At 52.7% G+C, this 69263-nt stretch overlaps 3 protein-coding genes across 7 annotated transcripts; 1 reads left to right on the top strand and 2 right to left on the bottom strand.

Annotated features, from left to right (window-relative positions):
* The first annotated feature begins 36066 nt into the window (after nucleotides 1–36066).
* Nucleotides 36067–54194, top strand: AKAP8 (A-kinase anchoring protein 8). 4 transcript variants are annotated; one of them, XM_084304036.1, is made up of 15 exons: nucleotides 36067–36168; nucleotides 39083–39121; nucleotides 39604–39636; nucleotides 40501–40596; nucleotides 41188–41473; nucleotides 42716–43322; nucleotides 43679–43820; nucleotides 44244–44290; nucleotides 44942–44975; nucleotides 46016–46112; nucleotides 46770–46911; nucleotides 47510–47603; nucleotides 48646–48776; nucleotides 49900–49995; nucleotides 53256–54194. In XM_084304036.1, exons 1-15 carry the CDS (start codon nucleotides 36150–36152, stop codon nucleotides 53838–53840), a joined length of 2448 nt encoding a protein of 815 aa, XP_084160162.1. In that variant the 5' UTR covers nucleotides 36067–36149; the 3' UTR covers nucleotides 53841–54194. The 4 variants fall into 4 exon arrangements, with proteins under 4 accessions (XP_084160162.1, XP_084160161.1, XP_084160164.1 ...); XM_084304035.1 differs by having other exon boundaries at nucleotides 44241–44290; XM_084304038.1 differs by lacking the exon at nucleotides 44942–44975 and having other exon boundaries at nucleotides 44244–44288.
* A 1199-nt stretch (nucleotides 54195–55393) lies between these two features.
* Nucleotides 55394–56465, bottom strand: LOC311220525 (olfactory receptor 10K1-like; the record flags this gene model as incomplete). The annotated part of the gene is given in 2 exon segments (XM_084304088.1): nucleotides 55394–55570; nucleotides 55572–56465. Coding segments are annotated over 2 exon segments (1071 nt in total).
* Nucleotides 56466–57901: 1436 nt separating this feature from the next.
* On the bottom strand, nucleotides 57902–63783 carry LOC311220495 (guanylate-binding protein 1-like). Of its 2 annotated transcripts, none has more exons than XM_084304043.1 (11): nucleotides 63702–63753; nucleotides 63073–63286; nucleotides 62844–62971; nucleotides 62327–62436; nucleotides 61815–62047; nucleotides 61453–61695; nucleotides 60908–61182; nucleotides 59034–59246; nucleotides 58807–58909; nucleotides 58508–58680; nucleotides 57902–58349 (listed from the first exon to the last, which is right to left on the bottom strand). In XM_084304043.1, exons 2-11 carry the CDS (start codon nucleotides 63263–63265, stop codon nucleotides 58119–58121), a joined length of 1902 nt encoding a protein of 633 aa, XP_084160169.1. In that variant the 5' UTR covers nucleotides 63266–63286; nucleotides 63702–63753; the 3' UTR covers nucleotides 57902–58118. The 2 variants fall into 2 exon arrangements, with proteins under 2 accessions (XP_084160169.1, XP_084160168.1); XM_084304042.1 differs by having other exon boundaries at nucleotides 57903–58349; nucleotides 63073–63283; nucleotides 63702–63783.
* Nucleotides 63784–69263: the final 5480 nt, after the last annotated feature.

Below are 69263 nucleotides of genomic sequence, written 5' to 3'. Positions count from 1 at the left end.
AGGAGGAATGGAGAGGGTTCAGAGCAGGTGTGCCAAGACAGGGCTAGGGGTCATGTGTCTGGAGGCTAAGAGACCTGTGCTTCCTAGGCCTGGTGAAGCGCAGGCTCAGGGCACTCTTGTAGGAGCTCCTGAGAGCTGGAAATCTGCTTTCAGAGATGATGGCCCATTTTGGGTAGGGGGAAAGAACATGAGAAAGGAAAACCACCACAGTCTTCTGTTTTGGAGGTCCAGCATGGTGATGAAGAGAAAGAAATGCCACTCCAAGGGCAGTGCTGTGGTGACTCAGAGGGAGTCTGGATCAGCCCATGGCTTGTGTTTCAAGTGAGAGGCAGTGAGCACATGTATAGGTAGGGAGATGCTATGGTGGGGAAGCAGGTTGAAAGTCTCCAGGCTTCAGGGAAAATGGTTCTGGCATAGAACAACCTGTGGGGAGATGTCCAAGGGCACTGACAGGGCTGGAAGGCCCTGACAGAGCAGAGGTCTTTGTCTCCTTATCTATGGCTGTTGTCTCTGCCGCTGGGGCCTATGAGACGACACATTGTGCTCCTGGCACTGGAACCATGTGGCCTCCTTGCAGCCCTGTCCAGTGGTGTTGTACTGTTGTCCTTTAGTTGCCATCACGCACCCCATATCCCACTACCCTTTAAAGAGCAGTGTGAGGGACAGAAGCTCTCTTCGCAGAGGCTGGGTGTCAGGCCTTTGTGTTTTCTTTAATAAAACACATCAAGATTTCCTCAGCATCAGGGCCACCTTTACTCTGCCTTTGCCTGCCTTTTATCACTGCCTCCCATCTTCTTCACTAACAAGTCCACGGGGAAGTAGTGGTGGTAATGTCCCCCAGTGGGACAAATTAACACTCCCAGAAACTTCAGCGTTTCTTCTGGCCTTCCCTTCTTGAGCAGCTTGTGTAATCTCAGCATCAGAGGTCCATGGACTCAGCACCAAATACACCCTGGGGCTCAGTACAATGCAGAGAGCCCTCCTGTGCCCTCTTGCTGCCCAGCACTTCCCTTCAGGCTTCCCTTCAGGGCTTCAGGGCTTGTACATCTAATCGGGGAGATTTCCAGGGGGTAGTGAATGAGGCAGATTTTAATGAGCAGTTGATAATAAGTGAGTTTTCCCTTCAAGTTGCATTCTTTATTGATTTATTTCAATTCCCTGACCTCTCCCATTGCTATTGATCCAGAGGGTCTCCTAAGGAGGCCTGGTCAGCTTGGAAAAGCAGTCCCTTGAGGCCAGGCACTCTGTGGGCAACCTTGCTCCTCACCTCCCCAGCCCCACCATTTCTCTCAGGAGCCACCTGGAACTTGCAGCACTTCTCCTCCCATCAGACTTCTCCAGTCAGGGCTGCAGCTGCATGTTACAGCTCCTTTGCACCAGCTCCCAGCCCTTTTCCCCACAGAACTGCCTGCACACAGGCACTGAGAGTAATGGAGAGGGACAGGCTTCCCATGGAAAGCAATGGGAAGGGAGTCTTCAAAAAAGTACAAATAATAATAAAAAATTAAACATGGTCATTTAATCAGGAGAGATGGGAACACATGCAAGGCGGGGGTGACAGGACTCACATCAGAACAGACACAGGAGACAGTAGTGGTAGTGCAAGGAGAGGGGAAGATTGATATTTCTCATATGATTCATGAACTTCTGTGTAATTTCCCATCTGGCGTAGTGAGAAAATACTGCCTTTTCTTAAACAGAGCTCAAGTGTTTCAAGTGATGAACATGTGATTTTTTTTTAATTTATTTTTATTTTTATTTATTTTCCTATGTTGGACAAATTTGTTTGCCTTTCCAGGCAGAACTTGGTCTGTCTGCAAACATCCAGTGCCACGTTCAGAGGCCTCAGTGTACTGCAGGTGTTTGCCTGGGGCTGAGAGCTGTCAAAAGCACCTGTGGGAGACTGGAGGCCCTCAGGAGCTGCAGGTAGAGGCTGGGCAGTGTCTCAAAGCATCAACACTGCTCATTATTAAGTATTAGAATGAAAGAAAACAAAATCAGCAAAAATTGTAAAAGCTGAAATACGCAAGTACCAATGCTTTAGAACTTTGCCTTTCTTTCTTTTTTGTTTTGTTTTAATTTTTATTGACATTTTCTAAACATTTATAGTATTGTTAGGCCAACACTCTTAAATAAGATTATTTTGTGTCCTGTACAAAGCTATGTGGCCCCCCAAAACCCTATATGCCCAGCAAGGTACATGACAATTCACAGTGTTTGCAAAAAAGTAGATCACACTGAGATGTTGACCTCTCTGCACAGATGGAGGGAAGTATGGCTATGAACATCCATGCAATGTTCAGCTTTCCTGGCAAAGAGTGCAGGAGATTTGGACATGCGAGGGAAGTAGAAAAGGTGCTCAGCTGTCCTTTATGGCCAGGACAGAGTATGCATTTCCCTTCAGGTAGGAAAGAAGGTGAGAAATGACACTGTCTTGGAGAGGAGCAGAATGCAGAGGGAGAGAATTAACACCCCAGAAAAGCCCAGATCTCTTCTCACACCTCAGAGTACATCCAGGAGAAGACAGGACCTTGAGGTGTCATACAGAGATGGTTGAGGCAGTGCTTGCCAGGCTTCACTTAAAGCCAAGGGAGAAGAGAAGGAGTTCACCTGCCTGGCTTTAGATGGTCCCCTACAGCACAGGAGGATTCAGGCCCCACAGCATCTCCTCTGTCGCCACCAGAAATTGGGCCTGAGGTCAAAGGAGCATAAGGCATGTTGGCAGGGAGCTCAGGAGGCCTCCAGCCCAAGTTGTCACAAGCACAGGATCAGAACAGGCTGTTCAAGGCCTGATTCTGTTGCATTTTGCAAAACCAGCAAAAACGGGGACCACACAGCCTCTGGGTGATACCCAGCTGAGCTCATGGTGAAAAGGCCTTTTGCCTTCTCTCCAGCCTGAAGCTCTCCTCTTTCACTTTAACAGCTGTTGTCTTTTGTCCTCCCACCATGAACCCAGCTGAAGATCCTGGCTCTGCACCCTCCACAACCCCCTCAGAGATACAGCCTGGGGAGGTCCCCCTCATCCTGCCCTTCTCCAGGCTGGACAAGCCCAGCACCCTCAGCCTCTCCTCACAGGCAGAGTGCTGCAGAGCATCCTGGGGCCCAGTGCTAACCCCGCTGCAGCTTGCTGACATCCCTCCTGTCCTGGGGACCTGAAATCTCGATGCCGTCTTCTGGATCATCCCTTCCCTGCATTCCATGGCCATTCCTGGCTCACACAGCCCAGGACGCTGCTGGCTGTCCTTGCTGCCAGGGCACTTGGCTGCCTCCTGCCCAACTCCCTGCCCACCAAGACCTTTCCCATGGGGCTGCTTCCAACCAGAAATCCCCCAGCCTGTGCCATAGCTAGGGGTGGTCCCCTCAGGGCCACAAACTGGCACCTGCCCTCGTGGGATGTCCAGGTTTGGGCTGGGATAATTTTCTTTCTGGTGACTGGTATTGTGCTCTTTTTTGCACTGAAGAATTTCCAGTGTGAACCCATCACCTGCTGATGAGCTAAGACATTGCACAAAGGCATAGGAGCATTACTTTGAAGAACCCAGGCAACTGTACACAGAACCCAAGCACCATCTCGGAAGAACGAAACACCTCCCTGGGGAGTAGTAGAATAAACTTACGGGTGCCCAATCATCTGCATAGGTCACCCAAGAATATCTATCAAGCAGCCAGGAATGTCCCTCTAGCAATGAGGCACCTCTCTGGAGAAAGCATACATCACCCTGGGTCAAACAATCATCTCCCTGGGTACACAAGCATCTCCCTGGATAATGAAAGCACCTTCCTGGAAGACCCAAGGAGTTTCTCAGGGTATGTAAGCATTTTCCCATGGCACACAAGCACCTCCCGGGGCACACAAGCACCTCTCTGGGGACAACCAGAACCTTCCTGTGGTTCACAAGCACCTCTCTGGAGCACCCAAGCATCTCACAGGGACAGACAAGCACCTCCCTAAGGCATTAAACACAATTCAAAACTTGGTGCACTCCAGCACCTCCCCGGAGGTGCACAAACCACCCTCTGCAGTACTCAGGCATCTCCTGGGCAATCCAAGTGACCAAGTGGAATTGAGCATCTTCCAAGAAACCCTAGATACTCCCAGGGAACACAAGCTTCTTCTTCTCAGGGCATACAAGTATATTCCTGGGGCACAAGCAAAAGCCTCCCTGGAGCACACAGATAATAAGAATAAGAAAATTTTCTGCCCCTGTCACCCAAGCATTTCCCTGCAGCACAGAAGCACCTCCCTGGAACATTCAAGCACCTCACTGGAGCACCAAAGAATCTCCCCGCCGCACTCCTACATCTAAGTGGAGAACCCAAGCATCTCCCAGGCCTCCAGAACACCACCTGGGGCACACAACCATCTCACTGGAGATGGGAAGCACCTCGCTTGGCACCCAAGAGCTTCCATGGGGTGCACAAGCACCTGCCATGGTCATTCAAGTATGTCCCTGTGGGCACGCAGGCATCTCCCCAGGGGACACAAACACCAACTTGGAGGAACCAAGCATCTCCTCACAGCACTCCAGCATCTCCATGAAGCCAAGAATCACACAAAAAGCACCCAACCATTTCCCTGGACTACCCAAAATCCAAAAGCTTTACCCTGGATCAAACAAGTGTCCTCCTTGGGTACACAAGCACATCTCCTGGGTACCCAGGTGTCTCCAAATAGTACTCAAGCATTTCTCTGCAGCCACCAAGGAACTTTCAGGATCACCAATCCACCTTCCTGGGACATCCAATAAACTTCCTGCATCACCCAGGTGTCTTCTTGGAGAAACCAAGCATCTCCCTGTGCACCAAGGGAGCATCCGTACAGAGCAGCCAAGAAGCCTGGGGAGCACCCAGATTGTTCTTGGGGTAGCCAAGAACCTCCATGGAGCAAGAAAGCATCTCCTGAGGCACCCTGGCATCTCAGGGGAGCACACAAGCATCTCCTCTGCACACACCAGCACATCCTCTGAGTTTCCTGGACCACTCAGGCTCACACTGCGTTTCAGCCCCTGCTCCATCGCGCACTCACCTCCCTGTCCTGCCCTGCTCTGCCCTCTGTTGCCTGCTGCCAGGGGCTTCCATCCCGACTGGGGCCTGCCCACACCCCTGGCCCTTTCTCCCAGCCTGGCTGCCGTGTCACAGCCCCACTGTGACACCTGGGTTACACATCCACCACTGCCCCCTGCCCACTGTGACACCTGGGTGGCACAGCCACCGCTGTCCCCCTGCCTACTCTGACACCTGGGTCACAGCCACCGCTAACCTCCTGCTCACTGGGACTCCACGCAGTATGTCTTTCTTTGGACTCGCATATTTGTCAGTGATGCTTACATTTAAAAGAATTTGTCAGATTCACCCCCACAAAAAAAAAAAAAAAAAAAGTATTTTGGGCAACTTCCATAAAGCTTACCAGTAATGAATACCAAATAATTCTTGGAGTTTTAGTCTAAAGTGTTGATGTTTTTATTTCTTTTCTTTTTTTTTTTTCTTTTTTTTTTCTTTTTTTTGTCCGTATTTAGCAGGTTTTTCCTTTTCTCAGAGTTTAAACTTACACACATATATGGCTTTCCTCTTTCTCTAGCTTGGAAAGTTCTCTTGTAAAGAAATCCTTTATTTCTAGCTGCTTTCTCTACTCTTCTATAAAGTAGAATCCACATGGTTTGTCTTTTCCTTGTCTCTACTTGTCTCAAATGACCAGGTCTGGCTCCCATCACAGCCTCCCTTATAAGCATCCCTTGGTGCACTGGAAAAAGTTCTTCACCAGATAACCTGGAAGGAGCAGACCCTCTGCTTCTGCATACCCTTACAGAAACCCCCCAGGAGGTTTTGGGAGCTCCTTGATGACATCTGGCTGACACAGATGACTGAGGAGCCAGTGGGGTGAGGTGACCTGCAGGACCTCATCCTTAGAATTCAACATGCAGTGCTCAGGGATTTGAAAGAGGTGAGAAGATAGAGTTGAGAATGTTGCGGGAGGGGAACAAGGCAAAGGAGGGGACTTGAGGTGATCAGACTTGGGCCTGTTGAGGCACCTGCCCAGAGGATTCCTTTGGGATATGGCCCTGCTGAGAGGAGGGCTGCAGGGCCGTGGTTGATGTTTGAGCATTGACTGATAGAATGGACTGGGTCGGAAGGGACCTTCAAGGTCATCTAATTCCATCCCTCCTGCCATGGGCAGGGACACCTTCCACCAGACCAGCTTGGTCAAAGCCCCATCCAACCTGACCTTGAACACTTTCTGGGATGGGGCATCCACAGTTTCTCTGGGCAACCTCTTTATAGGACTCACCACCCTGATAAGAAAAGAATTTCTTCCTCATATCTAATCGAAATATACCCTTCTTTAAGATTCAAACTGTTGCTCCTTATTCTATCATCTCTTCAAGCTCCTGAATGGTCCACCCTGACACACAGAGGGACAATCCCTTCCCTAGTCCTGCTGGCCACACTGTTTCTTATACAAGCCAGGATGGCCTTCTTGGCCTTTGTGGCCACCTGAGCGCACTGCTGGCTCATATTCAGTCCTTCTCTTCCCGACTCCCAGGTCCTTCTCTGCCAGGCAGCTTTCTAACCCACTCATCTCCCAGCCTGGAGTGCTGCTTGGGGATGTTGTGCCCCAAGCGCAAGACCCGGTACTTGGCCTTGTTGAACTTCATACAGTTGACCTCAGCCCATCGGTGCAGCCTATCCAGATCCTCCTGCCTCCAGAGCCTTCCTATCCTCGAGCAGATTGACACACACACCTAACTTGGTGTCATCTGCAAACTTACTGAGGGTGCACTTGATCCCCTCATCCAGATCATCGATAAAGATATTAAAGAGGACTGGCCCCCGTACTGAGCCCTGGGGAGCGCCACTAGTGACCGGCCTCCAACTGGATTTTACTCCATTCACCACAACTCTTGGGGCCTGGCTATCCAGCCAGTTTTTAACCCAACGAAGCGTATGCCAGTCCCAGCCAAGAACAGCCAGTTTCTTGAGAATGCTGTGGGAGACGGTGTCAAAAGCCTTACTGAAGTCGAGGTAGACCACATCCACAGCCTTCCCCTCATCCACCAAGCGCGTCACTTTGTCATAGAAGGAGATCAGGTTTGTCAAGCAGGACCTTCCTTTCATAAACCCATGTTGACTGGGCCTGATCGCCTGCTTGCCCTGCAAGTGCTGCGTGATGACTCTCAAGAGAATCTGCTCCATGAGCTTCCCTGGCACTGGAGTCAAACTAACAGGCGGATACTTTCCCAGGTCTCTGACACATGCTTGAAACAGTCCCCACACTGGGCTGACCCAGGAAGAGCCCTAAACCCACTGGAGGGACAGGATCGCCCTTCCAAGAGGCTGGGGTCAGCGCCCAACTGTTGGACTTCATGGAACGCATCAAGGTTTCCTCAGCATCAGGGCCACCTTTACTGGGCCTTGTTCTCCTTGTTATCACTGCCTGCACTTTCCTGCTCTAACAAGTCCATGGGGAGGCTTTGTCACTAATGTCCCTCAGTTGGACTGTTAACACTGTGAGAGGCTTTGGAGTTTGCATCTACGTTGTCTACTTGAGAAAGTCTTCCATATCCTCTGAGTGCCTGAGGCTCCTGGGCTCTGCCCCAACCTACCGGGGGGGGGGTCAGTAAAAAGGTTTTGGCTGGGCCTGTGCTGCTGAGCTGGAACGGCTCAGGGGATGGAGGGAGGGAGCTCCTGGCAAGCAGACAGCACTGCAGAGAGACAGGTCTGCCCATGAACAGTTCCTCTGCCAGGCACAGCAGAGCTGGGGGCACTGCCTACAACTGGCATAGGGGAAGGAGAGAGAAGTGGGAGAGAGGTTCAGGGCAGCCTGGGGGGAAAGGCAGAGAAGAGCTGGCAAGGAGAGAAATCATCAGAGCCACCTCCCCACGGTAGGTCTCTGGGTGCAGGGCAATGCTTCGGCATGCCCTGCCAGGCTCTCCTGGAGCTGGCACAGCCCTCAGCCGATGGGAGCTGTCAGGAGTACAGTCAGTGTTGGAGTTGAAGGGCATGCAGGGCTTGTGTGCTGCAGGGTCAGCGTGCAGGGCCCGAGGGCTCCCTTCTCTTGGGGCTGGCTGCAGGCTGTGCAGCCGGGGGTGTAGGCAGGGGTGCCCAGGGCTGTGGTGCAGAGCAGGGTCCCTGCTGTGCCCCAGGGGCTGTGTGCCAGGGCAGGGCCTCTGCTGCCTGCCAGGCTCAGCACTCAGCCTGGCCAGGGAGCTGCCCAGGGGCTGCGGGGAGAAGCTGCGGGTGGAAGGAGCTCCCCCGGCATGGCAGGGCAGGGTCCTGCTGCTGCCCAGAGCCTGCTGCCAGGGACAGGCTGCTCACAGCCCCACACCTCCCCAGGGCACTGCACAGCAGAACTGCAAGGCAAGACCTACCTGAAAGCAATACACTTTTCTCACAACGCTTGTTGTGGCACCCTCAGAGCAACAATCAGACATAAGCTAAGGAGCTGCGGAAAGCTCTTCCTGAAAAGAACGTGGCACAGATTATTGTGTGGGAAGGTGTTCTGTGAGACTTGCAATGGGTTTTGGTCAGAGAAGTAATTAAATTTTACGCTGTCATTTTTTCTTTTCGACAGGCTCCCTTGCTCAGAGGCGATAAATGTGTAATGGCAGCTCCATCACCGAGTTCCTCCTCCTGGCATTCACAGACACACGGGAGCTGCAGCTCCTGACTTTCGGGCTCTTCCTGGGCATCTACCTGGCTGCCCTCCTGGGCAATGGCCTCATCATCACAGCCATAGCCTGCGACCACTGCCTCCACACCCCCATGTACTTCTTCCTCCTCAACCTTGCCCTCCTCGACCTTGGCCTCATCTCCACCACTCTCCCCAAAGCCATGGCAAATTTCCTCTGGAACATGAGGACCATTTCCTATGCAGGATGTGCTGCACAGGTCTTTCTGTTAGTCTTTTTGTTTTCAGCAGAATTTTCCCTTCTCACTGTTATGTCCTATGACCGCTACGTCGCCATCTGCAGGCCTCTGCACTATGGCACCCTCCTGGGCAGCAGAGCCTGTGCCACCACGGCAGCAGCTGCTTGGGGCAGTGGCTTTCTCCACGCTGTACTGCACACTGCCAATGTATTTTCTTTACCTCTCAGCCATGGCAATGCCCTGCGCCAATTTTTCTGTCAGATCCCCCAGATCATCAGGCTCTCCTGCTCAGAATCTTACCTATGGGAAATTCGAATTACTATGGCTAGTTTTTTTCTACTGAGTTGCTGTTTTGTTTTGATTGCTATGTCCTATGTGCAGATCTTCAGGGTTGTGCTGAAGATGCCCTCACAGCAGGGACGACACAAAGCCTTTTCCACATGCATCCCTCACTTGACTGTGGTCTCTCTGAATTTCAGCACAGCCATGTTTTCCCACCTGAAGTCCCCCTACATCTCATTCCATACCCTGGACCTTGTAGTGGCAGTTCTGTACTTGCTGGTGCCTCCAGCAGTGAACCCCCTCATCTACAGCATGAGGAACCAGGAACTTAAGAATGCTGTGTGGAAACTGAAGACCAACTGTATTTCATAAACAATAAGCTGCCTGCCCTGTTCTGCAAATCACTCTTAAAGGTACGCGTAATAAACAAAGCCTGTCTTATGTTCTTGTGCTGATTGTTTTTCCCCCAGTTTTATTACAAAAGTTGTCCAAAAAGAAATATAATTCTGCATTTTATTGTGCTTTTTATTCAATTAAAGTTGTTTTTCGTTTTTTGTTTGTTTGTTTGCTTGTTTTTTTGCTGCTCCTGTGGCTTGGTTCCAGTGCTGCTGTGGGGCTGTGCTGGGACTGCAGGCAGGAACAGGCAGTGGGCACTGCAGTGACACACCTGGCCTACAGAGAATCATCTCTCTCCTAAAAGGGCTGTGCCTGAAGGCTCACTTCTGCTTTCAGAGCTGCTGTCAGATCCGGAGGTGCCCAAGGAAGAGAGTCCAAAGAGGCTCCTTACTCTGCCAGGCTGGGCACCTCTGAGCACCCCGTGGCCACAGTTGTGGGATGTGGTCAGTGGCAGGGCCCCCACTAGCTGGCTCTGACACCCAGCCTGACCAGCACGGCCCTGCAAAGTGCCCCCGTGCCCCGGGCACCACAGCCCCCTGGCTCTGCAGAGCAGCACCACCAGCTGGGGCTGTGGGAAGCATGGCCAGGGGCTGCAGCAGTGGCCGGCGAGGCCAGCACAGATGGGCTCACCTGGGAGAGGCTCCCTGGGAGATGGGGTGGCTTAGGAGAAGAGCAGGGCCTGTCCATGTACAGGGGAGACACGGGACCTGAAATCCCTTGCTGCTGCTGCTACCTGGAGGCACATGGTATGCACAGGAACACGAGTGAGCACAAAGGCCATCAGCTATCCCTAGGGGTGTCATGAAGGTCAGTGGGGCAGAGAGCGTCTTCAGATCCCGTCATTCTAGCATAATAGCCACGAGGCATCTGCCTGAATAACACAGAATAGTTCAGTTGGAAGGCACCTTCAGAGACCGTCTAGTTCAAAGTGCAAGAGCTGAATGCAGCTCTGAGATTTGCTTCCTTGAAACTGCAAGGTCCCTGTGCTCAATACTCATGTCTTGGGGCATCCCAGAAGAGGCAAGAGCAGGGCGATGCACCCACCACAGGGCTGAGGTGCCTCCCAGCCTCTGGCAGTGGTTGCAGGAGCCAGAGAGACCCTGCAAGTGCTGAAGTGCACTGCCAATATGAGTGCAAGGCAAGGACTCGTATCTCTGAACAGCCCTGTGTGTATGAGCAGTGCACAAGACCAGTTCAGAAGTGGGTGTTGCAGGAAGAAAGGCCAAAAACACAACAGACACCAGCATGGTCAGATCATGCTCTCTCTTTATTACCCGAATAGCCTGACTTTTATAGCAAATTTAACAGGGGCGGATAGTGTCTCACACAAGATTAATGGTCAAAAGCACTCAGATAAACAACTGCAAGAAAACAACCCCACCTGCAAGAAAACAACCCCCTTGGGATTAGCAGTCACATAGATCTCGTCCTTGAAGCCATCTGCTGGCAACAATATTTTTCTAAATTCTCAGTCGGGCTATGTGGGAACACTGTCATGGGAACTTCTCATAGTTGCCCTAGTAGCTAGGTTTGCTCAGCTGCAGCAAGTCACGGCCTCCTTCCTGTTTCAAAAATCCCTCAACAATTCCCCTTTTTTCTTTTTGAGCAAACCAAGCCCGATGTAACAGTTCTGCAAGTAACCCTTTAACCACATTTATTACAATACAACACGCAATGATGAGTAACAACACAATAAACAGAATCCTTAATCCCTCTTTGATTAATCCCAGTAACCATCTATGCATTGTTCCAAACAAATCAGTGAGCCATTGATTGAAAGGATTGATATCATACTGAATCTTTCTCATGTGCTCTTTCAGGAAAGTAATGGATTTGTGAATTGACTCATTATGATTAGAAAGGTTTAAACAGCACATTCCCTCAAAGTCCTCACACCCATGCCCTTGAGCCAAAAGCAAGAAGTCAATAGCAGCTCGATCCTGTAAGAGCGCATGTCGCAGACTATTTTGAACATGTCCTCAAGCATCTCTGTCGTGGCATGGGCTTACAGCATACCAATTTTTCTAAATCATTAAGTGCGGCCTCAGATGCCACTCTAGTCATAACACCAAGCAACTCAACATTATCATTGCAATCCAGTGTGAGCAATGCCCATTTATGTCTGGTGATTTATGCAAGTGTGACAAGCTAGGAGCAAATATAGTGAGTTTATCTAAGTAACAGGACCTCCAATAGCATTTGCAGGGATACCTTACCAGGCCCTATCTCCGCAAATCAGAAAAACATCAGGAGGTAAGGCCATAGCTGTACGATTGTTCCAAACGCTATAGTTGTTACCCCTTGTCCCCGTGACATAAGCCCCTAAACCCTGCTTAGCAGCGTCATTGTAATCACAGGTGTTATTTGTATTTCTGTACCCGTATGGCCCTTTCCAAGTTCCTGTAGCAGGATCTCAGGTAATTCACTCTTATTTGTGGTAACACATTTGGTGCTGCTCTATTTACTGTTTGAAAATGAATACTCGCAGGAGGGTCTTCTCGGTCACTAGTCAAACATAAGTGGTTCAAGACAACCAATGCCTTGGACAATCGCTCATCGATGTCCTTGATTTCTTTTAATCTCGCTAATTGTTCCTTTAAAACCTGATGTTATTGCTTGACAATCGCTTGGCCCATGGGAGAATATGGAACACCTGCGATATGCTTTACTCCCCACATTTTCATAAATTTTCTAACCCTTTTCCTGACATACGCTGGACCATCGTCCATCTTGATCTGCTGTAGCGCACTCATAATGGCAACACACACCGTCAGATGTCTACATACATGGTGTGCTTTTTCTCCCCCCTGCGCCGTTGCCCATATGAATCTTGAAAAAGTATCAATACTCACATGAACATATCTTTTAGTACCAAATTCCAGTACATGCGTTACATCCATTTGCAATACCTAAAGTGCCTTAACACCCCGTAGATTAATACCCAAACCTAGCCCTGGTCCATGATGACTACAGGAAGAGCACGCTCTTACTATTCCTTTTGCCTCTGTCCAAGTAAATCTTGGTCATTCTCCGAAGACCCTTTGCATTCTGATGGAAAATTTTGTGCGACACTCGCACACGTGCAAAATCACTCTCAGGCCCCTCTGTGACTATACTCACCAACTTGTCTGCTTGTGAATTACCTTCTGCTAACCCGATCGAGAACTGATGACTATGTTTATGGATAACACAGTAAGGTGCAGTTCTCCCCTGAATGGCATCTCGCAGCTGCAGAAATAATCTGTCCCTCTTAGTTGGCCTTATCAAGGCATCCTCTATCTGGTTTACCACGCTGACAACATACACAGAGTCTGAGACGATATTAATCGGCTCATGCATCCAGCATTGACAAGCCCAAACAACTGCAGACAATGCCAATGTTTGTAATGAATCCCCTGTCTCCTCCGGAATTATGTATTTCTCCCAACTTCTGTTCTCGTACCACACACACACAGCCTTTCTACTTGCCACACCTGCATCAGTGTATACAGTGCGACCCACCACTGGTTGGGACGAAAGCCATGGTACTACATGCCATTTATATGATCTTATAACTTGCCAGAGAGGCCCCTTTGGAGTTTGGGAATGTACCAATCCTGGGTAATCTAACACAGCTTCTTGTAACGGTATGGATTGCTGTAAACACCATTCCAAATGATCCTGAGTCATCGGCAGACTAATATCTCCTGGTTCCTGCCCGCTGATCTCAATATTCTGAGAGCGACCCTTAAGTACTAACTCTGCGATAGCTTCCGCCCGTGTCTGAACACGCATTTTTTGCTGAATCGGTAGAAAAATCCATTCCAGAACTCAAAAATGCTGCCCTATCATTCCACCCTTGCTATCACCTGTTTCGTTTATGCCATTCCTATTCCCAGTGCTGTTAGTGTCAGTGGTATCCTCCTGATACCGTTTCTGTCTTTGTTGCCCCTGACTCTCCCCCTTTTCTTTTTGCCACTGACCAAGCACCGCAAATGGATGAGACACACGATTGCTTACCAGTAAGGAGAGTGCAGCTTCTGCTATACGTCTACAAACAGCGCCAGCTGCAACCTGAGAAGCTATTTGTGAAAGAGCCTGCTGTTGGTCATTTGTTAGTGTAATCTGGTGCTTTGCACTCCTGCACCGCAATAAAGGTAGTAATATAGCTAAGTCATCATTAGTAATCTGTACAATGTGGCAACCCCACTGAATATTATCCAGGAACATTTGTGCATTTATCAAATTATGTAACACCGTAGTTATATCAGCTTTCTGGGGACGAATAGTAGAGCCTGATATTTTCCAACCCAAATATAGCCATGGCTGTTGCCATTGAACCTTCTCTGGGGCTATCTTCAACCCTTTTGCTTCCAAAGTATCACAAATAAACTTTAAATCTGAATCCTGGAAGCATTCTGGCCTACCAAACCGAATGTTATCCATATAATGGTAAATAATTACGTCACACCACGCTGTCTGAATTGGTTGTAATGCCCAGGCCACATATAATTGACATAATGTAGGGGAATTCCTCATCCTCTGCAGAAGCGCTAGCCATTCATAGAGCTTTGCCAGGTCCTGTTTGTTAATGGAGGGTGAGATGGGGAAGATGTTAAATAAACTATCTGAATTAGTATCTAGCTACGTTACGTATATGGTAAAATATCTTAAGTATTGGGGATGTGGATGAGAACCTAAAAATATCCTAATTATAGGGATGTAGATTAGAAGGAGATGTAAAAAGAAGATATCGTTCAAGGCTAATGGATGAGGGAAGAATGAACATCTTGTTAAGAAAGAATGAACAACTTGGTGGCAGGAAACAAGGCAAAGATAAGCAAAAAAGGCTTAAACTGTCCAACAGAATGTCAAAGTCCACAAAGGCAAAGAGAGCTTAACCCCCTCTTCCTCGGTGCCTTCATCCTGAAAGACCCCTGCACACAACCACCAGGATACATTGCACAGGCGCAACCGAAAGGAGCCAAGGGCGGGGAGTATGGAAATGAGTACTTGGAAGAGGTCTGCCTTTTCCGGAAATTAATGAATATGTATTAGAGCTCATGTAATATGTAACAGTGTTTGTGCATAAAATTGTGAGAGATGACCGGGCAGGTGAGCACTTTTTGAGGGAAGCTATTCCCAGTGCACCCGGTGCACTATAATAAAGTATACCTACGTTACAACCCAATGGTTGTGGAGTCTTTTCCACACGTCAGTTTGGCAAGCCAGGCAGGAGGACTCTGTTTGGTTGTGGGATCGACTGTAGAATGGACCTCCTAGGTGCACCTCGAGCCCCTTTTTTTCTCTCTCAGAGTAGCTCCTTTCCCTGCCGCTCACTACGGGGATAGAGGAAGATCCTGTGGTTGCGGACAAATGGTATATGTTAATAAAGTTAAGCCAATTTGCCAGGGAGGTCGATAAGTCTTATAGAGACGTCTAGCACGTGACATGAACCCTGAGGGTGTCCTGGGAGGTGGCCGGTAGAGCAGCCAAAAGGGTTTTTGGGGGCTGATAGAATGGCCAAAAGGGGTTTTGAGTATAAGCCATTATACCCTGGTTCCAAGAACCACAAGGAACCTCCTAAAAGATTGTGAAAAGAGACAGAAGGGGGGGGTAAGTGAGCCTTAATGATAACTGTTATAGTGTTTGCAGCTGCTGGGGGAATAATTCTAATTGGAATAATAATTGTATGTTGTATTTATAAAGGCCTGGGCATTTGTTGTTAAAGTATTCTTTTAAACATCGGTAAATACAGTGTAATATAAGGACTGCTATTGGGGTGTATGCCAAAGGGAACTAAATTTGCTCTGGTGTATTATCGGTCTTTCAGGCTCAGCTGTCCTTGGTGTAATCGTTTACAGGCAGTTGGTTTACGGTTGCCTGATTTTAATTGCATATACTGTGGATTTTGGAGGGATTGGGATAAATTAGTAAACAGCTCCTTAGAGGACGGTGGAACGTTAACTGCTATAGATTAGAATGGGACAAAGTCAAAGCAAAGAAATCTCACAGAAAAGCCCCTTAGGATGTACACTTACATATTGGAGGGATATAGTGGGGCAAGGGGGAACAGAGAGTAAAAGAACTCTTATCAAATATTGTGTTAGGAATGTTTTAACAATTTGTGTCAATAAAGAACAGTCCTGTCTGCCTCTGGGTCCTGCACTGGCAATTTAATTCTTGAACCACAGATGCAGTGTGTCCCAGTCTCCCCCTCATTCTAGTCAATTTATCAAGTCTTCAGAAAATACTCCTCAAATTTATGAACCTGTTTGCTTTTGTTATTCCGAACTTCTATTTCTAATAGTTACAGCCTTTTGTTTTTTGTCTTCTTTGAGATTAATTTAACACGGCTATAGGTGTGACTGTCCCTGTGAACGGCTGGTGAGGAATGTTTTAATTACTCATGAAGTGTCAATAAGAAAGCTATTTGTGTTTGTATGAAGTCTTTGATGTCTGGGGGTTTCAGAACAACTGATAACAACTAGTGACTGTTATGGGATACTATGCAGTCCTCTGATATCTGGCCAGGTGGCCAAGAGATTAAGAAGAAGAAAAAAAAGAAGCTGAAGGACAGCTAGGAGACAAGACCTGCAGGGGGTGCTGTATAAACTTGACATGGTGCCAAGGAGTACAAAGGGGAAGGACAAGAAAAAACTTGGAGAGGAAGACTACGATCCTTCAGCATGAAAGACCCCTAGAGACCCCCAGAGGGACCACCGGAGACTGATGCGCATGCTCCAGTAGGAGGGACTGGAGCCTGGAAGCTAATTATAATAACCTATTTTTTTTAGAAGTAGTAACGAATATGTATTAGTCTAGGAGCATAAAAATCAGATACTTGATGTAACTGGTGTGCGTCCTGGTGGAGCGGAGACTCCTGGTACACCCAGCGCTGTTTGCTTACCTCTATTCTTTTAAAAAATCCTATTTTTTTTTTTATTTAATCCTATTTTGAAGACTGAGCCATTTCTAGCATTTCAATCAGTGGTGGCTACTTTATAAATTAGAGGATGGAGAGAAGTGGCCCCTCAATGGTACTATTAATTATAACACTATATTACAGTTGATGCTGTTTCTGAGAAGAGAAAGTAAATGGGATGAGGCTGCATATGCAGACATGTTTTTCACTCTCCGAAATCACCCAGAGTGGCAGAGGGACTGTGGAATTGTGCCTCCACAGGACCCCATAGTGTTAGCCCTTGAGCGAGGAAACAGTAAGGGACTTAAAGGCAAGTTGAGATGGTGTTGTTCAGCGTGCAGCATCGGGCAGAGGTGTACTAAGATAAGTAAAATTCATCAGGGACCAAAACAAGACCTGATAGATGTATTTAAGCCTCCCCCTCGACCACAGGAACAGGGTGATGACTCAGATGAGACTGTGACTCCTCCAGATAGTCATGTATCCTCCCGTACTAGTGTCCTGGTTTCACTTAGAACAGAGTTAATTTTCTTCCTAGTAGCTGGTAGAATGCTATGTTTTGGCTTAGGATGAGAAGAGTGCTGATAACACCCCGATGTTTTAATTGTTGCAGAGCAGTGCTTATACTAAGCCAAGGACATCTCAGCTTCTTGCTCTGTCCTGCCAATGGGCAGGCTGGGGGTGTAGCAAGAGCTGGGAGGGGACAGACCCAGGACAGGTGACCCAAACTGGCCAAAGGAGTATTCCATACCATCTGACGTCATGCTAAACAATATATAGGGGTGGCTAGTTGGGGGAGGGGGGCCGGACTGCTCGGGGTTAGGCTGGGCATCGGTCAGCGGGTGGTGAGCAATTGCATTGTGCATCACTTGTTTGTACACATTATTAGTAGTAGTACTATTATCATCACTGTATATTATTATTATTGTTATTGTTATTATTATTGTTGTTGTTGTTGTTGTTGTTATTATTATTTTCCTGTCTTATTAAACTGTCTTTATCTCAACTCACGGGCTTCACTTTCCATTTCTCTCCCCCGTCCCAGAGAGGGAGGGGGGAGGGGGAGCGAACGGCTGCGTGGTGTTTAGCTGCCGGCCAGGTTAAACCACAACAGTCTTTTTGGCGCCCAACGTGGGGCCCGAAAGGTTGAGATAACGGCAGATCTGACCAGAGGGTGTTAAACTAAAATTGGTATAAGTATTAGACCTGCTTAATAGTCACTTGTCATAATGCTGATTGCTTTAATCTCAAGTCTTCTGCGCCTGTTTTCCAAATTGAGTATTATAGCACATTATTTTCCATATGTGCTCTCTGTCATGTTTTTTATCCTCTCTGGGCCCTGGTTTCAGATCATTATGGTACTGTGTGCTGTAACAGTGGCTTATGAGACGATGAAATATCTGGTCATGACTCTAACTTGGTATTTGTACTCAGTAACATCGTCGACTCTATACTCTGGAAACTGTATCTTGGAAACTATTAGCAATTATACCTGTTGCCTTTTTTCATTAGGGAGTCAATCTGTGGAGGGGAAAGGGGAAGATATTTTTTCTTACTTGATCACTCTCCCTTTCTCCTTCACCACCCTCTTATCCTCCAAGCTTGTTACAATAGCTCTCCAAGATACTGAATATCCTTGGGATAGTCAGACCAGCATGGTCTTGTTGTTATGCCTCCTGAATGTGCTTCAGGTTTTGCTCAAAGTTAAACAACTACTTAGGAAGCTCATCCGGAGATCTGCCCGGAGGCAGTATAGTTGTGGGTGGCAGGGAGTATGGGAGGATATGGGCAGGCATCTAGAGCAGTTGGCACCCCCAGTGTTTTGGAAATTCACCCCTGAACAACTGCAAAATCCTAAAAATCTGGCAGAATGCTTGAAAAAAAGGTGTCACGACTCTGACAGTTCCAAAGTAACACAAATCATTGTAACGTGCTGGGGCCTGGCTTATGCCTATCGAGCTGCCATTGATACTGTTATCAACTTAGTGACAGACCCTGCGGCCACTCCAAGTCCTGTGACAGATCCAACGGCCACTGCGACCCCTACGGTGGACTCTGCAGCCACCCCAGTTCCAGTTCCTGCAGCCGCTCCAGCTCCTGTGGCTGGGTCAGAGAAATGAGCGGTAGCCGTGCAAGTTGACCCTGCAGAGGGTATTCCAACCCCTGTGGCAGACCCTGTAACAGGGTCAGAGAAATGAGCGGTAGCCGTGCAAGTTGACCCTGCAGAGGGTATTCCAACCCCTGTGGCAGACCCTGTAACAAGGTCAGAGAAACGAGCTGTAGCAGTGCAAGTTGACCCTGTAGAGAAGGCGAAAAAATGGTATAGAGATTCAGATCGTTTCGAACGCAGAGAGTCTTCTGCCAAATCTAGGTATAGAGATGACGACGACGCTGGGCCATCAGGGATTCAGAAGGAGGAAGAGGAGGATGCCGAAAAATCAACAGTAACTACCCGAAACCTATACGAGCGTGAGCTACGAGATGTGCGAAAAGATTTTGGTCGTTGTATAGGTGAGCAGCTTGTCACCTGGCTGCTCCGGTGCTGGGACACTGGAGCCAATTGTGTGGAATTAGACGGCAGGGAAGCCAAGCGGCTGGGATCCCTTGCTAGAGATGCAGGCATTGACAAAGCAATTGCAGATGGAGCACAATCTCACAGCCTCTGGAGGCGTCTCCTCTCAGCTGTGAGGGAAAGGTATCCCTTCAAGGAAGAACTTGAATGTCTACCAGGCAAGTGGACCACTATGGAGAAGGGAATCCAGTACCTGAGGGAATTAGCCATACGGGAAGTGATTTATGAGGATCCAGACCTCAGACAAACATCCACAGATCCAGATGAAGTCAGGTGTACACGACCCATGTGGCGGAAGTTTGTACGGAGTGCACCGTCATCATATGCCAGCTCATTGGCAATAATGGCCTGGAAAGAGGATGAGGAACCCACAGTGGATGAAGTGGCTAAACAACTCCGGCAGTACAAAGAAAGTCTCTCCTCTTCCTTACAGGCCTGCATCTCAGCTGTGGAGAAACTTTCTAAAGAGTTCCACCAACTTAAAGAGAATCTATCTTCCTCCCCACCTGAACCAACCAGTGTCCACCGACCAAAAGAGAACACTTGGGAGAAACTTTCTGAAAAGGTTCACCAACTTGAAGAGAGATTATTTTCCTCCCCACCTGTGCAAAGCAGTTTCTTAGCTATCGGGGTAAGCGTTCATCCACACAAGGAAGACGATATGGTGGGTACTCACCCTGTGCCACACTGTGGTTTTACTTACGAGACCATGGAGAGGACATGAGAAAATGGGATGGAAAATCTACCGCGACCCTAGAGGCACAGGTATGTGAGTTGCAAAAGAAAACAATCGGGAAAAAGGAATTCTCTGAAAAGTTTGCTGCTCCAACGTCCAGCAGACAGTCCTTCAAACACAGAAATGAAGAAGATTCTGACCAGGATTAGGTGAGCCCTGCCTCCAGCCAGGGGGAGGAAAGGGACAATCAAGTTTATTGGACTGTGTGGATTCGATGGCCTGGCACGTCAGACGCATAGAAGTATAAGGCTTTAGTAGACACCGCTGCACAAGGTACTGCAATGCCATCGAGCTATAAAGGGCCAGAGCCCATCTGTATTTGTGGAGTGACAGGGGGATCTCAGCAGTTGACTGTATTGGAGGCTGAAGTGAGTCTGACTGGGAATGAGTGGGAAAAGCACCGCATTGTGACTGGCCCGGATGCTCCATGTATCCTTGGCATAGACTATCTTAGAAGAGGATATTTCAAGGACCCAAAAAGGTTCCGGTGGGCTTTTGGTATAGCTGCCTTAGAGACAGAGGGCATTAAACAATTATCTACCTCGCCTGGTCTCTCAGAGGACCCCTCTGTTGTGGGGTTGCTGAGGGTCAAAGAACACCAAGTGCCAATTGCTACCACAACTGTGCACCGGCGGCAATATCGCACTACCCGAGACTCCCTGATTCCCATCCATAAGCTAATTCGTCAATTGGAGAGCCAAGAAGTGATCAGAAAGACTCATTCACCTTTCAATAGTCCCATATGGCCAGTGCGAATGTCTAATGGTGAGTGGAGACTAACAGTGGACTATCGTGGCCTCAACGAAGTGACGCCACCACTGAGTGCTGCAGTGCCGGACATGCTGGAACTTCAGTATGAACTGGAATCAAAGGCAGCCAAGTGGTACACCACAATTGATATCGCTAATGCATTTTTCTCCATCCCTCTAGCAGCAGAGTACAGGCCACAATTTGCCTTCACTTGGAGGGGAGTCCAATATACTTGGAATCGGCTGCCCCAGGGGTGGAAACACAGCCCTACCATTTGCCATGGACTGATCCAGTCTGCTCTGGAGCAGGGGGAAGCTCCTGAACACCTGCAGTACATCGATGACGTTATTGTGTGGGGTGACACAGCAGAGGAAGTTTTTGAGAAAGGAAAGAAAATAGTCCAAATCCTTCTGAAAGCCAGTTTTGCCATAAAACAAAATAAAGTCAAAGGACCTGCACGAGAGATCCAGTTTTTAGGAATAAAATGGCAAGATGGACGTTGTCAAATCCCAATGGATGTGATCAACAAAATAACAGCTATGTCTCCACCAACTAGCAAAAAAGAAACACAAACTTTCCTAGGTGTTGTGGGGTTTTGGAGAATGCACATTCCAAATTACAGTCTGATTGTAAACCCGCTCTACCAAGTAACCCGTAAGAAGAATGAGTTTGAATGGGGCCCTGAACAACGACAAGCCTTTGAACAAATCAAGCAGGAAACAGTTCATGCAGTAGCCTTTGGGCCAGTCCGAACAGGACCAGATGTAAAGAATGTGCTCTACACCGCAGCCGGGGAGAATGGCCCCACCTGGAGCCTGTGGCAGAAAGAACCTGGGGAAAATCAAGGTCGACACCTGGGGTTTTGGAATTGGGAATACAGAGGATCTGAGGCCCACTACACTCCAACTGGAAAGAAGATATTGGCAGCATATGAAGGAGTTCGATCTGCTTCGGAGGTGGTCGGTACTGAAGCGCAGCTCCTCCTAACACCCCGATTGCCAGTACCAGGCTGGATGTTCAAAGGAAGGGTCCCCTCTACACATCAGGCAACTGATGCTACATGGAGCAAGTGGGTTGCACTGATTACTCAGCGGGCTCGAATAGGAAACCCCAGTCACCCAGGAATTTTGGAAGTGATTATGGACTGGCCAGAAGGCAAATACTTTGGGATATCATCAGAGGAGGAGGTGGGTCGTGCTGAAGAAGCCCCACTGTACAACCAGTTACCAAAGAATGAGAAGAAATATGCCCCGTTCACTGATGGGTCCTGTCGTATTGTGGGGAAGCATCAGAGATGGAAGGCTGCTGTATGGAGTCCTACACGGTGAGTTGCAGAAGCTGCTGAGGGAGAAGGTGAATCGAGCCAGTTTGCAGAAGCGAAGGCCATTCAGCTGGCTTTAGACATTGCTGAACGAGAAAAATGGCCAGTTCTCTATCTCTACACCGATTCATGGATGGTAGCAAATGCCCTGTGCGGATGGTTACAGCAATGGAAGCAAAACAACTGGCAGCGCAGGGGCAAACCCATCTGGGCTGCTGCATTGTGGCAAGATATTGCTGCTCGGGTAGAGAACCTGGCTGTAAAGGTACGCCATGTAGATGCTCATGTGCCCAAGAATCAGGCTACTGAAGAACATCAAAACAACCAGCAGGTGGATCAGGCTGCTAAGATTGAAGTAGCTCAGGTGGACCTGGATTGGCAGCATAAAGGTGAATTATTTATAGCCCGATGGGCCCGTGACACCTCAGGCCATCAAGGTAGAGATGCAACATACAGTTGGGCTCGTGATCGAGGGGTGGACCTGACCATGGACGCTATAGCACAGGTTATTCATGACTGTGAAACATGTGCTGCAATCAAGCAAGCCAAACGGTCAAAGCCTCTTTGGTATGGAGGACGATGGCTGAAAGATAAATATGGAGAGGCCTGGCAGATTGATCACATCACACTCCCTCAAACCTGCAACGGCAAGTGCCACGTACTTACAATGGTGGAAGCAACCACCGGGTGGCTGGAAACATATCCTGTGCCTCACGCCACCGCCTGGAACACTGTCCTGGGCCTTGAAAAGCAAGTCCTGTGGCAACATGGCACCCCAGAAAGAACAGAGTCAGACAATGGGACTCATTTCCGAAACAACCTTACAGACGCTTCAGCCAAAGAGCATGGTATTGAGTGGGTGTATCACATCCCCTATCATGCATCAGCCTCCGGGAAAGTTGAACGATACAATGGACTGTTAAAGACTACATTGAAAGCAATGGGCGCTGGGACATTCAAAAATTGGGATACGCATTTAGCAAAGGCCACCTGGTTAGTCAATACTAGGGGATCTGCCAACCAAGCTAGACCTGCCCAATCAACCTGTTACGTACTGTAGAAGGGGATAATGTTCCTGTAGTGCACATAAGAAACAGTCTGGGCTACTCCTGCCTCAGGAAAAGGCAAACCCATTCAGGGAATTGCTTTTGCTCAGGGACCTGGATGCACTTGGTGGGTAATGCAAAAGAACGGAGAGATCCGGTGTGTACCTCAAGGGGATTTAATACTGGGTGAGAATAGCCCATGAATTGAATTGTATCATGTTAATTACTATATAATACTGTATGTCATCACTACCATGATTACTATATACCCTAGACGAAAATAGCGATTAATTAGAATGTATGCAAAAGAGTGTAACCTGAGCATGACATAAATGGTATGGAATAAGGGGTGGATAGATGTCCTGGTTTCACTTAGAACAGAGTTAATTTTCTTCCTAGTAGCTGGTAGAATGCTATGTTTTGGCTTAGGATGAGAAGAGTGCTGATAACACCCCGATGTTTTAATTGTTGCAGAGCAGTGCTTATACTAAGCCAAGGACATCTCAGCTTCTTGCTCTGTCCTGCCAATGGGCAGGCTGGGGGTGTAGCAAGAGCTGGGAGGGGACAGACCCAGGACAGGTGACCCAAACTGGCCAAAGGAGTATTCCATACCATCTGACGTCATGCTAAACAATATATAGGGGTGGCTAGTTGGGGGAGGGGGGCCGGACTGCTCGGGGTTAGGCTGGGCATCGGTCAGCGGGTGGTGAGCAATTGCATTGTGCATCACTTGTTTGTACACATTATTAGTAGTAGTACTATTATCATCATTATTGTTATTATTATTACATGTATTGTTACTATTATTTTCCTGTCTTAATAAACTGTCTTTATCTCAACTCACGGGCTTCGCTTTCCCGTTTCTCTCCCATCCCAGACAGGGAGGCGGGAGGGTGAGCAAACAGCTGTGTGGTGTTTAGCTGCCGGCCGGGTTAAACCACTACAGGTCCACAAATGCCAACAGGACATGAATGCACAGCAGCCCCAGCAGGGCTAATTGCAGACTTATCCTTCACAGATGAAAAAGGTGACCCTGCTCAGTCTCTTGATAATACTGCGCCTATCTTCTGAAGAGGATTCACAAAGAATGGCTTGATATATCTAGAGATTAAAATATAGCCCAAAAAGGTTAAAAATGTTATATTTGTAGATTCATTTATAACCCCAAAACAGAAGCATATGCCACTACATCCCCAAACCAAGTTAGCCAGCAACTGATACTAAATATCCCCCTATTAAGAGAATTCCAAGCACTTAAAATCCAGAAGGTTACAAGGCTCTACAGCCAGCAAAAGAGCAGGAAAAAGCTCCAAAAACAAAAGAAACTGTCTCCAACCCTGAAAAAGGCTACATCTTACATGCCCACTGCTGTTGTTTTCAGATACACCCTGGCACAGGGAACTTGGATGAAACATTTCCCCTAAACCCTGCTCCATCACTTTACCACCAATGTTGCAACCTTGATAATATTTGAAATACAGGTGAAGGCATAAGGTCACAATTGCAGTAAGCCCCGTAATTCTGCAAAAATCATAAGGGACCTAGAACCACAGAGAAAACACGCAAAATAACATCATTTGTTAACGACGACGTAAGAAGTTGTTAACAAAACAACAACAATCCATAAGCACGCTGTAAAAATTACTCACTTGAAGAAGAGCTGCATGCAGGAAAGGCACCTACTACTGCAAAGATTGCTTTACTCTCAAAGATCCTACGAGTTGTTACCTCAAAAAGACGTGCTTCTCTCTCTCAACTTGGAAACACATCAGCCCGTACACTCTGACCCACCTAAAGAACCCTGCACGCTGGCAGGATGCAGCGGTGCTGCGGGATGGGGACATTTTCTGCCTCTGCAAGTGAATTCTGAAGCCTGCTGCACGCACTCAGGGATTTCCCCACAACACTGCGCTCATGGCATTAATGCATGCCATTACCAATGCTGCATGCATTAGTGGAGATGCACTTCACTTGGGCCATTGCCTTCTCTCCCAGCCTTGCCATTGTCCCCCCGGCACAGCTCTAACAAGCTTTGTTTCAGCCCCGTCCCCCATCTTACCTAGTTTAAAGCCCTCTCAATGAGCCCCACCAGCTCCTGGCCTAGGATCTGTTTCCCCCTTAGAGATAGGGAGATACGATTATGTAAGGGGCAATATCTGGGTAAATATGACAACCCTCACCCCTCCCCATCTACCCCCAAATGTACAGCTCCTCCAGGACGTACATGCAGGAGGAGCAGGCAAAAAAAGGCTAATTCAATTAAGGCTAATTTAATGGGCACCGTGTTTCTTCTTCAGCCTTGATTTTGTGGCTAGAACTGAGTCTTATATACAAATACAAGGCGCGATACAAAAGCAAGGCCGATACAAAACTAAGGCCGATACAACAATTTATCAAGTTCAGCAATCCCTTCAGCTTGCTATGTTACATCTTTTCTGTTTTATCCTCGTTGTTTCAAAGAGAAGAGAGAAGCCACAAAAGGCACTGTGTCCCTTAAGGTGGAGTCAATCTTCAACATTGACCCTTGCGGAAGGGGACAGGCAGGGCTCCACAGTGTGCTGAAGGGTGTTCCCCGGGGTATGGGACACGCTGGATGGCAAGAGACACAAGAGCAAACGGGGGCCTCAGCAGACCCTGAGAGGAGCCCGGTGCCCACAGGCAAGCTGACTTGAGGAAAAAGGACTCCACAATCAGTAAGACTGAAAAGCAGGTATGTTTATTCAGCGCTGGGCAGAACGGGGGGTAGTCCTACCAAAGACGTGCGCACCCGACGTGGCAACTTGCCTTGCTTATCTACAGCGAAGAGTTACATAGGCCTGAAGCTTCACATACTCATCACCTGTCCCCGTTTCGTCTTAAAATGAGTCCCAAGCAGTCATTGCTGGAAACTCTTCCCATCTGCGCTTGCACAGTGTGTCTTGGTGGTGGTTGTCGGGGGTTGTGGGGATGAAGGTTGGTGACTCTTCCTCGTCTCCGCTCCTTGACCTCTTGTCTCTGCGCAGACTCAGTTGCTCCTTGGCTCTTGTCCATCCGCAGGACCAGTTTCTGCCAGTTTCTTAAGACAGGCTCCCAGTCTTCGTGGGAGACTGACCTTGGGAAGGGGCCCACGGCTTCTTGCTTTAGGTAATTTGCACAACGCACCACGGTTAGCAAAGACACTGAGTAGCATCCTAGCTTAATGCCGTCAGCGCTCTATCTCGACTCGGTGAGATTCCCCCACCTCCCTCTCTCCAAGCTGCCCCTGTGCCCCTGCAGGGGACACCCGCCCCTCCCCGAGTGGGCAGCGGGGTCACAGAAGGGCCCTTTGTGACGTCATCGGGGCACTCCCCACTGCTGCCTATAAAAGCCAGAGCAGCCAGCCCCGGCCACCCAGTGTCCGGCACGGCTGTGACGGGACAGGGCAGGAGCACGAGGCTGCGGAGCAGTCCCCGAGCATAGCCCGCGTCTTCACACAGCACCGAGCCATTTCTGTGAGATTGCCTCTTCTCTACCCTCAGCCCGCAGGATGGGGGAGAGACGACCACCCAGTAGCCCCATGCTGGCCTGGGTGGAGGCCGAGGCTCGTCAGGAGAACACAGCTCCCAGTGAACACCATGAGCACGTCATGGAGCTGCTGTTGAACGGTGAGCGAGGGCTCCCGTCAGGGGGAGCAGGGCTGGGGCTAGGGAGCGGGGGGGCCAGCAAGAGCACCCTGCTCAGCGTCAGGACCAGCATGGCAGCCCAACCCCCGGACACCCCCAGGGAGGTTGTGCCAGGGGAGCAAGCACGGGGCTGGAGGGAGGCCAGAGCTCCTTCCTCTGCTCCCTCCTGCCTTTGGCCACCCTCTACAACCCTCCTTCTTCTCCTGCCTTCTTAGAAGCTGACAAGTTAGCTGTCTACAAGAAAGAAGTGGAGAGCTTGCACAGCATTATGTCCTTCGTCAGCAGCACGCAACAGGTAGGTGTGGCCTTGCCATGGTGGCTGTGCCTGTGTCTCCTGAGGGTCGCGCAGCTCTGCTGCCAGGATGCTGGCGGGCTGCTGGCGAGGCAGAGCTGCCGCCCTCCAGGAGCCCCGCACAGCCCTGAGCCCCTCGAGGCTTTGGTCCTGCTGCCGGCCATGGGTCTCCCCTCTCACACTCCCCGTTTTTCTCTCTGCCACCCGGCTGCCAGGATAAAGACCTGAAGATGAAGTTCCTAAAGAGCATCATCAGCGTCTGCAGAACCGCCAGAAACTGCGGCCTGTGGAGCGGCCTCGATGCCTTCTGCAAGAAATACCAGCTGGCAGAGCATATTAAGGTGAGGGGACACCCCCTGGTGGCTCTGGGGGGGGTGCAAGGGCAGGCTGTGGGGACGGGACTCTCGAGGGCTTTGGCGGGGGCAAGCGCTGCGTGGACACTCAGCTGCCCCTGACGGCCTTGGGGCCATTGAGAAGCCCCGTCAGCAGCAGGGAGGTGGCAGGGCGGCCCTCTGGGTGCCACACCTGGCTGGGGGCACTGGTGCTCCACCGGCCCTTCTGACCTGGACCAGCTCTGCTGGCGCTGCCGAGCTGTGCCGCCCGATGCCCGGTGCCATCCCGGTTGTGCTCTGCAGGTGCTGCTGGAAGACGAGCCCTTGGACGTTCTGCACACAGCGGTGCAGCAGCAAGCCATGCTTGCACTTGGCCACTTGAGGTACGTGCCCAGCCCCTGCTCTGGCCCTGGGCCTGGCTTCCAGGCTTCCCCTGTCTAGGCAGCAGCCTGGCAGTGCCGGCCGCGGGGCCGCTGCTCGCCAAGCCTCGGGGCTTCTGGAAGGTGGAAGGCAGCCCCCATGGCAGGGACCGAGGCCCCGCAGTGCTGCGTCCTCCTCCCTGAGGCCCTGAGGCCCTGCTCCGTGACAACGTGACAACGAGGCCCCTTGCTTTCTTTGCAGCTATGTCAACTCAGTGCTGGAGGGCAAGAAGAAGAGCATCCTGCTCGTGTGCTTTAATAGCATCTTCTTGCTTCCTTCACACGAGCATTTGGAGGGCCCGAGCCGTATCAGCTACTTGGAGGTATGTTCTGGGAGAGCTCTTGGAACACCCATCCCACTGGGTTGATCCCTGGCTGCTCTGTGCTGAGATCTGTACAGATCCTGGCAGAGGGAGAGGGACTGGAGATCCACTGCCACCCCTTTGTTGTCCTTGCAGACCCTGGACGCCATGGACCGCATGCTGGAACTATTCATCAGAAATTCTCCTGTCTCCGGCTTCTGGGAGCTGCAGGACATCTTGCAGGTCTGCCACTTGCCAAGAGCGGGGTTCCCAGGGGCGCTTCCTCACCCGGAGGGAATTCAGCATCCACTCCGGAACGGGCAGGCCCTACTGCAGTGCCACGCACAGGCAGCACAGGGCAAGAAAGGTGCCCGCCTCCCTTGGGGGAACCGGGGGCTGCCCACTGAGGTCTTCTGGCAGCCCCGTATCCCCTGGCTGCAGACCTTTGCCCTCCACAGACTCCTCCTGTGTCGGAGAAAAGCCTTGCCCATGGCGCTCCTGGGCTTCCTTTGCGTCAACGCAGCGGCAGGAATTGGACCCCTCTTCCGAGGCACTGCACTGGTCACCACTGGTGCTGCTGCTGTCCACCTGCCTCCCTGTCCGCGGTGCTTTCCTCCCGAGATCGGAGGGCTGCGGGAGCCCAGCACTGATGCTCCTGCTTTAATGGGCATCAGCTCCCAGGGCAGACCAGCACTTTCTCCCCTCACAGATTCTGCTGCCCTTTGCCAACTCCCCCAGCGAAGCTATTTGCGAGAGGGCCGTGGGGAGGGCCGTGAAGCTGACCAGCTGGCTAGCCACAAGCTTCTCACCGGAGGTAAGGAGCCACGCACCCCTCCAGCCAGCCCACCTCCCCTTCCCCGCAGACCACATCAGCCTGCAGCTCAGGGGTGCTGCCGAGGCAAGCCCGGCTACAGACCCTCAGCTAGGGCTCAGCCCTGAAGCAAGGGCCTTCAGCCCTCCTTTGCCCATGGACCCCGATCCTGGGGGATGTTCCCAGTCCCTGAGAGCACTCTCGGGAGCCAGCTCTGCCCCCCGTCCTGTGCAGGCCTCAAGCGCCCAGGGAGCACGGTGGGAGAGCAGGCATGGCCGAGGCTGCTGACTCACCTGGGACCCAGCCCTGGGCACACTCTTGGCTCCAGGACTTTGGCCCCAGCTGCCTCCCACAGCACTTCCCTCCTTGTCTCCCTCGCCCAGGACCACAGCGCCGATGGAGGACCCACGAACGGATGCACAGAGTGCAATGTGCCGCTCCTGGGACAGTTGGTGGGATGGCTCCTCCTTTGCCACACTTGCAAGAACTGGCAGCTACGATGGGAGGCTTTGGATGCCCTTCATTACCTCTTCCGATTCCTCCAGAGAAACAGTAAGAGAAGCTGTGTTGGGCTTCCTTCCCCTCCAGACACAGGCACTGCCTGAGGCACTTGCTTCTTTTCCTAAGTAGTGCCAAGGAGCGCTCTTGTGGAGACCTCTAGAGCGGTCTTCCTAGACAGAGGATCCCTGTATGTACCCCTCGTATCCCTGCACTACAGCGCTCCAGCCCTTCGAGCCACCCCCCACACCTCAGTTAGGCCAAGAGCGTTTTAGTCGTGCGATTGCACGCAGGGCTCTCGTTCCTTTGCGTGTGCCAGGCTGGGAGCATTTGCATGCGTACCCCTGAGGCACACGTCACCCCTTGCTCTCTCGCCATCTCCGTTGCTCCCATCAGCTGTCTGCCTTTGCTTTCCATCTCTGTCCAACACTGCCTCCCATTCCTGGTGGTGAAATGTTCTCACATCTAAGAAGAATTGGAAGGTTTAGTGAACCACATGCACGGTTTTATGCAGCTCAGATAGTGCTAACATAGTGCTAACATAGGGCTCTGCAGCATCTCCGCCCTCCTCAGCCATTCCTACTCAAAAGCTCTTTTCGCCACTTGGTAAGCCTCCTAACAAAAGTGGCTTGTCCTTGTGAATCTTCTTCTTTTTGTCCCCCTCCGCTGCCGCTGCCGTGTTTAGGAAGAACAGCACCAGAAGATAATCAACAGCCTCAGGGGAAAGCTGAGGCCATACCCTGGCTTCCTTCGCCCACTACCACGGACATTGCCACGGTAATGACTTCCTCCCTTCCTGGCACACTTGTCCCAGCAGCAGCAGGAGACTTGTGGGAACACAGGGCTCCGGCATCAGTGCGGCTGGTGTGGCCTCGCTGTTCTGGCCCGCGCGGTCCTGCTGTCCCTGAGTAGGACCTCTCCAGAGGCGGTACTCCAGCCTCACAGCAGCAGCTCCTCCTGGCCCTCCTGGCCACCGGCAAGCCCCACATATCTGCAGGGCCAGCACCCTGGGCCCGTGCCTCCAACCCTGGTCCCTCACCCCGAGGGCTCTTCTCAGCCCCCACCACGCAGGGACTGCAGCCCCTGCTTCCTGCTTTCCCGTGGGCGCTGCTGCCAGCACGGCCAGGCATCTGTCTCCAGAGCTGCTCTCACCGCTCAGTTCTGCAGCACCATCGGGGCACTTGCTGCAACGTGTCTTACGTCCCTTCCTCCTTGCAGAACTTTGGAAAATACCTCCAGCAGTCTCAGAGGACAGACGTCATCCTCCAGGTCATTGAAGCCCTGAGAGACTCCAACATATACGACAAGCAGGAGGCCGGCAGTGTGCTGGATATGGCCATCGAAGACCCTGCCTCCTGGCTGACCGACGTAAGTGGCCTGTAGTTGGATTGCCCTGCCCGTTAGCCCATGTCAGGCCCCGCTTCCTCCCTGCCACGTCCAGCCCTCTCAGGCACCTCAGGCAATCCCTGGAAGCCATCCCAGAGCGATGGGAAGGGCAGTTGTATGAGTAGTGGCTGAAAATACGTCTGCACTCCACTTTTGCCTCTCCAGGTGCCAGAGATCGTGAGGTGCATCTACAGACACGTGGAGTGCATCAACACGGCATCAGCCCGGCGCAGCCTGGACATCCTCATCCTCTGGCTGGCCAACCAGCGGCCAAGGGAGGTGGCCAGCACCCTGCTGCAGATCTCGCCATCATCTGACAGGCATGCCAACCTTCAGGGCTTCTTGTATGGGAGGGGAGGGGACAGGACACATCCGCCTGACACATCCACAGCAAACTGCACGCTGCGTTTCCAGAGCAGGGCCCTCCACGCCGCCATGCTTGCCAGCCGTGGTTCCTTGGCCACAGCCAGGGCAGCCAGAGCTGAGCAAGCCAGCCAGGATCCCTGCCACCACAGGGAACGTCATCTCTGCCCTCTCCTGCTTGCCTGGACAAGGCTCCCAGGGCACCCCAAGGGAGGGGGGCAGCAGGGCCAGGGCTGCAGGACAGCCTGGGGCCTGCGGGGCCTGTGCCGGCCACGGCGCTGGGGTGGAGTGTGCCCTGCTGACTGAGTGCTTCATCCTTGCAGCACTGCCCTGGCCATGTGGGAAACCATGTTCTCCCAGAACCAGACGATGGAGAATGTCCTGAGGGAGACACTTAGCGTGCTCCAGGAGTGGAAGCTGCGCAGGCTGCCGAGCTTCATCCCTGACGACAACTGCATCCCTCACTTGGCGGTGAGTTACTGGACGAGGCCTTGCTCCTCTTCAGGGCCGTGTGTGTGCCTCTGCCCATCTACCCCCAAACTGGCAGCTCCTCCAGGACGTACGTGCGGGAGGAGCAGGCAAAGAAAGGCTGCTGGGTGCTGCCAGGCACAGGGCACTCAGCGGCCCTGCGGCCCTCCACAGCCACAGCTGCCCCAGGACAGGCTGCCTGGCCCCGGGGCCCCTGGCCTGAGGCGCCGGGAGAGCCGGGAGCTGCCTGCAGCCTCTGACAGTCTCTCGATGCTGTGTTCCTTTCAGCTGCTGGCCCACCCAGATGTTGGAGAAGACGACTCGGGGGCCCTGCACCATCTCCAGAGGCTCTTGAAGCATCCCAACCGAGTGACGCACTCACTGGTGCTCAGCGCTCTCCTCCGAGCGTCAGAGACACCTGTCATGGTGAGTAGGGCACACTACTGTGAAGGCCGGTGGGCCTTTGTCCTGAAGGTATCACGGCCTGCTCCCGGCCAGCTGGGAGAGCTCTGCTCTGCCCGCAGCTCTGTGGCGCAGAAGAAATGGCCAAGAAATGAGCTGGCCATGGAGGGGCCCAGCGGCTCTCTGGGGAGCTTTCCATGCATGCCACGTACCTTTTGGAGCGGGTCCGAAAAGGGGGCACAGAGTCTTTGCTCAGCTGCCCTCCTTTTCCTACCCTTGCTCCCCTCACATACGCAAGGGCTGCCCATGGCCATCGCCTGTGTGGTGGCTGCTGCCCGGTGCAACTCTCGTGCTGCCTCTGCGCGAGCAAGATGGCAGCCTGGTGCTCTGGCACCACAGGCTTCTGCCCAGGGTGGCCTTTCATCGTTTCACCAAACGGAAACTCTGTCCTTCCTCCAGGCAAGAAAACTTCCCGTGCTGCTGCCAGGCATCATTCAGGGCCTGCAGGTTGCCAGGGCTGACACCAAGATGAAGGCCCTGCTTCTCATCGGAAACGTGATGGACCACATGACGAGGAAGCAGGCCAGCTCCATCGCTCTGCAAGTGGCTGGGGACATCCTGCCACTGTTTAACGATGTAAGGCTGCTGCGGGACCTGAGCCCACAAATGGGCACTCTCATGACAGCTGCCCCCCGTGAAGGAGGCCTCTTACGTTCCCTCTAGTGGGGCTGCGTCCTTTCACTGTGGCTACAGATCTGGCCACAGCTCCTTTGAGCACACTCTGATTCTGTAGCACCTCCGTTCACGTCAGCCACCCTAACGCCCCTGCTCACCGCGGGCAGGGAGCAGCTCTTGCTGAAGTCTTCCTCTCTTCCTCCTACCAGGAGTGCAGCCAGCTGCAAGAGCTCTCCATCTGCCTCTACAACAAAGTGATACAGACTGCGTTGTGGCGCCACAAGAGGCAGCTGAAGAAGGTCGTGCAGAGGAGCCTGCTCCCACTCTTTTTTCACCTGAGTGACCAGACCCAGAGCGTGGCCAAGGTGCGTATGGCATACCTGACTAGAGGGACTAGCAGACTGACACCACAGGGGTTGCCTGGGCGTCCGGCGACAGGGCTGAAGGCAACCGGGCACTTGGCACGTGCGTCCCCTCGGGGTGCAGCTAGCTCCCCTCCTTCCTTATGGCAAACGCAGTTCACACTCACCCCCCACTGCATTATCCCACCGTGGGCTGGGAAAGGCCTGCAGTCCTGCCAAGAGATGGGGGTTGCCAGGTCCCCTTCCCTGGGCTCTGGTGCCATCTCTCAGCCTCTGCTGCTCTGCAGGCCTCCCTGGAAGCCCTTGTCACCGCTGCAGACTTCCTGAAGAAGGAAAAACTCAAGCACCTGGCGCAGACAGAGCAGACCTGGAGGATCGCAGAGTGCTTGGTAAAGACAACAGCTCTCTCCATACCTCAAAACCCCAGCCCCACAGGGCTCATGGCTGGGAGATGGGAATGGCCTGAGGGGAAGGGGGGGTGTTGGCAGGAGGGGGTGGTCTGTCCAGCTGGGCAGGGTCTGCAAGCCCCGTAACCTTGCGCTCTCTCCAGCTCGTGCAGAACAAGAGAAAGGTGGAGAAATACCTGCAGCAGAGCCTGCCGTACCTGCAGCACACTCAGGTCGCCTTGCGGGAGGCAGCCATCAGATTCATCGGTGAGCCACAGCCCCCAGGGTCCCTCTTTTGTCAGCCTTTGCCAGCCCCAGTGTCCCCAGAGTCCCCCCCGGGACTGGGTCCCCATGCAAGTGGGCCTGGGGGGCGCCTTGCAGGCTTCTGACAGCAGCTTTGTGCCTAGGTCTTGCCGCGCAGCACTGCAAGGACCAGAGCGAGAGGAAGATCCATGAAATCTGCGGCTGTGAGTGAGGGCAGCGGGGTGTGGGTCCACGACCGGTGGGGCAGGGGGCATTCACCTTTCTCAGAGGGAAGGGAGAAAGTTTGTATGGCCAAAAGCTCGGTTGGGGTTGAAGCTGGCCAGTACCGGGGTAGCTAAGAGAAAGGGCTTTTCTGGAGTATGTTCCGGGGTGGCAGGCTCTGCCCGCAGTCTCTGCAGACAGGTGGGTTTCATTTCTGCTCTGTTGCTCTCCATTGCAGTCCTCCAGCCCTTGCAGAATGACGAGGAGGAAAGTGTTGTGTCTCTGGCCACTCAGACCATCTTCATCCTGACATGTCCAAGGGAGCAGCTGACATCGAGCTGGTGCCGGCGGGCACTGTGCTGCTGCCTCTCCTAAGCCAGGGAGAGGCACAAAACCTTCAAACGCCTGCATTCCATTAAAACTCCAACAACACGTGCAGGGCCGGGGAATCCTTTGCATGGTGTGCTGAGGATTCCAGCCTCTACCGTAGTGGGCAGCCGTAAGGGTTTTAGGTGGTGTGGTGGGGAATGGCTTAGGAGAGGTGGCTTGTGGAAAACGGACTCCACAATCCATAAGATTGTAAAGTAGGTGTGTTTATTCAGCCCTGGGCGGCACGGGGGTAGTCCCCCTGTGAGAAACAAAGTTGCTCACAAATACCAAAAACAAATATCAGCTGGTATTTGTTGCAGAAGGCATCGAGGCCGCACCACAGGCCACAGTTTCTGGCAGTTCTGCAGACGCTGATGATGCTCCTTAGGAACTTCATCTTCAGGTCTTTATCCTGGCAGCCAGGTGGCAGAGAGAACAACGGGGAGTGTGAGAGGGGAGACCCATGGCCGGCAGCAGGACCAAAGCCTCGAGGGGCTCAGGGCTGTGCGGGGCTCCTGGAGGGCGGCAGCTCTGCCTCGCCAACAGCCCGCCAGCATCCTGGCAGCAGAGCTGCGCGACCCTCAGGAGACACAGGCACAGCCACCATGGCAAGGCCACACCTACCCGTTGTGTGCTGAGGACGAAGGCCAGGATGCTGTGCAAGCTCTTCGCTTCTTCCTGGTAGACAGCTAAGCTGTCAGCTTCTAAGAAGGCTGGAGAAGAAGGAGGGTTGTAGAGGGTGGCCAAAGGCAGGAGGGAGCAGAGGAAGGAGCTCTGGCCTCCCTCCAGCCCCGTGCTTGCTCCCCTGGCACAACCTCCCTGGGGGTGTCCGGGGGTTGGGCTGCCATGCTGGTCCTGACGCTGAGCAGGGTGCTCTTGCTGGCCCCCCCGCTCCCTAGCCCCAGCCCTGCTCCCCCTGACGGGAGCCCTCGCTCACCGTTCAACAGCAGCTCCATGACGTGCTCATGGTGTTCACTGGGAGCTGTGTTCTCCTGACCAGCCTCGGCCTCCACCCAGGCCAGCATGGGGCTACTGGGTGGTCGTCTCTCCCCCATCCTGCGGGCTGAGGGTAGAGAAGAGGCAATCTCACAGAAATGGCTCGGTGCTGTGTGAAGACGCGGGCTATGCTCGGGGACTGCTCCGCAGCCTCGTGCTCCTGCCCTGTCCCGTGCAAATTACCTAAAGCGAGAATCCGTGGGCCCCTTCCCAAGGTCAGTCTCCCACGAAGACTGGGAGCCTGTCTTAAGAAACTGGCAGAAACTGGTCCTGCGGATGGACAAGAGCCAAGGAGCAACTGAGTCTGCGCAGAGACAAGAGGTCAAGGAGCAGTGACGAGGAAGAGTCACCAACCTTCATCCCCACGACCCCCGACGACCACCACCAAGACACACTGCGCAAGCGCAGATGGGAGGAGTTTCCAGCAATGACTGCTTGGGACTCATTTTAAGACGAAACGGGGACAGGTGATGAGTATGTGAAGCTTCAGGCCTATGTAACTCTTCGCTGTAGATAAGCAAGGCAAGTTGCCACGTCGGGTGCGCACGTCTTTGGTGGGACTATCCCCCGCTCTGCCCTGCGCTGAATAAACATTCGTACTTTACAATCCTACTGACTGGGGAGTCAATGGGGACGCCTTGGGGGGTCTCATTTGGGGCCGGGGTCACTGGTAAAGGTCAAGAAGAGGTCAGGGGCCGGGGGTCAGGCTCGCAGAGCGGGACCAGGCCCCGTCTCCATGGCGACCGCTCTGCTCCGGCCCCCACAATGCGCCCCGCGCCGCTGCCCACTCAGAATCGGGTCCGGCTGTGATTGACAGCGGAGAGGCGTGACCACAGAAGGGCCGAAGGGGCGGGACCGCAGGAGGCTCCTCCACGAATCGGATCGCGGGGGCCCCGGCGAGGGGCGGGCCGCGCGGTCCAATGGGATCGGCGTCCGGGCCGCGCCTCGGGGCGAGCTCAGCCAATAGCGGCCGACGCGGATGGCGGCCAATAGCAGCGCTTCGTGGGCGGGCCGAAGGGGCCGGCGGGGCCCAATGGGCGGCGGGCGCCGCGCGGCTGCGCACTGAGCGCCCGGGCGGCGGAGCGGTGCCGCGGGAGGAGGGCGGCCGCCATGGAGCAGGGCTACGGCGGTAAGTGCGGGGCCGGCCCCGGCCCGCGGCGCCTCCCCGGCCGTCCCGCCGCCTCCCCGGCCGGGCTCGGGCGTTTGGCGGCGGCTTCAGCGGCCGCTTCGGGGCAGGGAGATGTTGGGCCCGCCTCCCGTGAGGGGGCGCCGCAGCCTATTGGCCGAGCGGCGCGTCGTTCAGCGGAGGGAGCCCGCTGATTGGCGGGCGCAGCTGTGAGGCGCCGGGAGGTGGGGACGGCCGAGGGGGGAGGGAGAGGCCTGGGGGGGGTGGGGAGGGGGAGGGACATGACGGCGGGGGGGGGGTGTCTGGTGCTACCCCTCATCCTCTCCTTTTCCCGGTCGTCCCCCCGGTTCCTGTCCGGTTGGCGGAAATGGAGCCGGGCCATTTCTGAAGACGCCACAAAATGGCGGCCGCGCGGCCCCGCCCCCTGCCCCTGGCGCCCGGTATCCCCTTCCCCCCCCCTTAAACCAGCCCCCTCTTGCCCCCCTCCCCCTCTTGCCCTCCCCCTTTTTGCCCCCATCCGTCTGCCCTTCCCCTCATACCCCCTCTTTTTACCCTACCACTTGTACCCTATTTCCTCCTTTCCTCCTCCCCCCCTTTTTACCCTTTCCTTTTACCCCCCACCCCACCAGGGGCATCCAGCCAGTCCCGTGTTTTTTGGGGGGGGGGGGGGCCTCTCGGTGTGGCTGTGCTCAGCGCCCCCCCCCCCAGTCACCTACGTGGATGGGGGGACACCCACACAAACAGCCAAAGGCGTGGGGGCATCGCGCTCCGGTATTTGGGGTGGCATTGGGCTGGGACACGCCACGGTGCTTCGTGCCCTACAGCAGCCTGCGTGAAATGGGGGGTAGAGGCAGCGGGCGAGCCCCGAAATGTGGAGATTGGTGACCCAAAGTGTGGGGCAGAAGGTGGCAGGTGACGTGGAGATGGTCAGAAGGCAGCAGGTGAGCCCCAAAACGCAGAGATCAGTGGCGTGAAGTGGGGTGGAAGGGGGCAGGTGAGCCCCGAAACATGGAGATGGTCAGAAGACAGCAGGTGAGCCCCGAAACACTGAGATTGCTGGCAGGATGCTGCCACTTCAAGGAGTTTTTGGCCACTGCCTGAAGCCCTGCTTGTAAAAAGATGCCTTCTTCCTTCTGGTGCCTAGCAGTGGCCTGCTGGGTTCCGTTTCCCTGCCTCCACCAGTTTTTGGTGTCTCCTCAAGCTTCAAAACGATGCAGACAGAGATGGAAGGAGAAAGGAAGTTGTGCCAGTGGAAGTTTAGCGCCTGATTGCTTCCTCAGTTGTTCTGGGTCCCTTTTAAGGTCATGCAGACCCCACGTCCGGTCATTTTTTGCAGCTCTGGGACCTGTGTAGCCCCATACCCTGGTCCTTTTCTTGCGAAATCACGCTCTGCTTACTCTGCTCACCTTCAAAAACATGCAGGTCCACAGGGAGCGCTTTTTGGTGGCTCCACAGCGGCATTTTAGAAAGAACTCACCAGTGGTGCCCGTTCTGCATGTGTTTTTACTTGCCACTCTTCAGCAAACCACACTTTTAGGATGCAGTCCACCACTTCTTAAGGGAGGCACTGTGAATGGGGCAGCTGGATCATCCTCTGCAAGCGTTGTTTTTTCCCTTTCAACAACTCGATCTGAATAAATGGCACTGAAGTTTCTCTGGAGAAGGAATTTTGCTCTTTTTTGGGGATTCTTGAAACTAGTGAGCTGTCTAGGAGCTGGAATCTTCCCTCAAACAGGAATATTTATGTGCAGCAGGGGAGGGATGCAGATGTTGGTATCGAGTCGCTGATACCCAAACACTTTATGTGGGGCTTTTTCTTTGGGAAATGTTGGTTTTGGAATTAGATGGTGACCGCTTAATTACCGTGTTCTTAACTGCTGTCAAAGACTGGATGGGAAGCATTGAGGTCCCTGCTTAACCCAGATCCCTTTATCCTTGAAAGAGCATCGCTCCCGTGGCAATACCTTTGTGAACAGCCGCCACAGGACACAGATGTCACCCAAAACTGGGCAGCTTTTTTCTTTATAACCCACGGGTGCAGCCCACAAGGAGCCTACGTTTCAGCAGAGAAAGAAGTGAAACCATTTTTGGTGCGTTTCGGGCCGAGCAGCCTCCGTTTCCTGTGCACCGCAGGCACAGCAGAGCCGAGGCTTCATCGAAAAACCTCGCAGCCTCCCCACACTGGCTTTGTTTCTCCTGCTTTTGTCTGCGTGTGCTCGGCAGGCCATTCATGTAGGAGGATGGAGGAATGAATTGTGACCTAGCTGCCCCAAAACTGAGCAGGGCACAGCTCGGCCTCCAAAAGCATGGAAGGAAACCCATCAGTGCCGAGATTCCCCTTAGAAAACGTGGTCGTTTGCCTTTGCTCCCTATGTGCTCGCCACCTGGTGGTTTCTGTGATGGTTTAAATACAGCAACACTCATTTCTGCCACGGTTGCAGTGCTTTACACTCCCCTTCTCCCGAGCTTCGAGGAATTCCACTGCTCCAACAGCCCAAAAAAGCCTTTAGAAGGGGCACGCGTTCTGTAGATCGTGGTGAGCAGGGTCAGGCCTTGGCAGATGAAGCTCTTACGTAGCCTCACGCTGTGGCTGCACCGAGCACCTTTCAGAGCAGATTTCTCTTCTAAAACTCCGCCTGTTTGTGGTTCATTTGGTTTTTATCATTTTTCTTAATTCTCAGTGTATCATCGACCCAAGGGTCAACGAGATGTTTTCAAACAGAATTAATTGCAAATACAGTTTCAGTCAGGCTTTGGGCGCATTTCCCCGCTGGTAAAAGCACAAGTGCGGGTGTAATTAAAAACATCCTTGATTTTGGAGCAATTAAGGGAAGAAAGTGGAACTGTGGTAACTGCGGGGGACGGCTGGAGAAAGCACCTGAACCTTCTGATAGCTCTGTTTTGTTTTTTCTTGCAGGTTATGGCACCTGGAGTACGGGGGCCAGCAACACCCAAGGTAAATTTCTGGTGTGTTCTGCTGAGCGTGTTCCAAAACCAAAAATCCCAAGGCCAAAAGCGTGGTCGGGTTTTGGAGTGGTGACGGCTCGGGGGGAGCGGAGTGGGGGCAGCCCTGCTGCCAGCTTGGAGCTTGGGGAGGAAAAGGAATTGCAGGCAGTTGTGGTCTGCTGTGTGCCCCCAAACGGTGCCTCAGCACCAAAATGCTGCCGTGTGAACTCTGCGCAGGCACCCCAGGTGTTTTACTTGAGCATGGGTTGTTTTTTGGGGTCATTTGAGTGTTTTCAAGTGCAAATATTAAAAAAAAAAAAAAAAAAAAAGTGTCTGTTCTCCATTTCATTCTCATAAGTAGCTGCTGGAAGTCCCAGCTTCTTCCTCACCCATTCTGAACAGCAGTTTTTACCAGCGTTACGTTTGCTGCGTCCCTCACCTTGTAGCTGCTGAAGAGCTTTCGGAGCTGACCCCGTCTCTTTTCTCTCTCAGGTACATACGCGACGAACGCGACAAGTTGGCAAGGTACGTGCACAGCTCCTCGGTGCCCTGCTTGGTCTCGAGTCGGTCGCGCCACATGGAGCTGCTTTCCCCGCTCCTGAAGAGTGCAGGACTTTTCCTCTAGTGAAGGGAAAATGGGCTCGGGGCCGTTTGGTTCCCGTGAGGAGCCCCCGTTGATTTCTTCGCCACGATCACGTGTGGCTTTTTATTTTGCGGAGGAGACTCTCCATCCTGATGATGGAGAGCCATCTCTTTCTTAAAGCAGGCAAATTGCCTTGCAGATAACAAATTTGTTTCATGTCTCCGTTTCTCTTTTGATCTCGAACAGGCAGACGTGTTACCTCTGATCTCAGTAATACCACTTTTTATTATTTTTTTCCCCCCTCAAAATCCGAGGCTTGCCCTTGAAGTTCTGGCATCTCGATGGTGTCTGCACTCAGGCTACCGCCTCCTGAATTAAACATGATTTGAATTTTGCTAGGAAGTGTTTTCCGTCAGAGCAGTGTTTAATTAATTGGCCCAAATTTGGATTGGCTGTTCTGAGCTGTTCATGCCTTCCCCAGGGAAAGCAAAAGCCCAAGATACTTCTGTGAAATACCCCGCGAGGAGCAAATTAACGGTAAAATCAAATACTGCACAGCAGGGCTGTCGACTCCAACCTCCCAGCCCAAATCATTGCTGAAAAACTTCCATTGCTGAAAAAGTTTTTCTTCCATTGTTTCTCTTTCTGGGAAGCCCAGGAGCCCCAGCCAAGGCCCGAGGGCAGTCCCTGCTCCAGCGGGCCCACAATCCCCCTATGACCAAAAGCCAGGCAGTTGGGGGGGAGCACAAGGAAAGAGCGAGGCAGCAGCGCGCCGTCAGCCTTAACCGTTGTCAATTTTATTGTAGGCATGGCGGCCAAGGAGAATTATGAGGGATCTTCCTGGCAGACTTGGCAGTCGCATTACGAGAGCCCTAGGACTGACATAGCCAAGGGGGCGCCAGGTCAGAAGCGGCGACTGCAGAGCTGTTGGAGGAAGCTTGCTCTTAGCTCAGGGCTCAGGAGGTGGCGAGCGGGGGGTGACTGGTGCTGTCGGGAACCCCAGCACGTCCCATGGGGCGACCTCTGGCCTTAGGGTGCTTTTTCCTGTGGTGGCTGGCTTTGTGCTCTTCACTGCTCTGATTCCTTTATCTTTTTTTTTTTTTTTTTTTTTTTTCCTGATTGATTTTTTCCGTCCCTGCGGTTCTTTGTTTGCTGGGTGTGCGGTGCTCTGGTCCTCTTCGGGTTTTGGGACTGTGGTGTAGCTGCCTCAGGCTGACAAAGTCCCACAGCATCCACTGAGCTCATTCCTAAATCACAAACGGAACCAGCAGTGCTCCGTTTCCTTGGTTAGACGTGCCCAAAGGAGATCTGGTAGCTTTTAGCATTGAGAAACCTCTGATATTTCTCACTTTAAGAAGCCAGATTTCCTTTGAACGAGCAAAGCTCAGCCGCAGCCTTGCCCAGTAGGGTCCGTTAGCATCTCAGCTCTTCTCCCTGACTCCCTTGGCTGTATGACCCTGCATTAATGCTGATTTTTTTCCCCTTTCTGCCAGGCTACGAAGGCTATGACTACTACAACACCCAAACCACTGCCGCAAACACGGCAGCCACGTACAACTACGCCGCTGCTGCTACCTCCAGCACTTGGGAAACTCCCAAAACCTCGGAGATGAGCATGAATGCTGATGTCGGCTCTGCCATGCCCGTCACTTCGTACAGCAGCGAGAGCGTGGCGAACGAGAACTCGGATTCCATCATAGCCAAAATAAACCAGCGCTTGGATATGCTGTCGAAGGAGGGCAGCGGCGGCACGGGGGAAGGAATGGAAGACCAGGAGAGGTGACTGCTCAATTTCTTCTCATTTTTTAACGGTAAAAGAGTGGCCTCAAATCACTGCGACATCAGGTTAAGCTGTTCTGGTTGCACAGCGTGATTCGGTGTTTGTTTCAGGGTGAACAAGATTAATCGCTTATTTTCTAACCAGTCCTGATGTGTGTGTGCATGTGCACACCCCTTTATATATAAAAATATTTTTAATACATTAAATATTAAGAATATCAAACCTGATGTATATATCAGGCACTAAAAGCGACCTCTGTGGTGGATTTGGTTAACAGATCTTGCAGAAAGCTTTTTGATTTCAAGAAACTTAAAAAGCTAGAAGCACCTTTTCATCTATATCCATCTTCCCTCACGGCTGCCCAGTGAGCTTTTCTTTCCACTGGGTTAAACCATGCCAGCCTGGAGAGTCATTTAATTTCAGTGCTCGTGTTACCGCTCAAATGATAACGCAGATCCTGGCAAGAGCTGCTGACTCAGCAAAGTTTCACCTCTTTTTTTGCCGTTTGATGTTACTTTGGACAGCTGAGGGGCTTATCTGAGTAAATTCCACACATGGAGGAACAGCTCTGAGTTTTTGCCTTAAGGGGCTGCTTGGTTTCCTTTCGGGTTTTCCATGGTATTAAAGATACATCTGTGATCTGTGTTGGACAAAACCCTGCTGCAGTTTGCTTTTTTTTTTTTTTTTTATACCAGAGTTAGGTTTTTGTTGCTTCTTACAGGGTTTCCCTCTCAGGCCAGAGTCTGTGCTTTTGTCCGTGCCGGTGGCTGGTTGTTTTGATGTTCCCCTTTTCTTCCAGCTGAGATCTTCTAGCAGGCAGGATGTTCTCTTTCGGGTCCGAATCACTGACCCTGCTGTTGGGAAGCAGCGTTTTTTGCTTTTACTTCATGCAGGCTGCAGCGGGGAGGCTTTTGGGATCTGCTTTTCAGCTGGGAAAGCCAAGCTCAGGGAGGTTTGGTGTTCTGCTATAAAACTGGTGAGGTTGTGACCCCTCCAAAGGGTTTCTGTTCAGATCATAGAATCATAGATTCAAGTTCCTGTTCGGATGCTTGTGCCAAAAAAACAGCGTTTTGATACTAATTTTCCTAAGGTTAAAGAAAAGGTGGTGGGTACAGAAAGGGATCAAGATTTTAAAAGTGTTTTTTAGTTGAGAACACTTGGGTTTTGATACAAACAGATGCAAACTCTGTATGATACACAGTTTTATTCCTGCTGCTGACGGCTCTCTCCTCACCGTGCAGCTCCTTCAGATTCGAGTCTTTTGAATCGTACGACTCGAGGTCCTCCATGAACGACCGCGACATGTACCGGTCCGGCTACGACTACGGCGAGGTCGGCACAGATCGCGGCGATTCCTTCGGGAGCCAGTTCGACGGCCGCAGGGATCAGTCTCGCAACCGGGGCAACAACTACGGCCTCATCCGAGGACGGAGCCAAAACCGCGTGCAGAACCGGGGGCGCCTCAACACTTTCAACCGCTCCGACCACTTCATGCCCTCCTCGAGCTCGGAGCGCCTCTCCGCTCGCTGGAATGAGTTGAACTACATGGGTGGGCGTGGGATGGGGGGTGCCGGCCCCAACAGGCTCCCCTCTCTCTTCTCCCAAGCCCTGGTCCCTGACTATGGGGACTACGGGGACTATGGGGATTATGGAGATTACGGTGACTATGGGGATTATGGGGATTACGGTGACTATGGAGACTACGGGGACTATGGAGACTATGACTATGGCATGATGGGGATGTCGGGCATGGGAATGGGACGGTACGGTAACGTGCCCTACGGAATGGGGCGGCAGCGAAACAGAGACAGGATGGGTGCGGTGCCCTGGCACATGAACACGCTCATGGTAAGTCGTCGCCATCCTGGGTTTTGCTGTGAGAGCCCAGGCAGCTTGCTTTCCTGCCTCAGGAGGTCGGCTTGGCCGTCGGTCTGTGGAGCTCAGGTCCATTCCCCTGCTGAGTAATCTCAGGTGTCCCAAACAGGGCAGCGTCCCCGTCCTGAATCCCTTCAGGAGGGTGGTGGGGACCCTTAATGGATTTGTTCAACCTGGCTTTAAGTCCGCCAGCAAATCCTTTTGTAGCTGGATAAAAGTATGTGGGGTCATCTGGGCTTGACTGTTCTAGGGCCTGCAGCAGATGGGTGGAATAATTGAACTTTTGGGGCGTGGGGCTGGCTGATCTGGTTATTTGCTTCCACCTGTAGCCCAAGAGGAGAGGTTTCCGAAACCGGTCAGGAGGGCGATCGGACAGCGAAGGAGGACGCAAGCGGAAACAGTCTCAAAGCGGAGACGAGCCAGACAGCAAACAGGCAAAGACTGACAGCGAGGGTGATGACACCGAGAACGGTACGAGCCAAGCATTGCTCATTTTCCCCACATGTTCTTAAGCATTTTATCTTTTCAGTTGAAAGATGATTATTTTCAGCTGAAAGATGAATAATCTTTTCAGCTGAATGATTACATTTCAAAGCTGCCATGTTCTTTAGTCACTAGCGTGGGTATTGTCATAACGTGCTTGCAAGTTCCACCTTGTGCACAGGCTTTGTGGCCTAGACCAAAATCTAATGCCCCAGGTAGGCTTTGGGGGTGTAAGGACAGCGTTTGCAGCACAGACTGAGAGGCAAGGAGAAACCAGTGAGCAGTTAGCTATCCTTGCTGGGGTTCTGAGCCATTACTGCAGTACTCGGTGGCTTACTAAGTAGCCTCTTGCAGCGTGTAATGGGAAAGATTTCCCAACACCAGCTAAATGATTTTTCTTGCATGCAGCAGATGAGGGTGAAGGAGAGGAAAAATCAGGAGATGAAGCTGACAAAGGTGTAAGTAGTTTGTTTATTTTTATTTTTTTTTTAAGTCTTTGTGGCAGCCATGGGAACATTTACCCACTCCAACCATTTGGCTTTTTGACTGTGCTGAAGGCAGAGTTGTTAAAATCACCTAGAAGCAGCGTTCTGAGCCCATACATTCCAAAAGTACTCGTTCCTCCTCGTTTCCCATGCCCTTCAGCAAGGATTACTGGCAGATTGATCTGTGTTGAGGTGCCTGTGCCAAGGTGCTGAGAGCCCTGGAGTGGGGAGGTTGGGATCCTAATGCTCATGTCCTAATGCTTCTGGCTCTACCTGCGAGGCTCGTTAGGCGGAAGTCCCAATTAGTGGTAGTTTCCTTTACTCCTTTGCCAGGTTTGGGGGGGGGGGGGGGGGATGGCTTGCAAGGCACTCCTCAGACAGTGACTCAGGCGTGGAATATTTACATTTTGATGGCCAGGAGTGATAATCCCCAGTGATGTGTAGCCACCTGTGCCAGCTGACAATTTGGGGGTGGTGGTTGTGAACGTCGGCACTCCGTCCCTGCGTCAGCAGGGGGGTGAAATCTCCTCGTCCTTCACCAGTTCTGCCGGTGGCTGGGTGGACAACGACACCTCCAGATGGCAGCACATGACAGCGGCCTCCTTTTCTCTTTCTGTTTTCCAGGAGAATGGGAGTCGTGCTGACTTCGCAGAGGAAGGTAGGGTGGCTCCCCCAGCGTGTGAGCTGGACACGCTCCACCTTGCTGCCTGCCTCGCCTTCAGACACTGCCTAGAGTTTGATTTTTATTTTTTTTCCATCAAAAGCTGATGCAGCTCCTGCCAGGATATACAGGGATACATGGCAGGATATCAGGGTGGCAATTTTAAAACCCACATGCTCCAAAGGAGCTGAAACTGCTTCTGCTGATGTTGGATTGTCCTTTTTGGTAAAGACACGTCAGCCCCAAACATGCTGTGCTTTCTGCGTTATGGTGACTTACAGAAGCCTCAATGAGTGATGTTGGCGCTTCTGGGTTATGCTTGGGTTTGAAAGAAGCGTGGCTGGGTGTTAAAGTTCTTGCTCAAGCCTCCCACTGCTGACTGCATCCTGACTAGGACTGGTCTCTGTGCTTCTTTCACCTGAAGGCGTTGTCCCGTGGGGCTGATAGACCTCTGACCCAGTGCTTGTAGCTTTCTCCCCTAAAATATTGCCAAGATTAGGTCAGCTGAATCTCTCGGTCTCGGCTGTTTTCCTGACAACTCTCGAGATTATTGGGAAGGCATAACAAGTCTGAAACTGTTCTAAGGAAGCAGAGCCGCGATGTTAGCACTACTAACATCTGTGCTTCTGTTGCTTAACCTTTTTAAGTAGGTTAACCTTTTCAGCCTTGTGAGAAACAGGTGGTTGGGGGAAAAATGAGAATACAGGGAGAAAAAATTCTCTCCCAAAAAGTGAGTCAGAGAGGTGTCTTGGCAGCATGCCTCTGTGGTGCTGTGGAATTAAATGACTGTTTGTGACTGCCCTTTCCAGTAAGGGCACGTCCTGTCGCTGCCTCCCAAGACTCAAGTTGCTCTGGGAATTTGAGGGAGCTGGGTTTGGGTTTTACGGCAACTGCTGGAGGCAGGCCAGAAGTTCCTTCTTCGCTTCGTCTTTACTCTCAGCTTCAGGAACTTGGTCCTGAAATACCTCAGCCAGTAAACCATGAGCTCTTACACAGCAACTCTGAGATTTTTATTCTTATTTTTTCCTTCCCCCTAGCATCTGGAGATGGCTGCGAAGATGATGATGAAGAGGTGAAAAAGAAGAGGGAGAAACAGCGGCGAAGAGATAGGATGCGTGACCGTGCCATGGACAGGTAGGAAAAGTGATAGCCTAGTCTGTTCCCAGCGTTTCTGTGAACAATCACACATTGTAATATTTACCTGGGACCTTCCTCTGCAGGAAGCCTGTCTGGGGAATCACGTTTTGGGGCTCTGCATTCTGATTCCAGCAGTTTTGTGTTTTTTTTCCCCCTTATGCATGTCTTAGGACTGCTCTAAGATGGGAATACCATGCTGTTTGATACATAGCTCAGTGTAGAATTACAAATTCAGAAGGGAGTATTAAGTGGCTATATAAGCAGCCTTGCTATGACAGTAATGCCATAAATCACCAAAAGACAGCTTAAGGTGGCACCTGTGGTTCTGTATCTCAGGGCTGTCCCAAACTAGGGAGAGTATTTTTATATCTGTTTAATCTCCTGCGGTTTGAGTTTGTCCACCTGTTTTTAAACTTGTGTGGGGTTTTGCATCCTCTCCTGTGGTGTAACGACCTGTTTTGGGAGAGAAGTAGATGCTCTTTGTTCAGTGGGGGTTACACAGTGATCACAAAGAACTGCCACAGAGTAAAACTGTGGTGTGGCATTTTGGGGGGGGAAAAAAAAAAGAGAAAAGTACAGTTGGGGCAGTAGCAGCTGTGATCTTGATGTTCCCATTAAATGTTCAGCTCACTTGCATGCAATTGCTCTGTTCAGGATCCAGTTCGCCTGTTCTGTGTGCAAGTTCCGCAGTTTTGAGGAAGAGGAGATCCAAAAACACCTACAGAGCAAGTTCCACAAAGAGACCTTGCGGTACATTGGCACCAAGCTCCCAGACAAAACAGTCGAGTTCCTGCAGGTACGTGCACAGCCCAGTGCTGGCACGTCTCTTCTGTGTCTTCTCTGCATCACTGCTGGGTTATTTGGGATTTCCAGGCTTGTCTGGGAGTGAAAGGGGTTATGAAATCACTAACATTCAGCCCCCTGCCTGGCTGGCTCACATCACCACTCGTCAACACATCACTCGATGACTTCATTTAGTGTGGTGCAGCTTCTCATGGGTTGGCGTGCTGGGAGGGGAAGTTGGCTCTGTGAATTTAAACAGAAAGGCCAGAAATAAATGCTCCAGAAATTCTTTGCCCCCTGCACAGCTAGAGCTGGGGAAGGACTGGGGTGTTTTATTTTCTTTTTGCTTTTTGGGGTCTGTTGAGGGTCATTGCCATCTCCCCTGGGGACTGTAAGGTCAGAACCTGATAGGAGGCACCGAGCTGGGCTCTAGGGTAGATCTTTCTTTGCTGGAAGGGATGGGGACGGGAAAACACCTGCCTCGTCTTCTTAATTCACCAGCTATGACAAGGCCAGGAGGAAGACCACAGGGGCCTTGATTCCCTTTGGAGGGCCTTGGTGTCTCAGTGTGTTGTGGAGGACAGTGAGCTCCTTCCCCTTCCTCTCTCTAGGAATACATCGTCAATAGGAATAAAAAAATTGAGAAGCGTCGCCAGGAGCTGACTGAGAAAGAGGGCACGAAGCAGAAGCCAGATCCTTTTAAGGGTAAGAGTCTGTCCCGTGGCAGGGAAGAGGAGGGGAATCCCAAAAACACAGGGCTCACTGGTAGCACACAGTGGTGTGGCCACAGCTGGTGGCAGAGCGGTGTCTGCCAAGAGGTGAAATCACCACCGAACCTCCCATTTACCCCAGCCTGCCAAACTAACCAGAACCTTGTGGGTTTGCTGCTGATTTTGAGGACTGCTGCAGCTTACCAGGGTTGCAGTCTGATAAACATTACTTCCAGAGGGGTTCTGTCCTTTGTGCTGCTCTGGGTCGGGGTCTGGATGCCTTGTTGCTCACTTCGTGGGATGTCACTTTAGTGGGGATCTGTCCTTCTGCAGTTTCACAGGCGACAGATTCACGAAGCTCTAAGTGGGGGGAAAAACTCCAAAGGCTTGTTACCTTTGTGGCTGTTAATGCTGCTGGGGCCTGCATTTGCTCCTCACATTAAGAGGAAGCAGCGAAGTTGATCTGTTGAGGGCAAAAAGCACGCTGAGAAAAAAAATCCACGCAGCCTGACCAGTGCGACCCGTCCCCAGTGTACAGAGCTGGTATTTGTGCTGAGTCCAGGAGTGGGGAATGCGGCTTATTTAAGCCACAGGTAGGCTACAAAATGGGCGTTCAGGCAGAAAACCTGGGTAAAAGTATAGAGGAGTGACGCCAAGGGTGGGGGAGGCTCGAGCTGGCCGTTGTGCTGTTAAATGCGCATGGGGAGGCCGGCTGGCTTCCAGCAGCACTGAAGAAAACAGGGTTTGGTGCCTTGCTTTGCTCAGGTAAGTGAACTGCTTCGTACCTTGGGCTGTTAGCACAATCTCTCCTCCTCCACGTGAGTACTGCATCAGTGCCATCCGTTTTAGAGCAGAATAAGCCCAGTCCGTGCCTTGTGGGTGTGATTTTTGTCCCCAGAGGGAAGGCAGAAATGGGAAGGAGGACGGGTGCTGAATTAGCACGTTGGCCCTGGCGTGGGGAGAGCAGGTAGAAAGGTCATGGTGTTCCCAGAACATCTTCCTTACGAGTTGGGGCTAACTTCTCCTTGTTGCTGCAGGTATTGGCCAGGAACACTTCTTCAAGAAGATCGAGGCGGCTCACTGCATGGCCTGCGACATGTTAATTCCTGCACAGAACCACCTCCTCCAGAGGCACCTGCGATCTGCGGATCACAACCGAAACCGCAGGGTAAGCAACCAGACCTGGTCATGGTTGGTCTCGGCAGGTTTTTCTGCAGCCCTACCTTTATTTCTGAGAGCTGGCCTCTTCTCCTGCACTGGGGGGTTACCAGGGCACGTCAGTGACTTTGCGCAACCAGCGGGAAGTGAGGCTGCCGTGGGAGAAGATACTCTGAGCCAAAACTGGTGCCTGGGGTTCAGACAATCCAGACAGGCCCCGAACTGCAGCTTTTTGAGATAGCCAGTAGCCTTTTCGTTTTGTCTCCTTGGTGTTGGACTAACTGAAGTCCAGGCATACTGTATAAATGTGCAGACTAAATGTTCCTTCTCTCTAATTTTGCTAAAATTCTGACTTAAAGTCCCCTTTGGGGGCACGTAAGGAATTTGGATAGGAGACAGTCAGTGTCTGAAATGGCCCAGGCTGTGGAGGGGCTTTAGAAATCAGGTGAGTTAGGCTGAAGAGAGGCAGTGGAAGTGCAGTGCTTGTGAAAAGCAGGAAGCAGCTTTTGTTTTTCACTCTGTAGGATAAGTACAGATCCTGCCTGTCCCACGTGTAGCTGCATTGTGTCTTGGGAGAAGGTGTTAGAAGCTTAGCAAAACAAACCGCCCTCTCTGGAAGATGTTCTGGGGCTCGTGGCCTGCCAGGGCACGGGCATGCTGTGCTGAACAGCAGCTCCCAGGGGGGTTGGCACAGGAATTCCTCTCTACGGGGCAGTTGTGGAGCTGCCTTTGCTGCTGAAAAGCCCTGGGGGTTGCTGCTGTCTCTCGATGCGAGCGCAGATGGAGGCAGCAAGCTTTGGTCGGATCCACACGTTCCTCGGAATAGTTTTCATCTCCTTGGTGTTAAATATTTGATGTGTGCATGGACTCCTTGCTCTCAGGATGAGTGATATTTGGGGCGATGTTCCAGTTGGTGCACATTCTTCTCCAGGGCTTGTGGCAGCAGAAGAGGTGCAGGTGCTCCCCTCTACCTGCTCCTTGTGATGCTCTCTGAGAAGCTGGATTTTGAGGTCGGGCTTTCCAAGCCCTGCCGAGGAGGAAAGAATTTGGTATCTTGAGCCAAAATCCTCTTTGGAACTCTTCCTTCCCCCTCAGGACCGACCCAGTGAGGCTAATGTTGGGTTCCTTTTCAGATGGCTGCGGAACAGTTCAAGAAGACCAGCTTGCATGTTGCCAAGAGTGTCCTGAATAACAAACACATCGTCAAGATGCTGGAGAAGTACCTCAAGGTGAGTGGGCGAGAGAGTCACCAGCTGGTGCGGAGGTCCCGGAGCAGTGGGGGACAGGCACCGCGGTGGTCCCGAGCGCTGGAGCCGCGCATCGCTGTGTGTGCTGCATGTTGGTCACAGGACACCCTGTTACACGCGATGGGGAGGAGCGTAGATCCCACTCCGCTGCCTCTTTGCCTCTAGTCTAAGTCCTTGGGTCTGGTTTCTTTTTTTTCTCTGTAGGCGGTTTACAACCTCTCGTGTTTTTTAACTTGCAGACTGTACCTACTGTCATTCCCAGGCGCTTGTAGAGCAGTTACGAAACCGTCCAAACAGAAACATAAGGAGACAAAAATAGGAGAGGAAAAAAAAAAAAAAGAGAAAAAAGGAACTCCAGTGTGCTAAAGCCACCCCTCGAGCAGTGGCCTGGGGACCAAGCTCCCCCTGGTGCAGCGTGCGTGAGTCAGGCAGTACTGCTTGGGTCCAGGCCGGGCTGGAATTGGAGGTGGTCGGCTCCTGTGCCACCCGTTGCCCCTGTGCTGCACTGGGGTGAATTTTGCCCTGTGTAAAGAGCTGGGCTCTGCAATGCTCCCGGCAGCTCAACCGAGTGACGGAGCCGAATTCCCGTGAGCTGAAACAGCCTGGCTGTAGCCCCCCCCTCCTCTTCCCATGAGGTGCGAGCTGGGAAGTGGCAGAGCGTCCCCCGGCCCATCTTCAGAGCCAAGCTGGAGTGCGAGGAGAGGGCAGGGCCGGCGCCAGGTAGGGCTCGCTAGGTCCAGAGCAGCACTTGGAATTGCAGAAAGAAGCCGGAAGCCAGTGCAGCCTGCAGAGCCTTGGGGGGAGCGCGTGGGCGGCCGTGGGCCGCCCCCAGAGCCCCCCCAGTGTGGAGCGCGTTGGCAGCAACGCGGTCTGGAGGTGGCGGGGGTTACGGGTGAGGCCCGCATCCGAGAGGAAAGGTCGCAACCTCGTGGCCCCGCGAAGACGAAACGAAGTGCTTTCGCCTACTGCTGCTCCCTGGGAGCCCAGGAGCAGCCCAGGATCCGACAGGAGCCCTGTCCGCAAAGCTGGCCGGCAGCGCGGGTGGCCTCCTTCCCCCCCCCCCACACGGGGGAGCAGATGTTTCCCCTGTCCCACCGGCATCACTTTGGCCTTCCCCGGACCGAGCCTCTGCCAGCTAGCTCTCATCATGCCCAGTCTCTGCTAGACTCTAGCAAAACTGCGACTCCACCCTCTGGGTCCAGTGAAAGAGACTTTGAGCTGAGAGTTGCCAGCGTACAGTGGCGCTGCAGCCAAGTGATGAGGCCACCTCCCCTAACGGCCTCTCATACACGTTGAACAGGAGGGTGACATAAAAACCCTGCGGTACCCCACCCGAGAGAGCCCTCGGGGCAGACGAGCGTTTGCCCGGTGCTACCCTCTGGGATCTCTCAGAGGAAAGAACGGAACCACTCAAGTGCAACTCCGTCTACCCCTGCCAGGGTCCGCAGGCACGTCAACAACTCCTCATGATCAACGGTATCAAAGGCTGCCGGCAGATCTAAATGAATCAGCACGGGCGCCTGACCTTTGTCCATCGGCAGGAGGAGATCTTCGACCCATCCCAGCACGGTCTCCGTACCATTCCCAGGTGCAAAACCAGACTGAAAGGGGTGGAGGAAATCTGAGGATTCCAGGTAATGCCCGAGCTGCCTCGCCAAAACATTCTCGGCGACCTTCCCCGAGAAAGGAAGGCCGGAGACAGGGCGATAATTGACACAAGACTCTCAGCATCAAGAGCTGGTTTCTTGAACGCGGGCCTAACGATTCCTCCTCTGAGGGATGCTGGGTGCCTCACCCTTCCCAAGGGAGGCCGTGACAGTCTCCACCACTAGTGGACTTCATATCCCCCCGTAGCTTTTACCAGCGATAACGGACTTGGGTCCAGATCGCAAGGTATAGCCTGAAGTTTTTTCCCCCCCATGTCCTCCAGAACCTCGGTAGGTGAGACCAGCTGGCTGAACCTCAGCCAGGGAAGATTTACCGTTGCGTTTGTCCTCCACCTGCATGGATCTGCTCGTGTGGAGGCAGCCAATCTGGTCTGAACCTCTGATCGATCCGGTCCGTGAGGCAGAGAACCCGAGAGGCGCTGGGACGTAGCGAGCGGGGACAGGCCTGGCTTTACCAGGCCGGCCTCTACCGGTGTGCCTCCGCTTTTCGGGACGTTGCAGGCGCTGTGTTGGAGCCGGAGAGGTCGCTCTCCCAGCTTCCACCACAGCCACGGCGGGGGGAGTTGAGCAAACTCTTCGTCCCGGTCGATCAGATTTCAGGCGAGGTTTCTGCCGCTGGCATGCTGCCCGCCTCCCTTCACATTTCGTCTGTTGCAGGCCAGCCCTCCGCATACCTTGGTGACCTGTGAGGAAGGGAGAGGGAGTTTAGAAGCACGGTTTGTCCCGGATTGTGGCACAGTGTGGCCCTACTCTCCGGCAGGGCCAGTGCTAGGGCACAGCACCCACTGACCGTACAGTGCTCACCCACACCTAACCCCGAAACACAAGCAGAGAGCCAAACAAAACGGTCCCTGCCCCGATGGGAGCAGTGCTAGGATCTGATGTCGGCCTGAATAAAGGTAACGAGGTCAAAAATAAAATGAAATAAACCCAACCCTGAGGCGCTCGGGCTCCTCGTAGCGGGGAAAAGAGCAAGAGCCGTGCTCGGGGGATTGTCAGGGTTGTGTGCACGTGAGGTCAAGGTTAGCGCCGTGGCTCTGGGCAGCTGGACTCCTTGATCTCCAGCGAAGGGCAAGAGGAAGGCCACAAGTCGCTGATCTTCCTTCCCACTCCTCTCCCACCGTGTGGGAGTCCCGTGCCGTCCCACCGAGCTGGGACCGGACAGAGGTTGAGGAATTGCTTTTTTCTTTTTTTTTTTTTAAAAATCGTGTCGTTGAGCCAAGTTCCTCCCAGCTGAGAGCAGAGCCGATGCCCCGGCTCGCTCTCCCGGGTGCTGCAGCACACGCGGTTCTTAGCATAGGACCCAGCCCCGGCACCCACACGCTCAGCAGCGTGCCGCGCAGGAGGGAGATTCGCACGTTCCTCCCACTCCTCCAAGATGTGGGATCCGAGCACCCTCCCGGGGCGCTTCTCTTGCTGGAAGCTTAGTGGCTCTGGGGCTTGACGCGCTGGATTTCCACGATTGAGCAGCTGCCGTTTTCCGCTCAGTTGCGAACCTCTGCGTTTCACAGCTGAGGTCGCCTCCGCCTCACTGCAGCCCGATGACTCTTCTGTCTTCCCCTCTCTCTCCCCCAGGGTGAAGATCCCTTCACAGACGAAATCACTGACCAGGATGTGGACGAAGGAGAAGCCTTGGAAGGCGGAGATGGCGGTGGGGAAGGAGCAAACGAAAACACCGCTACGGAGGCTGCCCAGGCCCAGGAGGGAGGAGCTGGGGACACGGGTGAAGCTACGGATGCGGCTCCAACAGCGGAAGAGATGGAAGGGCCTTCCGAAGAGCTGTCAAAATCAGAGGAGTTCCTGAAACACGTGGGGGAGCAGGATCAGCACCCCAGACAGCTGCTGATGCCCCCGTTTCTGCAAGATGACGACCAGCTCGAAGCAGAGGAGGCAGCGGAGGACACAAACGAGGCTGCGGCGCCTTCAGAAGCAGCAGCCGAGGCAGACTCAGAGGAGCCGCCTTCGGTTCCAGAAACTCCCCAGGAGCCAGCAGCAGAGAATAAAACTGAGGGCTGGGCAGCTAAAGAGGAGGAGGAGGAGGAGAAGGGAGAGGAAAACGTGAGCGAGGCAGCTCCGGCTGCATGCAGCGAGCAGGAGGAAGAAGAGGAAGGGGGGGAGGAAGAGGCTTTGCCAGCAGCCACTGAGCCGCAGCAAGAGTAACTGTGAATGTTTGTGTGAAGGTGATTGTCCCACGCCCTTGTTATAACCCCTGGTTTTGGTTTTGTATTTTTTTTCCTTCCTCTTCCTGTCTTACTGTGTGCAGCTGGAAGCAGCGTTCCACTTTCGTTCAAGGGCAGGGACCCAGCTTCTCTGCCCTGTGAGCAGGCGTGCGCTCCGCTGTCTTGTTCTGTAGATTTGCTTAGTTCTGCTCTCTCCGTACTGTTTTTGGTTTAGGTCGAAGACTGCAGGAAGCTGTACATTCCCTGAGAGGCAGCACCACCTTTTGTTTTGTTTTTTTGAATTTTAGAATTGAAAATGCTGGGTTTGCAGAATAAAATCGTGATTAAATCCTCACGGGTGTCTTGTTTGTTGTTTTTTTTTTTTTTTTTAATTACAGCAGTAAAGCTGGCTGAGGTCTGCTGTGACACCAACTCGGTCGTTTAATGATCACCCACGTCAGTAATACGTAAAATACCAGAATGGGAGGCACAGGGAGGTGCCCTGAGCTCTTTATGGTCCTGGGAGCTTCCCTGTAGCTGCTTTCTCTCCACATCAACCAGCTCCAGATCCTGTAGCCTCTCCTGTCCCCATGGGTTCCTTCCTCCCCGTTCTTCCTCTTTTTCATCTCCTGGGGCCTCGCATTGCAGCTCCTGGTCCCTGATTTACTAAGTGCTCTTTCTAAAAGGCTCTCCTGAGGAGCTGTGGCTTTTGGGGATTGCAGTGCCCTTGTCCCATTCTTTGCTCCATCCCCAGCCCCTGCATGGGCTCAGTAGTGCTCTGGATTTTAGACCGACATACCCCACAATAAAATGAAAATAACTCAGAGGAATAATCTGAGTTCTGCTGCATCAGAACTTGCCAGGTTGCAATGTGACATGAAGGTTTGGAGAAAGCGTGCCTGCCTCTGCTGCTGTGACAAGCCCTAGAAATAAAAGTTTCAAGAGCCTTTTGGGTTTTCCTGGTCGTTGCCTTCGACTGACTGGGGCAATCCCCCCTGCGGAGGGAGGGAACCCCAGGGTTTTAAAAACAACCACTGGGGCTATTCCTCTTGGAAATGTTTCACTTCCTTGTTTTGCCAATTCCACTTTCTCATTGATGAAGAGGCGACACCTTCATTTTGGAGGAAAAAACAGGCTTTTGTGGTCAGCTTTGTGCAACCCAGGATGCGAACACAGCAGATGTGTTAATTCAGCTTCTGGTGAAGGCAAGCTGATGCCATTCGAAGGAGCCAAGCCCTTGCAGGAGCTCGGTTCCTTGCGGGCTTTGTTGATGGGCCCCGCAATATCACACAGAGAGATACATACACACTGAATATGGTCCTGTGCTTGCAATCTCAATTTTTGAAAAAAAAAAATGGAGTTTCCCCTTGAAATACTTTCGACACCTATGATTCTTCTTCACTAAATGTCTCAGGTTGTACAGCTGGAAGCTTTGCTGGCACGGGGGTGGAAATTTGGATTTCCATCTTCAAAAAGAAATTGGGTTTCTATGTTCAAAAAGGAATTGACGTTGGTTTTCCCACTCTCGCTGTGTCTGGAATTTGTTCATCCTTCTTAGCAGCCGTGCTTTGCTGTCATGGCTTTGCTGAAGCTCTGCTGGGAGCCGAAGGGCTCACAGAAAAGGAGCGATGGTTTTTGGAAGGGGAGGCTGCTGGCTGGAAATACCCACTGAGGACGCTGCTCACCTTGACCTCTTTCCTCGAAAACATTCTGGAGAAATTTGTGTTTTCCTGATGGCTTTGCGGAGAGCTGTTTTGACGTCCTTGTTCCTCAGGGTGTAAATCATGGGGTTGAGCAGGGGGGTGAGGATGGTGTAAGTGACCGAGATCAGCGCGTCCTGGCCCGACCAGGAGCTGGAGCCCGGCCTCAGGTAGATGAGGGAGGCACAGGCGTAGTGCACGAGCACCACGGCCAGGTGGGCGCTGCAGGTGGAGAAGGCTTTGTGCCTCCCCGCGGCCGAGGGGATGCGCAGGACGTCGGCGAGGATGAAGAGGTACGAAGCCAGGAGCAGCGTCAGCGGGACCATCAGGGCGAAGACGCCCAGCGCCACGATAACGGCCTCGCCGGCGTTGCTCTGCCTGAAGGCCACGCGGAGGACGGGGGAGATGTCGCAGAAGAAGTGCTCGAGCTGCCGGCTGGCCTGGAACGGCGAGCAGAACACCAGGGGGGTGACCAGCTGGGCCACCAGCAGCCCGCTGAGCGCCGACGCGGCCACCAGCTGCGCGCAGAGCCGCCGGGTCATGATGCTGCTGTAGGCCAGCGGGCGGCAGACGGCGACGCAGCGGTCGTAGCCCATGGCCGCCAGGAGGAAGGAGTGGGAGCAGCCCAGCAGGAGGAAGAAGTACATCTGGACGGCGCAGCCCAAGAAGGAAATGGCTTTTCTCTCCGCCACCAAGTCCACCAGCATCTTGGGGACGATCACGAGGGTGTAGCAGGTCTCGGAAAAGGACAGGACGCAGAGGAAGAAGTACATGGGTGTGTGAAGGCTCCGCTCCACCCTTATGACGGTCATGATAGCCGTGTTCATGCTCAGTGTGAGCAGGTAGAGAAGCAAAAACACCCCGAAGAGCAGCTTCTGCAGCTCCGCCAGGCTGGAGAACCCCACGAAGATGAAGTCGGTGGCCATCGTTTGGTTTTCACTGCCCATGGAAGCTTTCCCCAAGCAGCGAGGCCAAAGAGGGACGCAGGAGCTTCAAGGGGGGGTTGTCTGCTGCTGTGCCAAGGAGAATTTGCCCCAGCGCCCCTCAGCAGACCCCTTCCCGGTCTCTGTGCCCCCACCACGGGCTCTGTTCCTGACATTAGCAGGGTGCACGCGTGGGCTCGGGGCTGGTGAGCGCTGCGGGCAGCCCTCGGCCTCGCTGCAGCTCCCGGTGCTCCCCAAGCAACTCAAGGACCCCCGGCTCCCCTCACCAAGCCGCAGTGGCTGTCAGGGTGGGTGCACGGCCACCGGGGCTCACCCGGGGCATGGCAGCCCCCGTGGGGAAGTCCCGTTGCTCATCTTGTAGCAGGGAAAGCGGTATCTGCAAGGGCAGGTGCTGCGAGGGCAGGCGAGTCACGGGCTGGAAGGTGGGGCAGGGGACGGAAGATGTCGCGGGGGAACTCCTGGAATTGGGGAAAGTGGCTCCTAGGGGCTGCAGGAGGGGGGAAGCGGTGCTGCAGAGCCTCCTGCTCGTTCAAGGGGCACGTGGGCTGTGAGAAGGCGCGGAGCTGTGGGTGACGAGGTGCTGGAGCTGCTGGGGAAGCAGAGCAGGCAAAGCAGGGCTTTGAGCAGCGCAGCCACCTCCGGCTGCAGTCCTGGACCCAGAACGGGGATTATTCCAGCGAGGGGAGAGTGGGGAAGGGTCTTGGCTCCCCTGCAGGACCAAGGGACATGGTGGCCTGGGGTGGCGTGGCTGGGCTGTCCCCTTCCACCCCCGATGGGCGTCAAGCAGAGGGATTGGGTGGAACAAGGCTCGGACTTCGGGGTCCTGCCACGGGATCTCTCCCTCCCCTCCAGTCCCCACAATGAAGGTGCAGAAAAGAAATCCGGGGGGCTGGAGCGGGGAAAAGAGCCCTGAAACCACACCTGCACTGGCCCGAGGGAGGCTCAGGAGTGGAGAGGGCTTGGGGAGCTTTGGCACGCTCGTGGCTGCGGGCTTCTACGTGAGCCCCAGCCCTCCCATCCCCATGGGCAGGGGACTGCAGCAATTAGCTCCAGAGGTGCACATTAACCCACCCAAGGGCGGTGATGTCCGCACCCCTTGCTAGTTGGTTGCAGTGGGCATAATTAAGAGCCAGCCTCCCTTAGGCAGACCCAAAATACCATTGGCAGCTCTCAGTAATGGCCACGTGCTGAAACCCAGGTTGGAGGATTTTGTATTATTATTATCTTATTTTTATTAAATTTTATTTTTATTTTTATTATTTTTGCATTGCTTTTGCATTATTTTATTATTGCATTACTTTATTATTGCATTATTTTGTCTTTTTGAAAGCAATACACACCCGTAATGAAAGATGAAGAAAGGTCAATGTTGTCAGAGCCAGTGCTGACCCTTGGGTGTACTTTCTGAGCAATGGCAAAGGAGCAGAATCTCCCACCTACGAGCTGATCAGCGAACCCACCCCGCGCCCCTAAGATTACGCTCCCCAGACAATTAGTTTCATTTCCAACTACGTGAAAGCATAAAAGCACTAGCTGGTGCAATGGCAGCGACCACAGAGGTCACTGCCACACCCTGTCCTTTGCAGCAAGGACTTGCAGAGTTTAGCAGAATTGTACTTGGTATCAAGAAGCACGCTACACATCTCTCTTTGTTTCTGTACGGCTTCTAAAGAAAGCCATCACGATCTCATAAATTAAACCAGAGAGAGGGGACTGTTTCACAAGAATCTCATATGTTCTTTCCAAAAGCTCAAACCACATTTTGTATCTGGGGCCATCACCGGATTTGCCACCGGGCTTGGAATTTTGCTGATCCTCAGGGTTGCTCTTCTTCTCGGAGCCACTTGTGGACTTCTTGTCCTGGTCCTGTGAAGATAGTCAGGTTGTCAGCAATCCCAAAGCCTTCCTGCATGGTGTCTGCAGTGCAAGGGAGCCAAGAAGCAATGGGAGGGAGCCAGGCGAGCCCCCATCACCATTCCTGCCTGCCAGCCACAGCTCTGGGTACATCCTCTCTGCCATGGTACCTTTGATTGATGGTTGTTTTTATTCTCTTTCTCCTCCCGCTTCTTTCTCCGACGAGCCTTCATATCGTTGAGTAACTTCAACAACGTCTTTAGGTTTTCGACCTCCGTCTCATCCAGCCTCTTCCTCTCAGCCTCCCTCTCCTGCTCAGCTCTCTCATACTGGGCTTTCAGATCTGTTGAGAGAGAAGCAAAGATGTCTCAAAGGCAGGAGATGAGCCCCAGGCCCCCAAGGAGTACTGTCCCTCCATGCCGTGCCAGTCCCTCTCCAGGCAGTGGCATTTCTCCATCCCCAAAATTACTTTCTATCTGCTCTTCCTTCTCGGTCAGCTCATGGTCGACTTTGAGGATGGTTCTGGCCATAGACTCTCTCTTCTGGAGGAAATCCTGCAGCGCAGCATCTGCCTGCAGGGACATGGGGAGGGCAGGAGTCAAGGGGTGAAGCAGCAGCTCCAGGCGAGGGTTTTTTGGGAGGGGGCGGTGGGACGTGGAGCCTCTGCCCTCGCCTTGGAGCTGTTCGTGTTCCTACCTTCACCCCCTTGCCAGGCAGTTTCCTGTATTGCTCCACCAGTGCCTGCTGATCTCTTTGGAAGAGCTGGTAGCCCCCCAACATGAAGTAGACCCCGTCATTGATCCGTCTGTCCAAGTCCTGGAAGAGCTCCTGGAGGGCGGCCGTGCACTTCTCGTGGGATACCCGCTCGTTCCGCATCCAGAAATGTTCCTTAAGTGCCTCTAACTGGACCTGTGCAGAAGGACACAGAGGGAAGGCTTCAGCCCAGGTTGAGTGGCCTCCACCTCTCTCAACCAGGCAAAAAAAAATGCCTGTTGAGCACTGGAACGGGCTTCCCAGGGAGGCTGTGGAGTTTTCTTCCCCATGGAGATATTCGAGATTTATCTGGATGCCTACCTGGGCAACCTGCCCTAGGGAACCTGCTTTGCTTCTCGAGGTCCCTTCCAAGCCCTACAGTTCCGTGTGTGAGAATAAAGCCAGGCTGGCAGGGAAATGGGGCTCTGCAGCCTGTGGGGTGATCAGCGGGGAGGTGAAGCCCCCATGGGCTGCAGACAGGGAAGCTAACTCCCGTCGCAACAGCCAGAACCCCCGTGAGATAAACCTTTCCTGCGTATTACTGTCAGACTTGGTGTCTTATAAAACCAGCCATTAGTAAAGAACCCAAAGCCCAAAAGTGTTTTTATGAATATATTTTATAAAAAATCTTTGTATAAATCTACTAATGGCAAGAGGCAGGCCGAGGAGAATCTCCATTCGTTACTGGAAGCAGGGGGCAATGTGACTGCTGAGGTTCTTAACGCCTCCTTTACTAGCCAGACCTCTTATCCTCGGGGTATTCAGCCTCCCGACCTGGAAGTCTGGGGCGGGGGCAGAAGAACCCCCCCACCCCAAGTTCAGGCTGGGGACCTGCTGCTCCGCCTGGCCAAGTCCATGGGGCCAGATGGGATCCACCCGAGGGTGCTGAGGGAGCTGGCGGTGGGATTGCTGGGCTGCTTTCCATCATCTATCAGCCGTCATGGTCATCTGGGGAGGGCCCTGGAGACTTGCTAACGGGACACCCGTCTATAAAGAGGGTCGTAAGGAGGACCCGGGGACCTACAGGCCTGTCAGCCTGACCTCGGTGCCAGGGAAGGGGACGGAGCAGGTCTTGATGTGTGACCATGCAGCTGGTGACCGGTCACCAGTGGTGTTCCCCAGGGGTCGGTGTTGGGCCCATCCTCGTTAATATCTCCATGGAAGGCTTGGATGAGGGAACTGAGTGAGTTTGCAGGTGACACCAAGCTGGGGGAAGTGTCGATCTGCTGGAGGATAGGAAGGCCCTGCAGGGGGACCTGGGCAGGTTGGATCGATGGGCAGAGGCCAAGGGATGAGGTTCAACAAGGCCAAGTGCCAGGTCCTGCACTTGGGGCACAACAACCCCATGCAAGGCTACGGGTTTGGGGGCAGAGACACTACAGGTTTGGGGGCAGAGTGGCTGCAAAGCTCTGCAGAGGAAAAGGATTGGGGGTGTTGGTGGATGCTCGCCTGAAAATGAGCCAGCAGTGTGCCCAGGGGGCCAAGAAGGCCAACGGCATCCTGGCTTGCCTCAGGGATAGTGCGGCAAGCAGGACCAGGGAGGTGATCGTCCCCTGCTCCTGCACCCCAAGTGCTGGGTTCAGTTTTGGGCCCCTCACTACCAGAAGGACATCAAGAAATGTTGGACGTGGTGCTTGGGGACGTGGTTCAGTGGGTGACATTGGTGGTAGGGGGACGGTTGGACCAGATGACCCTGGAGGTCTTCTCCTACCCTAATGTTTCTATGATTAGAGGGCACGGCACTGGCCTGGCCAGCAGGGACCACACTGCTCCCCCCAGGCTAGGGGTGACGGTGTCCCCGGGGGGGGATCACCTACCGTGAGCTCTGCCTGGAACCGCTCCCTGCTCTCCTCGAAGGCCCGTGCCGTGAAGAGCCGCTTCGCCTCCTCCTCACACCGCGCGTGCAGCTCCAGCAGCTCCTGGGTGGTCTCCGTGGGCAGCCCCTGCTCCATCTGACGCCGGTACAAGGCCACGGCCTCCTTCAGCGCCGCCGAGTTTTCGATCTCTGCCAGCGCCAGCACCGCGCTCTCCAGGCACGGCACAGCCCCGCTCCGGATGGCCTCCACGTAGCTCACCACCAGGGTCCCCAGCCCTGCCGGGGAGGGGTGACGGATCTGCAGCCCGACTAAAATGACCAGGGTCCTGCCCTAACCCCACTGCCAGGGGCCCCTCACGGCCCCGACCTCCTTTTTCTAGCTCTTTCCCAGCCACACGCGACAGCTAGGAGCTCCAAACCCAGAGGTAAGTGCCACAGCTGGCACAAAAACGCATCTGTGCCCCCCCCAGCAGCCTTTTGCTCTGCATCTGAGCCTTGTCCCGACACAGTCCCAAGAGCTTGGACCCTCGGGACACCGGTACTCACTGCTCCCCGTTATCTCGTGGCCACCAGGGATGGTCTTAGGGGGACAATTCTGCCCGATGTAGCTGCAGAAGCGCTCCACCTGCTGCTGGAATTCGGGGTCGAGCATGTCGTCCGGGAGCTCCTCCAAGCGGGGCAGGTCCTTCTTCCTGGCTGGCTGGTCGAAAACGAAGCACTTGCGCTCCGGGAAGAGCTGGCGGATGCATTCCCGCAGCCGGTTGTAGCTCTTGACCTCCTGGCTGCTCCCTGTGGGGCAACAAGGGGTCAGAAAAAGCCCCCAGGGCTCAGCCTCGCGGTGCCTTCCACCGCAGCCGTGTCTGGGGCTGTACACGTATGCATCCAGCGGCACGGCACCGCTCCCCTACCATCCTTCAACTTCAACGCGTTCTCCAGGTATTCGTCCTCGGAGATTTCCTTCCCGTCCACCTCCAGCTGCAGCGTGAAATCCCGGACAGCCCAGATGAAGGTTGGGAAGAACAGGGCTTGTCTGTCCGAACCCGGCTGCTCTTCTCCTGCCTGCTCAGCTCCTGCCTGCTCAGCTCCTGCCTCCTCGGGTGCTGTTTTCACCTGGACACACTCTGACAGCTTCAGCACATAGCTGGGGAGCCGGCTAAGGAAGTGGGGACCTCAGCTCTGAACACAGGGGCACCCCCGGCCCATAAACACTTGGCACTTTCTGGGCACTGGTGGAGCCTTTTGGGGGACAGAGGCCAGCCCGGTGCCACCAGGAAGAGGGAGAAAAGCCCCGGGGATACCGAGCAGGTTCCTGGGCACCACTGGGAGGTTTTCTCTCCCCACACAAGGAACTGGGATGTGGGATCCCTGTGGCCCCCAGGCTGGGAGCAGGGGGCACCCCGTGTGCACCCACAAAGGATACTGCAGGTTGTCCATGGCCTGCTGGTCAATGGTGCCCTTGCTGTTGTAGATCAGGGTGCTGGAGAGCAGCACGGCCAGCACGAAGATCCACGTGTCGTTCTCGGTGTCGCCCTGGAACAACGACCCCAGGTTCTCACCTTATCCAGCAGCCCCATGCAAGACCCCTTCAGGCACGAGCCCGAATGCCCGGACCCTGAGTGCTGCCAGCCAGCATCCCATGGCAAAACCATCCCCTGGGGAGACCCCACAGCATCTCCAGGGCTTCCCACATCTCTTTATCCTCAGCTCTTTCACTCTCAGGCTCCCACAACATGTTCCCCGAGCTCCCCAGTCCTGCTCGGATGCCATTTGCCAGGGAAGCAGAAGAATTTGGCAGCTCGTTCACCCCGCCAGCCCTCTCCTCACTCCCCGGGCTTTCTGCCCCATGGCTTCAGCTCCGGTTCCAGCAGAGGCTCCTTCCTGGAAGGGACTAAACCCAGAAAGCCCAGGCGCGAGGGAAGTCCCCGCTTCTCCCCCACCTTCTCAGTGTCTCCCAGCCCCTCGGTGTCCAGCAGCACCAGCGTGTGTCCGGGCTTGCAGGGGTGAGGCACGCACCACATCCAGATTCCTTTGGTGTGCGCCCGCACGCTGGAGCCCAGGGAGAAACCTGGGGGTGCAAAGAGCCTCAGCAGCGTGAAATACCGAGCAGGAGAAGCCGAGCACCTCGGCCAGGCCAGGGGATGTGCACATCTCATCCCCTTCCCTTACCTCTCCTCTGCCCAGCCAGCCTGTTCAGGAGGTAGGACTTGCCGCTGCGGTACGGCCCGGCGATGGCCACCACCACCATGGGCTGCGTGATCTCTGACAGCAGCTGCAGGGCCCCCGGCTGCACCACGAGCCCCTTCCCCTTCTTGTTCTTGATTAGGCAGACGGGCTCTGGCATCCGGATTTCAGATGCCATTGCTCACAGCTGCGCAGCCTGCTGGGGAGACGGGCTGCTTAGCAAGGCGGGGGCACCCCGCCCCAGGGACATCGTCACCCGACTTCATTTCCCCAAGCCAAGCAGAAAGGATGCCCTAGCTTCCTCCCTGCGTACCTCCTCTTTTTACCCCCTCCAGGCTGAAGCTTCGGGGATCTCATGAAGATCTGCACCGTGCCCGATCCCCCCACAGGGTCCGAGCCTGGGGCAGGTACTAGGGGGTTGCACACAGGCTCCCAGCCCCCCCGTTCCCTTTGCTCCATCCCGGAGCAAAGACGGAGCCAACCTCCGCACCTCTCTGTCCTCCCCCCGGCAGGGAGCTCTTCGGCTCGCTGGGGTCCGTGGGATCCCTTTCCTGTGCCCCCTGCCCATAGCTGATTGCGTGGGGCTGGGGATGAGGGATGGGGACGGGACTCACCTTCACCTTCCTGGGGCTGCAGCAGCTCTGAAACACCCTGGGCGCTGCCTTATGTCCCCTGCCTTGGTCCAACCCTTCTCTTCCTGTTCTCGGAAATGACGGGGAGGAAAAATAGAAAGCGAAAGACAGTGACTGTGTGAGATATGTTCACCTGATTCGTGTCAGTATGGAACAATGCTAGGGCCGCATGGTATGATGAATGTGACCTTCTGTCTTACATACCCTTGTATAAGCACAAGTCTAAGAAAAACAGAGTGGTTAATGTATATAATTCTTGTGTCTTGCAAAGGAATGTTTTGGCAATTTGTGTCAATAGAGAGCTTGAAGGGAAATGTATTTGTAGGCTTTTCCTTGAAGTCTCTGATATCTGGGGGGGTTTCAGAATAACTGCTAACTATTATGACTATTGCATGGGACACTATGCAAGTCTCTGCTATCTGGCCAGGAGATGAAGGAGACGGGGAGAGCTGAAGAACAACTAGAAGACAAAGCTTGCAGGGGATGTTGCACAAGTCTCTGACATACAGCCAAGTTGGACAAAGGAGGAGGACAAGAGGGAGGAAGACTATGAGCCTTCAGCACGAGAGACCCCCAGAGGGACCCCTGGAGACTGATACGCATGCTCCAGTAGGAGGGTTTGGATTCCAGAAACTAATTATAATAACCCTGGTTTTTTTAGAAGTAGTAATGACTATGTATCAGCCTAGGAGCATAAAAATCAGCTGCTTGATGTAACTGGTGTGCGTCTTGGTGGAGCAGAGACTCCTGGCACACCCAGTGCTGTTTGCTTACCTCTATTCCTTTAATAAATTGTAAACTTTGATTATAGTCCTATTTTGAAGACTGAGCCATTTATTACAACCAGATGTCAGGAACACCGTCCTCTGCCTTACCCTTTGGCTGGGATAGGGTGACTTCTCTTACTGCTGGCTGCGACTGCACTGCGTTGGGATGTAGGATGCGAATACTCTTGGCAACTGGGGTGGTTTAAGCCGGAATCACCCAAGTATCTCACTTAGGTGATAAAAAACGGAGGTAAAAGCTTGTGGCTTAACCCAGAGTCACGCTTAGGTGCTAAAAAAGCAAAGCTAAAAACTTGTGGGTTGAGATAAAGACCATTTAATAGGACAGAAAACGAAGGGATAATAACAATGACGTCCCATGGCGTGGGATATCCCTTTGGCCAGGTTGGCTCTGCCGTGTCTCCTCACAGCTTCTTGTGTACCCGCAGCCTCCTGGCTGCTCGGGCAGCACGAGAGGCTGAAAAGTCTCTCTGAAAAGGCTTAAGGACTTAGGAGAGCTTTGGGCATCGCTTCGAGGTGCAGAGGGGCACCGGGAGGTGCGGTGTGCCCCGGTCTTTCCTCTGCCAGGAGTCAGAAGATGCTGGTGCATTCCCTCACTGGTTTCTCGGGTGTGCCCAATGCTTTCTTCTTCCTTTCATGCTCTGCCTTTTCCCACATCTCCTCCAGCCAGTCCTGGCCATGGTGAGCGCCCTCCTTTCTCTTGATGGCCTCTGGAGGCCTGGGAGCCCCCAGACACAAGAAGGTTGATAATAAATAAATAAAAGGAATAATAAAACGATGCTGCAAGTAGATGGAGCTGTTTTGCAAGGCAGAGCCGCTGCAAGGGACTTTCCAGAGCGACACTGCAGCGGTACTTGGAGGAGCAGAAATGTCTCCTCATCGTGAGCTTTGATTTGACAGCAGAGTAAAATCTGCTAGATTTTATGGAAGAACAGGTTTTCCACAAGATTCCCACTTGGCCCCATTTTGCCACGGTATTACGGGTGTTGTCACGAACGAGGGAGGCAGCTGCCATTTTCCCAGGAGGAGCTGGTAAATGCAGTGCTCCACTGGGGTTTGGCAAGTTGTTTCGCTTTGTTGCTTGTTTTTGGTTTAGTTTAGTTTTGGTTTTTCTTTCCATTTCATCAGCCCCTAGGTGAAAGCCATACACTTGTTCTGGCCAGAATCCTCAAACACTTCAAAAATAAATTTAAAAAAACCCTTGTTTTTCCTTGAGATCTGAAGGAAGGAAACATCACTGAGCAGTGCAGAAGGCACCCAGTGACTGCAGATAGTCTCAGGACATCCAGCCCTATATTTGTTGTTGTTGTTTTGTTGTTGTTTTGTATTGTTTTGTTTTTAACAAAGCAATGTCTAGGAGAGGCTTCCCCCTTACCATATGACTGGCAGTGCCTAGGCAGTGCCTACAGGATCACGGAATTATAAGGGTTGGAAAAGCCCTCCGAGATCCAAGGTCCAACCGTCCCCCTACCACCAATGTCACCCACTAAACCATGTCCCCAGGCACCACGTCCAACCTCTCCTTGAACACCCCCAGGGACGGCGACTCCACCACCTCCCTGGGCAACCCGTCCCAACGCCTGACTGCTCTTTCTGAGAAGAAATGTCTCCTCATTTGCCACCGGAACGTCCCCTGGCACAACTTGAGGCCATTCCCTCTGGTCCTATCACTGGCTACCTGTGAGAGAAGACCGACTCCCCAGCTCCCCACAGCTTCCTTTCACGGAGTTGTAGAGAGCAAGGAGCTCTGCCCTGAGCCTCCCCTTCTCCAGACTGAACAACCCCAGTTCCCTCAGCTGCTCCTCATAGGACTTGTGCTCCACAGAGGCATAGAAAATCCAAATACCACCCATGCCCCCCTCCAGAAGGTGAGGCAGAACTTCTCAAGCCAGACTAGGACAACTTGGGTTCAACCTCTGGTGCAGGCGCTGTCAGCAAAGGTTGCTGGTGCTCGACGAGGGCTGATTAACCTTCCACATCCATGTACACATTCACGATTTTCTGCTTTGGCAGCACCTTCCCAACACCGAGGAGCCAAGGCTCCGGTTTCTCTCACAGTTCTGGTCAGAGCTGTGCGACAAGCCAAAGGCAGGGGGATTTTCCAGAGTGCCGGCTTCAATCCTATTCAAATCTGTTACGGGGTTATAATCACAGACTGCAAAGGAGACCACTGGAGGTTTAGTAAAACAAAATAAAAACCAGAATGACAACATGACACGTCTCCCCTTGCTGTGTAAGATGTGAGGGAGTGAGGAGGGCCGTCTCTTCCCCAAGGGATGGGAGCCAAGGGGGGCAAAGCGGCCGACAGCACAGTAACCTCCCTGGCCAAGACCAAGCCCCACTGATTAAGGAGGTATTGGGGAGGCATTGGGGAGGCAAGGACAATCCCCAGACATGGACTGTATATCTCGAAACAAGACACTGAAACTCATGATAAGGAAGCGGCAGACGGACAGAGAAACAAACGTAAGGACTATAAATCTCAAAACTGGACATTGGAATTCATTATAAAGATACAACAAACGGAAGAATTGGCAACAACCAGCTCTCGCAATTAAGAAACATGCCAATTCAGCAGATCCCTGACCAAAGGTGAAAAGTACACTGTGAGGAAGACTCGGGGTCTTCCTCCCAGAGACCCCTGCCCACGTCCCAAAGACCCCTGCCCACAATTCTTGGAAGGCTCTACGCAGGCGCAAGGTGCCAAAAGGCTAATTAGCATGAGAAGCGAGGGAAGGCGGGGATAGGTAATGCATATGTATAGGTGCTTGTAGAATATTGATAGATTGATTGTATAAATTCAAGACTGCTTTTTGCTTTGGGTATGCACGATAGGTGGAGAGATCCCCCGTGCATCCAGCGCTGCAATAAAGAATATACCACTTAAAGGAATTTCGGCTTCGATCTTTGAATCAATCTGGCACCCCAGATGGGACAACCTCTCTGCCGGACTGCAGGACCCGCTGGGAACAGGACTCCCTAGGGTACCCCCGGGATTTCCCGGAGGGACTCCTCGACTCACCGGATCACTGCGGAGGCAGACAAGGACCCCATCATTGTAAGTGAGTATATTCTTTATTCTGGTTTGGTTTTCTGGTAGACCGGTCATCTGGGACTGTCCAGTAAGTCGGAAGGTGACTTCTGCAGGACAGTATTTGGTATATACTTTGTGGTTAGTACCACAAGTATATCTGGGGACCTTGGGGTCCATCTGTATCTGGAACTGTCTGTAAGTCAGAAGGTGATCTTCTGCGAGGCAGTGTTTGGTATATACTTTGTGGTAAGCACCATAAGTATATTTGGGGACCTTAAGGAAAGAGCTCGCTTTAAGGTCCATCTGGAATTGTGTTGTCTATTTCGGTTTTCTGACTCATGGAGTATGGTATTTAACTCTGGTTATTGTTACTGCGATTTTGGCTATTTTCCTGGTGGTAATAGTAGGTTCGTGGCATTGTTATAAGAAAGATATCGTTACGGTGTTACACAGTTCGGTTTTCTGACTTATCGCATGTGGAATTTGACTCTGACTATTGTTATTGTGATTTTGGCAATATTCCTGGTAATAGTAATAGTTTTGTGACATCGCTACTGAAAGATAATGCGTGCCCGTATTTTTGTGAGTGATACGTTTTGTGATACGCTTTTGCAAGTAACATGTGTATTCTGAAAGTGTAAACTGGAAAATGGGGGGGCAAACAAGCAGTGAAATTTTAAAGAAAAGTGTGTTAGGATGTGTTTTAAGTCACTGGAAGGATATTGGAGGATCTGCCGGTGGAAGTGAAAACAGGAAAACATTGATAAAATATCGTAATCAGTGGTGGCCGCTTTATAAGCTGGAATGTGGAGAAAAGTGGCCCCTAAATGGAACTTTAAACTATAATATTTTGCTACAGTTAATGTTGTTTTTTTGAGAAGCAGAACGGGATGAAATGTTGTATACTGATGTTTCAGCATCTTGGTGGGAAAAGGTACGGAATTAAGTTGGCCCCTGACTGAGCCTTTGATGATGGCATTAGAGAAGTACAGGCTGGAGAAAGATAAAGGAAGTGTTAAAAGGGTTGTTGAAAGTGTTAAAGGTGTTTGAAGTTGAATGAGCAGGGAAAGAGGATGTAGGAATGTTAATAGTTCTGCCTCTGCCAGAGGCAGAGATCTTAAAATCATGGGTGTTAGCCCTTTAGGGCAAAGGGACCACAATGGGTCTGAGAGAGTTGTCACAGAAACAGAAAAACAGTTAACTCTTAAAACAACCTGAGTTCATGTGCGAGCTCAGATTGCCGATGGGACCGCTCAGGGAACTGTGGACAATTGCATTCCCCTGACCGACCCCCACTAAGACCCGAATCATCCTGAAAATTATGAACGGTTAAGTAAATACTAAAACCTGGATGAATTGGGAATTGAGAATATGCTTCCAACAAGGTCTAAAAGAAAGCCCTATGGAATTTTTGGACCAACTCTGAAATGTAATGAAAATAAATAAATAAATAAATAAATAAAACAAAACGGTTTGGACCTGGCTTCGGAGGACAAATTGACTAGCCTTTTCCTAGGGTAATCGACCCCTGATTTCAACAGGAATAACGGGGACCTGGGGAATCTACCCTAGCGGATCCTCCACTGGTTATAATGAAGCTAGGGGAGGAATGGAAGTGAAATTTCTTATTGATATGGGGCAACGTATTCAGTTCTAAATCAAGCATTAATGCCTTCACAGAATTATTATGTTAGGGTAAAAGATGTGTCGTGGTTTAACCCGGCC

This window comes from Netta rufina (assembly GCF_964035555.1).
Source record: "Netta rufina genome assembly, chromosome: 32".
In the NCBI taxonomy this organism is placed as follows: domain Eukaryota; kingdom Metazoa; phylum Chordata; class Aves; order Anseriformes; family Anatidae; genus Netta; species Netta rufina.
Note: the sequence above shows the minus strand (reverse complement) of the source record. Positions and strands in the feature narration are given on the sequence as shown.

Coding starts and splice junctions, on each gene's coding strand:
- AKAP8 (XM_084304035.1), top strand. Junction 43,323..43,678: donor GGCACATGAACACGCTCATG/GTAAGTCGTCGC, acceptor TTCCACCTGTAG/CCCAAGAGGAGAGGTTTCCG. Junction 48,777..49,899: donor ATCACAACCGAAACCGCAGG/GTAAGCAACCAG, acceptor GTTCCTTTTCAG/ATGGCTGCGGAACAGTTCAA.
- LOC311220495 (XM_084304042.1), bottom strand. CDS start 63,265: ATGGCATCTGAAATCCGGATGCCAGAGCCCGTCTGCCTAATCAAGAAC. Junction 62,437..62,843: donor GGCTGGGAGACACTGAGAAG/GTGGGGGAGAAG, acceptor TCGTTGTTCCAG/GGCGACACCGAGAACGACAC. Junction 58,681..58,806: donor GAAGGAAGAGCAGATAGAAA/GTAATTTTGGGG, acceptor CTCTCTCAACAG/ATCTGAAAGCCCAGTATGAG.